The sequence below is a fragment of the Haliotis rufescens genome, unplaced genomic scaffold (assembly GCF_023055435.1).
Source record: "Haliotis rufescens isolate VD_foot unplaced genomic scaffold, xgHalRufe1.0.p SCAF_7, whole genome shotgun sequence".
Lineage (NCBI taxonomy): Eukaryota > Metazoa > Mollusca > Gastropoda > Lepetellida > Haliotidae > Haliotis > Haliotis rufescens.
The window spans coordinates 5,243,270-5,315,358 of NW_025964361.1; the positions used below are offsets into that span (position 1 = coordinate 5,243,270).

General features: G+C 40.2%; 3 protein-coding genes across 15 annotated transcripts in view; 1 reads left to right on the forward strand and 2 right to left on the reverse strand.

The window, feature by feature from the left end:
* Positions 1 to 587: 587 nt before the first annotated feature.
* Positions 588 to 20,529, reverse strand: LOC124149621 (serine/threonine-protein phosphatase 6 regulatory ankyrin repeat subunit C-like). Of its 9 annotated transcripts, none has more exons than XM_046521330.2 (7): positions 20,201 to 20,529; positions 16,617 to 16,775; positions 13,856 to 13,947; positions 11,873 to 12,261; positions 10,193 to 10,309; positions 8,601 to 8,719; positions 588 to 6,801 (listed from the first exon to the last, which is right to left on the reverse strand). In XM_046521330.2, exons 1-7 carry the CDS (start codon positions 20,399 to 20,401, stop codon positions 6,763 to 6,765), a joined length of 1,116 nt encoding a protein of 371 aa, XP_046377286.2. In that variant the 5' UTR covers positions 20,402 to 20,529; the 3' UTR covers positions 588 to 6,762. The 9 variants fall into 9 exon arrangements, with proteins under 9 accessions (XP_046377286.2, XP_046377289.2, XP_046377291.2 ...); XM_046521333.2 differs by lacking the exon at positions 16,617 to 16,775 and adding an exon at positions 16,819 to 16,971; XM_046521332.2 differs by having other exon boundaries at positions 6,663 to 6,801; positions 8,551 to 8,719.
* Positions 20,530 to 20,795: 266 nt separating this feature from the next.
* Positions 20,796 to 58,254, forward strand: LOC124149623 (sorting nexin-25-like). 4 transcript variants are annotated; one of them, XM_048387663.1, is made up of 24 exons: positions 20,796 to 20,920; positions 21,522 to 21,783; positions 24,111 to 24,271; positions 25,616 to 25,747; positions 26,432 to 26,616; positions 27,855 to 28,041; positions 29,327 to 29,400; positions 32,889 to 32,903; positions 36,985 to 37,061; positions 38,081 to 38,203; positions 38,756 to 38,847; positions 42,386 to 42,425; positions 43,085 to 43,204; positions 44,193 to 44,346; positions 44,731 to 44,900; positions 45,702 to 45,842; positions 46,583 to 46,744; positions 47,447 to 47,560; positions 48,304 to 48,434; positions 48,997 to 49,065; positions 50,117 to 50,263; positions 51,232 to 51,413; positions 53,557 to 53,657; positions 55,429 to 58,254. In XM_048387663.1, exons 2-24 carry the CDS (start codon positions 21,559 to 21,561, stop codon positions 55,543 to 55,545), a joined length of 2,919 nt encoding a protein of 972 aa, XP_048243620.1. In that variant the 5' UTR covers positions 20,796 to 20,920; positions 21,522 to 21,558; the 3' UTR covers positions 55,546 to 58,254. The 4 variants fall into 4 exon arrangements, with proteins under 4 accessions (XP_048243620.1, XP_048243621.1, XP_048243623.1 ...); XM_048387664.1 differs by having other exon boundaries at positions 32,892 to 32,903; XM_048387666.1 differs by lacking the exon at positions 55,429 to 58,254 and adding an exon at positions 54,745 to 55,406.
* A 9,776-nt stretch (positions 58,255 to 68,030) lies between these two features.
* Positions 68,031 to 72,089, reverse strand: part of LOC124149624 (zinc finger protein 616-like) — a 10,633-nt gene continuing 6,574 nt past the window's right edge. For both annotated transcript variants that reach the window (XM_048387412.1, XM_046521343.2), the window contains one exon: positions 68,031 to 72,089. This exon is cut by the window's right edge. In XM_048387412.1, the coding sequence (XP_048243369.1) occupies positions 70,909 to 72,089 (1,181 nt within the window). In that variant the 3' untranslated portion in view covers positions 68,031 to 70,908.

The window sequence follows — 72,089 nt, forward strand, 5'->3', positions numbered from 1 at the left end:
CAAAGTGATGCCTTGGACATATACCACTTTAACTAAACTAACAGTACGCTGCTGTTGACTAACCATGGTTCATAATCAGATCGAATCTGGAATTTGAAGGTATATGCAGCAGATCCTGGTACAACTAAGAGAAGCAACTCTGAATGGAGAATTCCATAAACTTGGCCAACAAGGCTGGAATTTCTGGGCTTGATCTGAGTGGCACCAGTGGCTCTTACGAGTTATGTCCCTTCTATCTATCTTACCTCGGGAAGATGTGAAATTACAATCTCCTTTTCATTGTTTACAAAAAAAATAATCAGTTTGTTGTGGCCTAATCATATACTTTATCTAACCCTGGATACATAGCCATTGACATTGACCATTCGCAGTTTGTATTGAGCATAATGTCTGAAACCTAAGGAAACTGTATTTGTGGATGAGTTTATACATGCACTACAAACAGACTTTGACAGAAGCCAGGATTACAATGTACAGAATGTGTCCAGTCTAAATTTGTATTAACATAGGATTCAGTACTTAGCATCCAGTAAAACTCGAGCTGTTGAAGTCAAACATGTCTTTGTAAAAAACAACAAGATGTCAAGGAGAGAAAACTGATTTTAATGAATTGCAAAAATGTACAATTCTAGACTGGCAAGTGGGACCATACTAGGGTCTGTTTCACAAGCATGTAGAAAATGAAACAATGAACAGTCAGAGGGGAAATCAGATCTGTACACTGTATGATACACGTCTTGATAGATTTGAGAGTAATATATTACTTATTTCAATCAACATTTTATTATTTCCCTGATCAATTACTTTGCACCATTACATGAAAACTGAGGCAATCACAAACAACAAGCTAGCATGGTAGATCACTGAAACATACGTTCCTAATTATGTACCTAAAAACTGAAATGAAAAGTGATAAAAAAACCAACCTTATATAGAATCATAAAAGAGCATTCGATATGCACTTACTTATACATAATAACAAATATGGTAAAACAAATGAACACATCTACACACAAGTATGAGATTACTATCTCCTACACATATGGGACCTGTTGTTTTTCTAGTAACACCAAATGAAAATTGTATACATTATATTTCTGTTATCTCAAATCTGAAAGATATGTTTCAATATGCAGGGAGTCGCATGCATTTCATAGGAAACAAATAAACAGTTTTTTAAATAATATCATAACCTTCTAGAATACAGAATTATGCATCCCCAGATAACAAGCACCTGTTCGAGACACTAGTTTTAGATGGGGTCATAACAGCACAAACGAAATTTGTAACATCATGACACTAAAAAACAAACAGTTTCATATAATGTAGGGACCACCACCTATTGTTACATAAATCTCAAATTTTGATGCTGTGAAGACTCGGCCTACTTTGAGATAACAGGATCTGTAGTACTGTGGGTCTACTGAATACTACTACTCCTAAAAATCACTATCCGGACACCAAATCTAACACTGAGCCAAAAAATATTAACACTTCAAAACTACAAAAACAAAGCACAATTATTCATAACAAGGGTTTCTTTTCCTAATACTTATTTGACACAACTAAAAATAAGCTTCAGTAAGGTCAAAAGCACCACAGTTTGAGTGGGGAACTCATGAAACTAATTAATACAAAAAACAACAAACAAACAAACAAACAAACAAACAAAAAACTACAGAAAAGCAACTGATAAAGAACAGTCATCAGAAGATGACAAATGCCCTGGCCCAAACAAATTTGAAAGAAGAAATCATCTGACTGTTACAGTAAGTCCAACTTGTTGAGAGAATTTCTATCTAATCTGTCTGTCCGTATACCAGAGTACTCAGTGAGCTATCATAACAATATCATGGAATTGGGATTCATAACTTTGTATTTCTATGTCGGGTACACACCAATGAGAACAGAGTCAATGTAAACTTGTTTCATAAAAAATAAAAATAAATAAAAACAGCTTATCCCCTGATTACCGGTAATACATCTACGAAGTTTGGATGAAGAATTTTTAATAGTTTTTTAGTTCTGTTCCCAAAACAACACCTACCCCTGTTTCAGCTAAGTCTTACTTATTTCCATGGAAAATGGAAAAAAATAAAATTAAAAAAAATTCCTAAATAGCAGAAAGCACTTCAGCCTCTGTTTCATACATGTATCAAGTTTGGATGAAAAATCTCTAACAGTTTTCAAGTTATGCTCCGGAAACGACATAGAGACTGCAATATGGACAGACAGACCAGATGATGACCATATCCCCAGCATTATATGCCAGGGTAATAAATAGTGCGAAAGAACAAAACCGTTGATGTCAAATTGTTTCAACTTGTCATGAACCTTAACAAGCATAAACCTGAAGCACTGTCAAAAGAATATGATCTAATATAAGAGACAGAGGTGTGATCATCAAAGCAAAACAATAAGAGACAAGCACTAGTTTTATTGTGAACAGAAAGAACAACACAACAGCAGGGTCATCCCCGATATCCACCCTATTACATCTCCATTCGGTATACCCTGAACTCATTTACCACCAAAGCTTCGTGTTTCGTAAGTCCAGTTCAACTAACTGAAAAAAGCCATCCAATCAAATAACATGATATAGGTTTTATTTGTTCCTCGACCAGTAGATCCAGTCGCATTCCAGTTATTATTCTCAACTCCCTGGGTAGTATACAACTCAAGCTGTAAAGGGCGCTGAAATCCCCAGACTTCCCTCCCCATCTTAATATTCAAGAAAATCATCTCTTCCAGCATGAAGTTCATTCTGGTTCGTAGTAAAATTCTTTATTTGAAATATATCAAGGCAGCTATTTTGAAGGTAGATCTATGCCAGTTTGTCATTAAGAATAGTCAGTTTGATTGGTTGTTGATCTCAAGCGACTCACGTTATGTGCTAGGTTAGCAATGAGGGAAATGGTGCTCCTGACGTCTCTTCCGCAATGAAACTTTGTAGGCGTATGTGTCCAGGGCATGGATATCATGATGGAATGGAGACAAAATGACTCACTGATCACCAAGGATGAAGCAAGGTACAAATGCACATCACGTAGCATGGATATCAGAGGGACATACCACCAGCTCAGACATACATCAGTCATGCTTGTACTCTCATTTGTCAATAATGGAACAAGAAAATCTACTTAACGCAAAACCAATTAAATTCTTATGAGATTTTCTTTGTCTTAAGGGGGTTGAAAAGGTGTTAGTCTTCTAAATCTAAATAAAAGCTATTTAACCCAACAGCATTTACATATTTTCTCCCATGTTTTAAAGTTGTCCATAAAAAATAAAATATGATGAACTGGCTTGGCTTCATACTAAAACAATGAACATGATGCTTGATTGGGATTTCTTACTGCTTTTGACAAGTTCTTTACCTCTTTCTTTTAAACAAGTTCAATTGTAACTCATACATTATGATGCAATATTGGAAATATGCGGTTTGTGAAACAAGTACTGAATAAAAGGCAACCCAGCATTTGGCAAATAATCTGTGATCAAGAGCCCTCACATTAGTGTGCAGGATCCAGAGGCCTTTCATTGGACTAAGGCTGTAGTGGCCGTTTGTGACACCATGAATAAAACAGGAGTGCAGCAGTAAAAAACTTAACATTTTTAGTCTACTAGACCTCATAATGATAACATATAGCAAAACCCTTAAAAATGGCAAGTTTCTACTAGTCCATATGACACCTTAACTATTGGGCAGTTTGGCAAGGACTACAGGACTAGAGCCAATTTCTAACACTGAGAGTGTCATCAATATCCCCGACATTCCTGTGTTTGCACCAATGGGTTTAGTCTTGCATGGCATATGGATGAATACAGAATTTTTTTAATTGTATGTTCTTTGGAATATAACTTAAAGGACCGTGTCACTGATCCACACAAGAACCAGTACACATTTCCTATTATGTACATGTGTCCGTGCCAAACTAGAAAGGGGAACTCGAGATACAATCATGTTCAAGTTTTTTTTGTTTGCTGTTTAACACCTCACTCAGCAATATTCCAGCTATATGACAGTGGTCCGTAACCAGACAACCCAGTGATTGACATCATGAGCATCGATCCACGCTATTGGAATATGAAGACATGCATCAACCAAGTCAGCAACCCTGACCAGCACCCGTTAGTCACCTCTTACGACATGTTCAAGGTAGGCTATTGAGACAAATACAAGTAATAAGTGTGCATTATGTTCCATCAATATTTCTCAAGTTACTTGTTGAAAAGAGTTTACCACTTTGAAGGTTAACGGGCAGACTTATGGCATAAGTACATTAATATCTGCATGCATCTACCATGCCAGTGTCAAAATATCAGGGCTGGGGTGGGGATCACCTTGAGGCTTGCTCGTATTTGAATCAAAGGACGCCTAAATTATAAACTTTTAACATTAGTGTTGACAAGGACCCCTTCAGCCCTTACTTTCAAAGACTGCGCACCTTACAAATACTTCAAGCATTTGTTCAAATGCATAACATGTGCCAACAAACCCAAATGATTTGGCAATATACATGTACGTGTTACGAGAAATCTGACTGCAATCGTAATCAGTGTTATCTGAGACATAACATTGGTTATTGCCAAATAACTTGGTAAAACTAATTTTCAAGCATGAAAAAACCATGATAAACAATACATATCAAATTCAACAACATATAAAAAATAGAGCACTTTAATATTACATTAACTTACACACAACAAATACAAAACACAATCAATTAAACCTCTTTGGAAAATTCAAAATAGTTCCGGAAGAATTATTTTCTTCAACACGGCTACCTCATATGGTCATACAAGATTAATAGCAACGCCAATGTTGTGCTAAAAAATACATATTCTTTGTCTTTGGGCAATGTTTTGGTTAACATTGTTGGGCCAGTAAACTCACCAAAATAGTTTTGTTTCCAATCCTAGACAAAACATAAATCAAATGCATGGGCCTGCTCCCCTCCCTCCATTAAATGCATGTGCATGAAAATGTTGCATACATGTGGCAAAGACGTCTTAACTTGTTTATTAGAGTCATTACCAAGTTAAATTCTTACGTTTGAATAAATAAAATGCTATGCCATACATACTATGCCTTTACAATAAGCTGTATAACACATATTGTTAGTGCTATTTTGGCAAGAAAAAAAAATCTGCAGCACTGAACGTCCATTAAATTGTAACACACAATGACACGAGTCACATTGTGCTTCTTGAAATATTTACTCTTCCAAAAGACACATCTTGGAAAAACTTTAATTCAAGGTTCACTCTGATATGCAGGTTACTGTTTGCATAATATGTTGAAATGAAAGCAATGAAAGCATCATCTTTCAATTACTGGGTTAAATATAGACCCTAGGGGTGAAACAATACATCGGTGCACCATGAGTTTTCATGCCATGATACGATACATTTTTTACTGTGTCGATGCAAGACGATACACTTGCTAAAAAATTACACCCCCCCACACTTTTTATCAGTCAAATATTGCAAAATGTCTTGTAATTGGTGTTTTAAGTTCACTACTCAAAATTGCCACTACGAACATGTGTCAACAGCTAGCTTTTCTTTTGAAATTGCTCTGAAATATAGTCAAGAAGTGTCCACATGATTTGACGTAAATATCACAATACATATCCTATCGTGACCTTGCTGTATCTTATCACCCCTAATAGACCTCACATCAAAAGCCTTATAACATCACAAACATTCCATCACAAAGTCCAATTTGTCCATCAATGCAATATTATGTCACCTTCTTGAACATACATGAACTCATCTACTAACTCATTATAGATTTCTTTACGATTACAAAAGACACACACCAACTTGCAAATTACCACAAAGGAACATATGCAACAGAACTATCCCTGTTTCTGATATCGATTAACATACTAACTAGAACCCTAACTGGGATTACAGACTGCGAGGCAGGATCTGATCTGATCTCCATGATGTCAGCTATTGATGAAGAGTTGCTGCTGAACAAACTTCAGACAAATCATGACAATTGAAGCTGTGGATGTGCATTATCAATGCAGTTGAAACTGCAGGGGTAAAATATTGGCCCATGGGACAGCCAAAGTGGCACATCAACAATTACACATAGAGCACGACTCAACCAGTCCGCTTTTTAATGGACTCTTCCAATGCGTGATGAACACGGTCTTCACACCAAATTAGGTAAGTGAACTACCATTTTGGGGTTTGGGTTTAATTCCAGCTAAAGTAAGTTCACAAATGAGTGGGCACAGCTCTATTAAAGGGTAACACTATTACCTGCATGAATAGAATAGTGTGTATGGTTTTACACTACTGTTAGCAATATCACAGCGAAATGTGGGAAATAAACCCAGGCCTTAGGCATAACGAGTGAATGCTTTAACCACTAGGCTACCCCACTGCCCACCTACACAAATAAATAAACATGACCTTAAATAAATGTTTAAATACTAAACATCAATAAGTTATGCATATTAAATGGCAGGGATGACATTGCACCTGAACAACAAGCCTTCCTTAGTTCTGAATGTCCAGAATAACTAAACTGGCTATAAATTCAGGCAACATGATCTTCCCAACAATGACTATGCTTGGAAACAAATATTTGTTGAGACCTTGATCTGTGTTTCACTATTAATATTTAGTGTTGACTTGCAAAAGAGTTGACTAGGACACTGTCATAACCTTCCTGCACCACCATGGTATTGTGGTGCTCAACCATGCTGCAGGGAACTTGCATGTCAATGGACGATTCAGCTATCACAAAAGCTTGCTTGGGTGACTGGCTTGGGTGGGAATCTGGAAAGAATTAGACTTATATTAATATTTGAAAACTATCCTAACTTTTAATCACTCTAAACATTACATTCACAACAGTTATATCATTGAAAGAAACAGCAAAAGCCAACAACCTAAGTTCTATATACCAAGTGGATGTTTTACCATGAACTAGCTAATTCTGGAGCTCAGTGATCTTGGTTTAATATGTACATAGTTCTTGCTCACTTAAATTTGTTTTGATGTCATTATATCACACCCTTTTTATGGCTTAGTAAAGAAAGTGAGTGGATGTGAGTGAATGAGTGTCAATGTCCAACTTAAAACTACACACTCAGCCTCTAATATGACTATCAATCTTACTAGTAATATGGACATGCATAACCATAGCTTCTGAAACCCATTTAATATCATTGTTTGTTGTCTAAACTTGTCCATATATTTTCTTACTTGGCCCAGGCACTACCCTTGCTTTTATCTGTAACAGGGACTCAGAAATGAAATATCATTTAAAAAAAATTTGAAATTGTGATATCAAACCAAACTGGTTACTCTAAGAATCCTACACAACGCCGAGTCAGTAAATGTTGTCTAGCTCCATAGTCTGTTTTAGTCAGCAATATTACAGCTATGTCAAGAGGGCCTATACTAATCTGAACCTGTGGTTACGAACATGAGCACCAGTCTTCAGGGACACACAAGCAGTCAAGTCCCATTGTGTAATGACCAGCTCAGCGATAGAAACTAACAGTTTCAGTCCACTAGTCCTTATAATAATGATGATATATAGGAAAACTCTTACAAACAGCAACTTTCTACTAGTCCTTAGGACACCCTAACTATCTGGCAGTTTGGTAAGGACTATGGGACCAGTGCCAATTTTTAACGCAGCCAGCTCAGTCTGTCAGGTTTTGTATTCTTTGTGTGTTGTTAATGCCGCTATCAGCAATATGACGGCTGTCTGTAAATAATTGAATCTGGACCAGAAAATCTAGTGATTAACATCATGAGTATCGATCTACACAATTGGGATATGATGACATGCATCAACCAAGTCAAACGAGCCTGAACACCAGTTCCCGTTAGTCATCTCTTACGACAAGCATGGGTCGTTGAAGTCCAATTCTAATCCGGATCCTCACGGGTCTAGCTCTTTTGACAAGCATGGGACACTGGTGACCTATCACATCCAGGGATCATACCAGACAGATATACATATCAGCTAAATATATCTAGTGTTAGAATTTAAAGGGATCCTTGATGGTTCTTGTCTTATCAAAATGATCTGAGGATTCCCTGCTAAATTATGTCTTAATTGGCTGTCATTTTTAATTTTGAACACCTAAAGCAGATTTGAGAAAAACACATACTTAGACATTATACATTAATCAAGATTTGTTTAAGTATTCTTAATACATTTATTATCATACATGTACAGCTAATGGATGCTAATCTTTTACTGATGCCTTTTTTTAGTGAGTGAGTGAGTGAGAGAGAGCAAGTTCAAATTTTACATTCCATTGGCAATATTGGAGCCATATCATGATGAGAATAAGCTTATAATTAGAAAATATGAATTTTAAAAGAAAAGATACTGGTTTCAAATAAGCAAAAAAATAACTCTCATATAGCATTGCGCTAAACATGTTAAATTTATTCCATCTGAGCATTCATAAACATCTCTAGCTTAAGCCACTGGTAAACCAGGTCATATTCCACTGTCAAATTCATCCTCATTATTTACAAACAACAATATCAAATAGGCCATACTTTTAAACAAAAGCTCATATCATATGAGAGTGCAGGGCTAAACATTTAACTGGAATGTCTTGATTCTGGCTGATCACATGACAGGAAGAGCATCCACTCGAAGGCATGGGATTGGTAGGGTGGGAAGGTTCATCCGGGTCCATGGAGCAAGGGGGGATAACTCTTGCTTCTGTGTGGAGAAAATCTGGGAGTAAGCTTAAGACACATCCTGAAGCTTCCATGAAAGTCATCATGGAAGAAGATGGGTAACCATGGTAACAAGAAATATTTCATCACATATAGCAGATATCATGCATCATGTGAATAATGAATAAAATGCCCTCTTGGGAAAGTATTTAACGTGGGGTTTGAAAGTGTTAATAATTTATATGAAATTTGAAATCATGTCATACTATTTCAAGGAGTACTCAAACTTAGCCTTGGGCTCTGTAACTTACCATGCTTACCTGGCTCACGGCAGCGACACACTTGGAACACTCTCTTACTCTGATCTTAGTTTAGTTAACATTTACAGGCTTTAGAGTGACTACACTTTCAGATGACTGTTGGCATAATTAATATGCATAAATACTCCAATAAGTAACCAAATGAAAACCTGCATCCAGTTTGAATCAAGACATTTCACATACGACACATCAGGTATCAGATTATTCATAAATATACAAAAATCTTTAAATGAATGACAGACCATATGTCAATTTTGATCCAAGTAAATAACATATCATTCAGAGCCACAAGTCTTGAGACGTGTGTGTGGTCAATATACTGATATAAATCTATATGTCAAAAGGATTTCAGGTAACAGAAACAAAAGAGGCAATAAGCTCATACAGACCCTTTGAGTCAAATAGGCTGGGAATGCAAATATCACAGTCTATCACTTAATGAAACCTCTTTTATAATGTTTATCAAAACTTGTGTACTTATTTTTTTACGAAATGTTTAAGAATGATGTCATAGTATTTGAATATTGGGACCCTCGAAAACTTCAATGTTAAACATTAGGGTCATGGTTAGTACTTGTTTTATATAAACGTTAAAAAACACCACCATGAACTACCGTGAGTGTGTACACTTGCTATAGTAGGTACAAGCGTGCTGCTGACATCCTGAATGGGCTTTACACTACATGTTAGATGCACAGTGAGGGTGAGTGAGTGCGGGGTTTTAGGACACTTTTAGCATTACTCCAGTAACATCCCGTCATGATTGATTACAAATTGAACATGGGCCTCCAGCATACGCTTTAACCATTCGGCTACCCGACCGCCCAGCACAACATTACTTGTGGGGTATTAGACCTGAGGCCTTCTGACGAACGAAGTTTCTTAAATGTCAAACAGCAGCACTATTCTACATCACTTTGCTTGTGTGTGCAGGGTATTGATGCGACAGGGTATCAAATACTGTCATTTCAACATTTTCAAATTTCTTGTCTCTAAATCATGAAAAACCCTATCAATGGTATCATGGATGGTCATTTCACCAACATGTAGCAATGCACAATGCAAATATGAATATTGAATTAATTTCAAGAGAAGCAAAAAGTTTTCATGATAATGTTACAGCGTTACAGCTAAGCCAGCTCACCTCACAAGAAAGAGACAGACAAGTCAGCAGAAGAAAAGTGTAGACTGTGTACCTGGCGAGTGACTGTCTGACGTAGCGCTGGGATTGGCGGAGATGGCCAGAATAGCATTGTATGAACTCAGTATATTGTTATTGTGAGATGTGGCCTCAACATGGTGTGAAGGCCGCTCTGTGAAAAAGAAGGAGTCGCCTGTGACCATTCTAGTATCACAGAGAAACAATTTCAGGGTCAAAATTCACTACCATAAGGAAACATAATATCTCAACAGAGAGATTGTGCAAGGAATGGAAGAGAAAGGAGTTAGTCGTGATGTTACAGTAAAAGGAAGTACTTGCTTGGCATTACAATACTGAATGAAAATACTGAAGCATTTATGTATCTTATCAGTAACAAATAGCGTCAGCATGTAAGTGTTAGAAATCCTGCTAGTGAACGCAATTCTGGTCTGAGCCTAAGTTTCCTGGAAGAGTTCTAAACTCTTTGGGGGGCTTACACATTAAGGTAAGTGAATGAGTGAAATTGGTTTAACTTTTCTTTGAACAGTTACATCACGCATATCAGCATGGAAGGAATGCCCAAATGATGCAGACCTGAGAGCATTTATCACTTTGGTGAAACCCACAAAAGCACAGGTATGTTTCTTGTATGATGCCGCACTCAGCAATATTCCAGCTATATCACGGCGGTCAGTAAATAATCAAGTCTCGACCAGACAATCCAGTGATTGACATCACGAGCATCGATCTACATAACTCGGAAGCGATGACATGCATCAACCAAGTCAGCAAGTCTGACAACCATATCACATTAGTCTCCTCTTACAACAAGCATAGTCTCCTGTTACGGCAAGCATGGGTTGCTGTAGACCTGAAGGTATGGTCGACAAACAAATCTGGGAATTGAACTCATGACCATAGGATTCTGGCACACATAATAAGAGAAGATTGGGAGACACAGAGTTTAACTTTACTTCTGATTGTATTTAAGCACATCAGGTTGTGGTCAAGTTCTGTAAAACTCAACTCATTTTCAAGTTAACCCAGCATGTCCTGCAGGCTAATTACATGCCGGGGACACCCTGTTAATAATATTGGTGATAAATACATTGCGTGTTGAGATATTCATGGTAGATGGTCTATCTATCAGCAGTGAGAACATGCAGACATGCAGCTACTAAAATACACTAAGAGAACGTTAGTTAGGTTATATTATCATCATCCCTCGAACAATATTTCCTCATAACAGTGTTTCTGATTGTTGTGATTCATTATGGTTCAAATTAATGTCAGGCATTAGACACAGGCATTTCTGGCATTAGACACAAAGGGTTAAAATTTAGATCCTCATAGCTATAGGATAGAAATGGAGGGTCAATAATTGTGTTCAGAATTCAATAACCGTCTTGTAGGGATAGACACAGCCAATAGTCTTTAATCCGAGACCAGTGAAAATCTAAAGGGACTAGTTGATTTCTCCCAAACTCGAGTTACTTTACATAAACTGCTAGTCTCGTATGAGGTTAGGACATAAACAATGGTGTCTATCCTGTCTTGCAATCTTAAACACTGCTTACACAACATATGAACCTCAAAACCCTAGCCCACATCACTAAACCTCATCCCACACAAAATCTCCGATAAGTTGAAGAATCCCTCAATAACCCATCTAATCATTTTTCTGCTTTGGGTCTCTATCAACACCATCACAGCATGAAAGTACTGAGAAACCAACCATCACATCGCCTTCTTTTGAAGACCTCTTCTTCCAATTCATCTCTTCCCCGTTTCATTCCACAGAAACCGTTCTGGTCCATATTAACGCCATTGGTAACTTGGTAACCAGTCATATGTGTTTTGTGCATAGATTCTTCAGAATGAGTGTCCATATCGGTGTCCCCATTAGGATGTTGATCCCCACCGAGATGCTCCTCACTATTCGCATCGTTCATGTGATGAGACAACATTTCAGTGTTATTATTATTGCAGGTGTGAGTCTGGACAATGTTGGCTGCCATGGATTGCTGTTGAAACTGTAGTGATTTCTCCAGGCTGATAGCACACTCTGGGTACCCTCCAATGGAGGCTACCTGGGAGGCAGTATGACCACTATGATTCCTCAACCTGCCAAATAAAGTGTATGTGTTTAGAAAAAGAGGAATATTGGACGTAATCTATGCAGGAATTGACTGGCTGCAAAATATCTATATGCACACAAATTGTGAATGGATGCAATTAATTCACATTGTGGATACTCAGCTGTCCAAAAAAGCATGGCTGTTGGAATCATGAAAACTAATAATAAATAGATTGCATTTTAAGTAAAACTGGTATATCTATTCTGGTAAAAAACATACACTTATGAGATGAGATATGACATCAGTAAAATCCTTGGAAATCAAGTGAAGCCTGCTACAGGTCGCCAGCCTGGGACTAGAGACTGTATTTGAAAGACATGGGTTTACTGAAAACAGAAACTGTCCATATAGCAGTCCCATACTTGTCATTCAGACCTATTTTATAGAATGAATGAACAGAGGTAGAGATTATTATATAGGCATGTGTGTCCTACTGATTTTTCCATATGTGTAAGAATTCTTGTATGTCCTGAGCGAGAGCGAGACACTAGTTACAAGTCATTAAGAACTACCATTATTGGAATTTTACTTGTCCATCAGCACACATTAGAAGTCTTAGGCTAGAGGACTAGCGCCAATTTTGAAGGCTGCACCCTATAGTCTAACTGTAAATAGCAGTCTGTGCCAAAGACTTTGAGCATGCAAGCCAGAAACATGGCACCTAACCATTACATTTTAGTGTTATCATATGGACTACTATCTTCTGAAGTTACTAGACCAAACAGAATTTTATTAGACTCACTGCAGCCTTTGGACTAGCGGCTAAAATCGCAAGCTGAAACAGCATGAAATTTCTTTTGAAAGTTGTTTTGTGGTTGTATCACATAATCTCACATGACTATCCCATTGAACATCTTTCATGTTAAGAAATCATTAAATTTAAAAGTTTTCAGTGTTAAAGAATTGTCTTAAGGACTAGTTAATGACGAGCAATCACTAATCCTTGAGTCTAGTGTAAGAAATCTCCAGCTGTCTTACACTGTTTGACAAGATGAGGAGACAGGTTGTACTGAAGCAATACAAAACAAGAGTTTGCCACTAACGTGGCTATATCCCCCGCCCCTTTGCAGAATTTATGACATAATTAAATCTAAACAAACCCTAACCTTTTTTAACCGAGGTGGAAGAAGAGTTTGGAACCTAAGTCCATCTTGTTGCAATGGAAACGTAAAAAATATAAATTTCTAAAATTTCTAAATAGCAAAAGGCACCAGTTCAGCATGTACCTGACAGACCTGCAAAGTTTGATGAAAAAATATTGAACGGTTTTTGAGTTATGCTCCGGAAACGAACCCTAGCCTCACAGAACCTAAGTCCATCTTGTTGCCATGGAAACGTAAAAAATATAAATTTCTAAAATTTCTAAATAGCAAAAGGCTCCAGTTCAGCATGTACTTGACAGACCTGCAAAGTTTCATAAAAAAATATTGAATGGTTTCTGAGTTATGCTCTGGAAAAGAAACGTGATGGACGGAGCCCGTTTCTATGCATAGTTGGCGGGGGATAAAAATATAAAACAGTTTTAGTAGGACAAATATTTTTCAGAATACTCCAAGACATGATGTACAAAGTGTACACACCCTATTGCAGCTCCCTGTGCCACCAGTAGACTGACACACTCCATACTGCCTGATCTGGCAGCCTTGTGTAGCGGTGTCTCCCCACAGTAATCCTGAAGAAAAATATTATCTTGTCACGACATGTTTATAGAACAAGAAGAAGAAATAATTCTTCCAATGTACAGCAAACTGCAAAAAGGCTTTAAAAATAACTATTTCACAGATAAAGTTCTGAATCTAAGAAGGGCGGTTGGGTAGCCTAGTGGTTAAAGTGTTCGCTCGTCACGTCGAAGACCCAGTTTCGATTCCTGACATGGGTACAATGTGTGAAGCCCTTTTCTGGTGTCCCCCGCCGTAATATTACTGGAATATTGCTAAAAGCGGCGTAAAACCACTCACTCACTCTGAATCTGAGATATTATCTTGTATAATCTTAATTCATAATTTTAATAGAATACACAAGAGTACCAGTATGACTGTGTTAAACAAATGTAAATGTGAAGTGCAGGCACAACAATGATCATCATGATGATATTACTGATAAAGTCATTCTTTATTGTAGATACTGTCTGCACACAGACACCACTGTAACCTAACTTTACCTGCCACATTTTTGGGATAAAAATTGTAAAAACTCTTTCATAAATACAAAATGGCATCTTTAGCACTAAATACACTTTGACAGAACCCACATCCAATATTAAAGCTGATCCAAACTCAGGGCTAATTCTAGGCTGGGGCCTTTAGCTTTTAGCCCCTAAATTTGAAAAAAAGGCCACATTTTCAAATACAATGGGGCATGTTAACATTGGGCTGTGTGGGTGAAACTCTGGAATATTTGAAATCTTCACATAAAAGGCCCACGTCCAAAAATTCCTAGAGCGTACCCGGCAAACTTTATACCATGTTAATTTGACATGCATTGCTCCCCTGCTCATTTCATAAAGAAAGCTCTAAATTCACATTATAAACAAAAGATATAGCGTCAAAAAAAGTTTATTTTGATATATACTGAAGTATTATGTAGTTGCTATTAACAAATGATTAAAGGCTTTTAATTGAAATATTCTTTCAAGTACACAGTTAAATTTAGTTGAGCTTTTGATGATTTAACTTGTCATGGATGTGCTGTCTATCTAGATTGTGAGTGAGTGAGTGAGTTTGGTTTTATGCCACTTTTAGCAATATTCCAGCAATATCACGGCGGGGAACACCAGAAATGGGCTTCACACATTGTACCCATGTCGGGAATCGAACTCGGGTCTTCGACATGACCAACGAATGCTTTGACCTTTGACCCGGGTTACTCAAGACCTATTCTCCCCCGGATCTTCACGGATCTAAACTAGACTTGGTACTTTAATCTAGACAGTCATGGCACAGGACTGGGAGAACTAGTGTTCATTCTAGTTGAACAAAATATGGGTCTTTTTTGCCCCTTCATCATGTTCTACTAAAACTAACACATTTTACATATTTTATAAACTACCAAAACCAACAAGCAAGGAATAAAAGTGTGAAAATATTAACTTTGTCTGGTCACTATACATGTGACACATGTATGTTCTTTGAAAAAGAAAAAACAATTGTCTATGTATTCGATCTTGACATTTCTCTGGGATCTCCCCATTTTGTAGCATGGTACATCCACTTGTTAATCTGGGACCCCTACAATTAAATGCTGCGAGTTTCATAGACCTCACGCAGGCAAATCCCTGAAATGGATGCTAGCTAGCATCAATGGATTTCTCTTGGACCTGGTGTTCAACTCACTGACATTCAGAGTCATGAATGGAGGCTGTGGCCTTCAATTTTCGTTTGCATAATCCACCATAAACCTGTCATTTTCCAGTTTGATATTGGACAAAAATTATTCAAGCGTTTGAAAACACTTGCCATCCCAGTTACAGTATCAAAGAGGATTTTAAGCCAATCACATCAACATTTAAATTGATCAGACTGTAGAGAGCCAATTAAACAACCTTTTTCATGTGTCAAGTACTGCAATCGGCATATATACTTTGCAATAATGCTCCCAACAGCCTGCAATCAGGATATATACTATACTATGCAATAAAGATACCTGATATTTTGTTCCCAGCATACCTAACAGGAAGTTAATGAATGTGTCAGGCCATATGATACAGCTTGCTCATAACATTACAAGTATCATATATACAATTTGCTCACTACTGATGTAAACATGTGTAGCATGTTGACAAAGGTTTATGCGAAAAGTAACTGTGACGCTTACAATATGAGATTCTACTGTTTGCACCCTACTGCCTCACTTAGGTCATAATTCCATGCTCTAGTATGACTAATGTAGTGTAGATTTTTCTGATCATGCCTGGATTGGCAGCACATTTATGAAAATACCAATTTCATACAACATAAATGATGACTTCAAATAGCATTAACATTACCTGGATTCAGTTCAATGGATGTTATAGTCCACAAGCTCCATATTGTAGACTTAATATATTCTACTCTTAAACATGTTAAACACTGACCTTTCATAAATGTGTACCAGCGATAGAAACTAACAGTTTTAGCCCACTAATCCTTATAACGATAACATATAGCAAAACACTTAAAAAGGGCACATTTCTACTCGTCCTTATTTTACCTTAACTATTAGCAATGATAAGGCAGTTTGGCAAGGACTATAGGACTAGTGCCAATTTCTAATGCTGCGTACTAACTTGATAATATATTTGTTACACTGGGGCATTACACGAGGTCACAAAACTAGGCTTGTCTACAGCATGCACTTATTTACCTGAATACTAGGCTCAGTCCCAGCCTGAAGGACCCACTGCAAGCAGTGGGGATGCCCTGACATTGCAGCCAGGTGAGCAGGAGTTACCTGGGATCGATTCGATTGCACAACTGGGGAGCCATCTTTCGACATTGACACAAGCTTTCTCAGGATATCAAGCTACAAACCAAAGTTAACATTTCAGTTACTGTATTGGATTTACCTGTCTGTTGATGGAAGCACCACAATGCAACAACCATTTTAGGCAGTATATATTGTCCCCTAAAGCAGCAATGTGGGCGGGGGTTTGGTGGAAGCGAAGTGTAGCGGCGTCACAGCTGGCACCATGCTGAAGTAGCTGCATAAGGCACGTCAACTAAAATCACAATGCACACACAACACTTAACTATGAAATATGAACATGAACTAAATAGGCTAACCCAAAGGATGGGGGCCTTTCTTCTACACTTCTTCGCAAAAGCTAAACATGCTGAACTACATACAAATGAACAGAAATGTTGTAAGGCAGGACCAATAAAATTCCTTGTTTTGTGAAATCAAAATATAGGTTTACTGATGAAATTAATCTAAAATACAATGCACATGTGCAACAGCGACTCTATAGTGATCCAGCATTACCCACATCTGCCTGTAGACAGTGATTAGGGTGGAAACAAGTGGCACATTCTACTTGAGTTTCATGATTATCAAAAAGGGCATCCTTGTAAATCTTTATAACATTACCATGATTACCAGTTTATCATGTTTATAACCCAGAGAATATTTGGAATATGAATGTCTCAAATAGGTATAACTCTAAAACCATTGTGTTGTCAGGCTGTGCCAAAACAGTTTCTATCTTAACATTTTTCAAATGTACAATCACAAATTTGCATTTTTGGATCATTTTCAACTGCTTTTAGAGTTAATATATGGCCTGTAATAAAGATTAGAATTTGCTCAGATAAAAAGACAGAAATATATATTACTAGACCTGGGCTTTGGACTAATATATAAAGTAAGAATGTGTTAACAAATAACATGTTTAACATTAACAAGATTCATAGATACATGAAATATTTTTTGTAAATCAATCATTATCTATTTTGCTGTGACGTTGCAGGAGACAAATGTCATTATGACATTTTCATGATTTCAGCAAATTACTTGAAGACATTCTGGATGACAATCAGTCATTGTCCAACATAACCAAATGTCCAACGTAACCAAATGATCTGAAACACTGCTTCAGTTGCAAGACTAACCCTGAGGCCTGCATATTTATGCTGATTTGCAAAAGACACAATGAATAATCAATTACCTCAGTAGTCCCACGGACACCTTTTTTATTCAAAAATATTTAATTTACCAGTTAAGCAATAATCACGAGTGACCACAGATAACCACCATTCAAATATTATGATAAATATGTGCATAAATATCTACTGCCCCTAGATCTTGAACTGTCACCACAAAATATAATCAAACAAAATTTAACCAGTCACCAGATTCAGAAATGGTTTCACATCACATTATCCATGTCTTCTATCAACTAGTGGCATTTTCCAATGCTGTAAATGGTTAGATCTCTAGTATTCAATTTGAACATTGCTCCTTCATGGCAACGTTAAGATATGTTTCCCTTCTGGTATAGTATGGCAATCTTATCAACATTATTTGTATTAAATAAGTGACTAACACTGCCAAGTGTCATATTTCAAAGATACCCAAATCATGTAAATGTTAAGCCTTTGTCATAAAGGTTGACTGAAAAGAACAAATATTAGTATTAATTTCACCATAAGCATGTATCACGACCAGTAAAACTTCTTAACTTCGGGCAAGTCTACAACTCCAAGAGAACTAGATTGCCTTAAATTTAAAAAAGGCTAGAATATATAGCAACAATTCAGTGTCCTGTATTTGCACCCCCTGCCTATGTCCCGTCTGTTTCTATATTTATCTCATATCAGTAATTTACAAGAATGAAAATCATGAGGATAAACCATGACAAACAAGACTGCTTGTTCAACACTATACTGTTATTTGCTTACTTCACAAGAAATTTGAAAAATATTTTTTTATATCATCATTGATCATGTCAATATCAACATTAATCAACCCATCAAACATTTTCTGAAAATTAGAAAACAAATCAGATGAAAAAAAATCCTAATATTTTTCGAGTAGTTTCACCATGTTCATGTGTTTTTGATCATGTTTATTATACCTTCACACTATGTAACCATGGTATTAATATATGGCAAGGGTTACTTTGAATTTGAGAAAAAAAAGAAGCATGGATGACAATGAAACATTTCAAATAATTGCAACAGAAACATGATAAAGTATATGAGAAATGGAAACAAACATTAATGTATCACTGAATGTCATTTATGATGATACTCAATAAATACCTTCTCTCATAACAAAGTTGAATGATTGATAAGCAACAGGTGTGTATCAGTAAATGTCACAGGAGAGTAACACATGACACGGGCCAACAGCACTGTACAACATGTAGCATGTTTGGTATAGCACAGACTGTCATAGCCTGAATGTGACAATACAACAAACAATATCATAAACAATAAACATGATAAACACGGAAAGCTAAACAAAACATAATCACATGTTCTAGTGTCAAAGACTTTGTTTACCATAATAATGGTTCAGTCTGTGATTTCAGCCACTAGTTTGAAAGTCTGATACAGTTTCTTTCAGTCTTGTGCACGTTCCTAATAAATGTTGATACATTAACCAGTTAACACTAGGATCTACTGAAAATGATGTCAATGTCACAGGTTGGCTAGTATTTTGAAGAGACAGGGTTCATACAGAAATTCTTCGGCATTTGTATGTTCTTAGTGGCAAATAATAAATTCAATTCAAATAAAACAATTTGAAAATGAAATATATCAGATATCATTATCATTTGTATTTTAAAGAAGTTCAACTGACCCTAGTGGTATGGTAGTATAGTAATATTCTAAATGAATTAATTAAAAAACGTCAGAAAGCTTATACAAGGCTAATCATGATTCGTAGTGTAGGGCCTATATCTACAAGATAATGCTAGCTTACATGTTAACATGATAACACTGGTTAATGACCTCTGGGCTCTTCAAGATGAGACGTTCCAAATATTTCAAGGCTTATTATCATGATTATGAACCTCATTAATACATGGTAATCAAATCTGATAGTAGTGACATTTCATGGTCAAACACATTTCTTTTGAACAATGTTTTTGTTTTAAATTGGCTGAAGTATGATGAATGAACAGGTTGTATCCAGAAGTGCTTAATTATTTAGCAGCTAGGGTTTGGCCGGTTTCTAACATTGTAAGTGCATTGAGATGCCTTCGCATTGATTTGTCGATTTGACTTTAGATGTATAAATAGAAGTTGCCTATTCACATAATTCAGTTCGACAGCCTCATTTTCTTTCCGGGTTGTGTTATTTTCCACTGATCTATAAATAGACCGAACGGCCTTGTCAACAGTATGCCTTCACACTTATCAGCTTATGTCTATCTCGCTAAGTGCCTCATATAGCCTTCTGTTAAAACAGAAAAAAAGTATGATTATGGTTGACATTATTACTTTTCCAAAGTGTGCTGCCCAGTGAACAGGTGTCCATCCGTAAAATCCGTCCTCTTCGTATAGATCAAATCGTCCTGTTTTCAACAAAGACACAGTTCTTTCCATATCGCCATCACGAATAGCAGTGTGCAGTGGATATTGACTTTCAAGCAAAGCCTCGTTCTGTTTGCTCAACCAACTGTTGTCTTTTGATTCATCCATGATTATCAACTGTAACTTCACTGTCCTCAATTCAAATCATATCCTTATTTTAGTCTGTGAGATGAATTTTGAATGACTTATCACCCGCCAAACACTCGTCAAGGCAGACGACGGGTCATGCTGTGATCCGGGCACCTGTCGGCACAACGAACATATTTTCCTGACTATAAATTCTGATCTGGTTATTCATTAATCGTGACTACATGTGTATGCTGAAGCCATCAATCTTACATGATTTTAAAAATACATTTTTATATTAACCATATAATCTAGGAGACGTAAATTCTAAAATATTTATACATCTTAGTAAACGTACATGTATGTAACATCAAGTAAACAATTAGTTGTACGTACTTAGTCTAATGAATGTGCGAGAAAGCGCGAGGTTTAAAAACAAGGAAGTGACCTTTGATATGACCCGTTTTAATAAACATACACTCGGTTTCCATCATGTGAATAGATGTTGATGCTACGTATGGAGTCACGACGATCGAGTCACACCCCTCTTTGGCGGGCGAGGTAAAGCAATATTTGCTACACAGTGGTTTTCCATATAAAATTGAACATTTATGTTAATTGATATCTATCCGCACAATCTAATACTGATAAGGCTACACCTGCGAGACTTGGCTTGGCTAAAACAGCACCTTGATCTGCAAAACACATTGTGTTGCCTGGCGAAAACGATATGGTATTTTCATACTATTTTTATACTATTTTGACTCAACAAAAATGAAACATAAGGTACGTTCAAATGAAATATGATTGATAACACAATTTGATATGTTTCTAGAACCAGTGTAAGGCACATATAGCTATTGGTAAACCAGGATAAGTCGAACCAACTCGCAAAACGCGTATGAGACAAGTAGGCAGTGCACAGAATTTGGTCAAACAGACTTCATACAAAGTCATACTCAGGTCACAACTCAACTTATCCTGGCTTACTAGTAGCCTTATAGTAGTCAGTGTAATGGTGGGTTTAACAATAACATGTTTCTTTTGATAAGAAATATTTGTCCAAATTACATGATGTCAGATGTTTGTCTAACGTTATTTAAATTACAGATTTTCCAGAATTGTGAAAGCTAAAAAATAATTTTAACCATCCATGTTTCAGATATACACTTAGGATATGACTGAGAAGTAGTGACAGCATGGATTATAAGTTGCTAGGTGCAGTAGGGGCAGTGTTTCTGTCCATGCTGCTGTATATTTACGACTGGCTGTCGCTGTTCTTGTACGTGGGCATCCATGTGGCTGCTGGTGCTGCGGCCCTCTACTACTCAGTAAAATGGCATCTTGTGCAGGGAAAGCTGTACAAGCCGGTCACAGTGCCGAGACAGGTCAACCTGGCTTCCATTTTGCTACAGAAGATGATGGTAAGTGCAAGATGGACAGGGATTCAGGGTTTTATGTGGCGCAGAAATGTGCTTCCAGTAGACACAAATGTATAGAATGGATGCAGAAAAATATATATTTGCACCCCGAGCGATGCACAATAATGTTCATTGTAACAAATTCTTGCAAGAAATATAAACTTCCTGTAATTAAAGTAATTACTAGATCTTATAGTACAGTAAACGACACTGTTTCATTAATTTACAGGACCCTCATATTTCCTGTAAGGACCCTTGAAATTAGTAATTGGGTGTCCTTACTTACTTACTTATATTGGAGATTTAACGTGCGCTTTCCGACTGCAAGCGTATGTCGCACACAGGCCCGGCTAGGCCATTTAATGTGTTTCCGAAAAGGGGAAAAGTGAGTTTGTGCAACCCAGGAGGGAGGCTTTTGGGGTTGCTTATATAGTAATTTTGAGATTTGTAATGAATGCCAAGTGTGGGTGGAGGACGAACTAAGGGAGCTGTGTGTGTTGGGTGGTTGTTAGATTAGGTAGTTTTGGTTTTAATATTCTATTTGGGGTTTAAATGCGACTAATTAGTCCTGTTTTAATTAGGTATATACCTAAGGCTTTGAATTTTTCTAATTTATTTTGGGGATTTAGGATTGATTCTAGTGTAAGTGCGGTTTAAAGATTTAGGGTGGTCTGTAGTGTTGTTCGGTGTGTTTGGTAGTGTGTGCAGTGAATGAGTACGTGTTCTGGTGTTTCTTATTGTTTGCAATGTGGGCAGTTTCCTGTTGTGCTTAGATTAGCTATTTTACGGTGATTGGGTGTCCTCTGGTGATTTTCTACCAGTTTTGTAGGTCCCCCTGGTGATTTGTCAGTATGAAGATCATGGGCATGACCAGAGATGCCAACTTATGCGATTTTGGTGGACTCACTGCGATTGTTTGAAACTAGTTGTGCCATGAGGATTAAAGGGGACTATGCTCCAGTCTAGATGTTGTAACTGAGACAATGTCTCTGTGTGATTAGGGTGATCAGCAACTGCTGGATTGATATAACATACTTCCTCTATTAGACACTGGGGGCCTGATTTGATGAAATTAATGAATTCCCAAGATAATACTATCCTATGCTTTACTGTTATATGCAGGTAGTTAATAATGACAGTTTCCTGCAAATGTACCCTTTGTATGACTGTAAAATTTCGGATTTGTTAAGGTAGAGAGTTGCCACTGTGCCAGCAGTAAACAGAATAGATCCCAGACTTTGATTTTGATCGGATTATGCATAGACTCGTTAGTCCAACCAAAATGTAACTCTGGAATTCCAGCCTAGTTCGACAAGGGTGAAAACTGGACTTCTATAGACAGTTAACGCCCTTGCCTCGGGAAGATGCTGTCCTGAGAGCTGAAGGTCTGTGGTTAGCCCTGACTGCGACATAACAAAAGATGTTAAAAGATGGTTGTTACCCTGCATGATGCTTGGCATTAGAGGATTAAACAAGGGCAGCGGGGCTCTGAGTCAGTTCAGCATCCATGTTAAAGCTGCGGCATGTTATCTCAGTGGGATATGGGGCTGGGACGAATCCAAATTTACTACCCAGGTACCCACCCCCCTATTACCCAACCCTACCCGGGTACCCACTGTTGGTCTCAGGAGATGTCTCAAAATGTCCGATTGGGAACATTTTTAGCATAGCCCCGGCAAAACGTATTTAGATACATGTTTTGAACAATCTGGTCATTCATACACTGAAGTTGAATCAAGTTATATCTTTATTCAACCATATGAAAAAATCAGAAGGAATGGATGCATAGTCAGAAAGAAATGCGAACATTAGCGGCTTGTCGTGTAACCATAGAGTTCAAGATAATTTTTGTCATTAAACAATATATCATGTGACTAACCACGGGTCCGGGTAGTCCTGTGGGTCCTCGGGTCCTACTCAGTACCCACCCGACCCGGGTACCCGAGTTACCCGTCCCAGCCCTAGAGGGATAGCATCATAAGTCTTGACGTGCATATGTAAACAAGGATTATATCCTACCTAATATTGTCCCGGGGGAGGTTTTACTCTAGAGTATAGGATAGGATTAAACACACTGGTATGGGTTTAAATTCACTAGGGAGAATCATCCTGACACTAGAGAATTTCATCCCTGAGATAAAAAAATAGGCTAGGGTAATAATCACTCTTACACATACACATCCATGTTAACACTGTGGCATGTTATCTCAGTGGGCTAGCATTATAAGTCTGGACGTGCATTCACATTGCTATACGATTAAAATCATCTTGAACATGGTGTAAACCCCATTTCATCTCATCTGTTCCTGTATCACTCTCCTTGTAACCAGGAGAAGCAGGGCACTGTGGAGGAGGCGTCGAGGAAAGTGGTCATCAGCCGAAGTCTTGACAACGCCATCCAGGACATCATGGACCTCGCTATCCACGACTTCATCCTCTCCTGGTACACCAAACTTGGACAGAACCAACAGAGATTTGTAAACTCCGTACAGTAAGTTAAATGTTTATTGCAGAACTCATTTCTTTAATTAGACAAGGGTGGTGGGTAGCCTAGTGGTTGAAGCATTCACTTGTCTCCAAAGACAAATTTAATTCCCCACATGGTTACAATGTGTGAAGCCCATTTCTTGTACCGTGGTATTGCTGGAATATTGCTGAGAGCAGGATAAAACCATGGTCACTCACTCACTTCATTTAGACAAATACATGAGATAGGAGAGAGTGTAGATGTGGGTGGGTGAGTGGGTAGGTGGGTGTTTGAGCGAGAGTGTTGTATAATGGATTCAGGAAATGTAGAACAAGGGTTTTAATTCACCCAGAGCACATGGCATACATGCAGGCAGACATCTTGGAACTCCCCCCTCCTTTACTCCCTAACTGAAGAGTGCATTTAATAACATAAGCTGTCCGGAGTTATCTCCCCTAGACCATACTGTGAACACATTAAGCCGTCCGGAGTTATCTCCCATAGACCACTACAATGAGTATATATAAAGACATAACAGAGAGTGAGTGTGTGAGTGGGTTGTTACTTCAGTTTTAGCAATATTCCTACCATATCAAGGAGTGAGATACTTGAAATAGACTTCACACATTGTACTCATGTAGGCAGATGAACCAGGGCTTTTGGTGTGAACCACCTCTGCTGTAGTTGTTTAATGTCAGTGACCTGACCTTCCTGGCAATCTGAAACACGGCAACAATCACACTTGAAAAACGAAGAATATGTTCCAATGATTCTGTCCCTGTTAGAGAACTATCATTTTGGTGCAATAATTATCATACTGCTATAACAAATCTGAAATCATAATCATGTTCTGAGACCTTCCATCAATAAGCCACCTGGTATGACATAATTAAATATTTGTATTTCTGCTTTGATTCCTTGCTGTTAACAGTATCAGTATAAACAATGATATTTGCATTGTCTTACAACTACCGTATTCGACGTAATAAGCACCCAGGGCACTCTCAAAATTAGAAATGAGGGGCTCTTATTAGAATATTATTTTTGTGGAAAAAACAGAGTTGAATAAAAATTTTGTGGTTAATTCTGACGGCCTGACTGTTTATATACGACAGATGGGTGCATAAAACACATGAGTGCGTATTATACACGAATAAATAAGTCTTGCGTAGATTGATCAATCGGAAGGGGTGCTAATTGGGATTGTTCACGTGCCAATATATTAGCAAATATTGCCGTGGGCGCTTATTAGAGCGGGGCGCTTTTTACGTCGAATACGGTAATTAGTTCAGGTCATTTATGTGTTTTCACAATCATAGAGGTATAACAGTAAACACGATGTTGAAACTTGCGATGTTGTTTCGTCAGATGCGACACGTGGCTGATGGTGGAGGAGCTTGGGTCCCGTCTCTCCCGGGTGGACTTCGTGAAGGTCATCACGCAGGAGGTCATTGACCTGCTCCACGACCACTACAGGGACATCCGATTTGCGTGCAGAAAGTAAGAGATCACTGTTATAATCATCGCTTGTCTCAAGTAGGGGTGAAATGATATATTGGTGCACCGTTGCATTATGAGTTTTCATGCAACAAAACATGGTACATTTTGTTCTGTATGGATACAAGACGATACACTTTCAAAAAAACAACTACTCGTTTAATGACACCCAGCATTTTTGTCAGTCAAATATAATGAAATGTGCTGTAATTAGGGTTTCAAGTTCACTACTAAAATAGCTGCTACGAATGTGTGTCTACAGCTAGCTTTACCTTTTGAACCTGCTATGAAATATTTCTAGTCAAGGAGTTTCCACGTGATTTGACGTAAATATGCGCATTGTGATACATATCGTATCGTATCTTGACCTATCATGATATGTATCACATAGTAACCTTGCTGTATCGTTTAACCCCTAGTCCAGGAAAATGTCTGTTCTTTAGTTAGTAAGTGAGTAGGGTTTTACTCCGCTTTTAGCAAATATTCTACCAATATCAGGACAGGGGACACCAGAGATTGTTCTCTAGTAAGTTCAATTGACATTAGTCAGTATGTGTTAACACTGAAAGGGCTTGTTGACTTTAAAGTCTCTGGTAGGGGCATCATTGATTGGAAATTTTAGTTTAATTGTTTACCAAAAACTTGGCATCTTTAAGCAATGGAAGTTACAATGGTTTACTATTCCAGAGATGTTGTTGAGAAGACGGAGAAAGCCCCGACATTTGTATTGCACCCATGGCTGCGGGATGAGGAGTCTGAGAGGAACTACCTACGGAAGTTGTGTGACGTCCTGCTGCTCTGTCTCCTGCCACCATGCTACAACCACTGCCACAGCATCAGACATCTACTGAGGGAGATAGTCACTGCTGCCGGTAATGTTTCCATGCTGATATATCTCTTTTACAGCCTGGGGGCGGTCGGGTAGCCTAGTGGTTAAAGCGTTTGGTCATCATGCCAAAGACCCAGGTTCGATTCCCGACATGGGTACAATGTGTGAAGCCCATTTCTGGTGTCCCCTGCCGTGATATTGCTGGAATATTGCTAAAAGCGGCGTCAAACCAAACTCACTCACCTTCTATTACAGCCTGGGGGCACGGGTGACCCAAGAGTTGCGTCCCTTGGGAATGCCAGAACCTTATAATTGCGGGTTCAAATCCTGGTTCGCCCCAGTTATGTTTCTAGGTCTGTCAGCACCATACCCAGGCTCGCAGGTTTAACAAAGTTGTACAAGACCTGCCTCACTTCGGGCATTCCTCCCACATCAGCTGACATGCCGTGATTTAACTAGAATACACTTGCAGAAAGATGCAAGGTTTGCTTGTTTTATAAAATTAACAACTATGTAACCCCATCTTGCTTGTGTGAACTTTTACCAAATCCTGTTGATACATTATCTTTTTACAAGTTAAGAAATGCTCAAAATATGTCAATACCATTCAATAGAACACAATTATTTAGTCACTAATTTTTACCGCCTGCTATAAAAATATGGAATGATTTGTCCAGTTCTCTTAGCTCTTTATATCTTTTATAACCAAAAAACAAACTAAATGTGTGCCTTCATATTTTTCCAGGGGTTTAAGAAAGTACAATATATAGCTTATAAAATTCATGCTCTCAGTTAAGTTGTGATTTATGTACAGACCGCCTCCGTGGTCTAGTGGTAGAGCGTCAGCCCGGAGAGCGGAAGGTCCGGGGTTCGATCCCTGGCAGCATCATACCAAAAGATGTTAACTTGTGAAAACTTAGGAAATAAAAATATGAATAAAATATGTTTAAAAGTAAATAACCGTTACAAGTGGCATTAAACCCAAATCACTCACTCAATCACTCAATCACTCAATTACTCAATCACTCAATCACTCAATCACTCAATCACTCACTCACTCACTCACTCACTCACTCACTCACACACACACACACACACACACACACACACACACACACACACACACACACAGACTGCTATCAGGTCTTGTTTCTGCCGCCATTCCACAGTCCCTGCTGTAGCGTCAGACATCTACTAAGAGAGGGAGTCACTGATTCAGGCAATGTTTTCATGACGATATATGCTGTAAAGTCTTGTATCTGTCTCCATGCTACACTCCAGCTCTGAAGCCAACGTTGGACTTGATCTGTGATCCCGACTACATCAACCTGAAGCTGCTGAGCTACCTGGAGTACCGCGAGAAGCTGTCCGAGGACACACGCCGCACCTACACCTACGCTGCTACGTACGAGGATTTTGTGAAGAAGATAGAGATGTGTGTGGACATTGAACACCTGAAGCAGATGAGGTGGGTTGAGATGGCCGTGCAAGGTTCAAACAAGATTTACTTTAACATTTCACCAGATTTGGCTTTACTCTTGGTGATTTGGAGTGTTGTGTTTGGAAAATACTAAATTCTGATGTTTGTAACCATTGAAAACTGCAACTAATTCTGTTTGAAGAAGATCTCCCAAATGCCTCTCCAGGAATTGTGAGAATTAGAGATGGGATGAGTCCAAATTTACTATCCAGATACCCACCCCCCTATACCCACCCCCCTATTACCAGACCCTACTGACGTACCCGCTGTAGCTCTCAAATGTTGGGTTCAAAATGTCCGATTGGGAATTCTTTTACCAGAGCCTAAACTATTTAGGTAGTAATATATATCTTTGGATCATATGTTTTCTGACATCATACGTTTTTTGACTGTCATGTTTATCGCGATTACTCTCGCTATAATGGGGTGTGTGGCATCACGCAGACATTGTTAATAGCCAGATGATGGCTTATTGTTAAGGGAAAGTTTTTTATAAGTGAAGGAGATTATGTAGAGTTGTTCATGTGATTAGAGAGAAAACCATGAATGTTTCTTAAACGTCCAAAAACCCATAACAAGGGGATACACATATAAAACAATCTGATCATGCACAGAAGTTGACTGAAGCTTATCTTTAATAAAGCATATGAAAGTCAGAAGGAATGTGTGCATAGTCAGAAAGAAATGCAAACATTAGTGACTTGTAGTGTAACCATGGAGTTCTAGTGTATTTTTGTCATTAAACAATACATCACGTGACTAACCCAGGTCTGGGTAGTCCTGTTGGTACCCTGGTCCTACTCAGTACCCACCCGACCCGAGTACCTGAGTACCCGAGTTACCCGTCCTAGCCCTAGTGGGAATGTTTCAGAAACATGAGGTGAGGTGAAACAGGGTTTAACGTGGCATCCAAGATTATTGCACTTATATAGCGACGTGCTTGTACGTGTGTGTGTTTGTGTGGCTGCTTGTACTAGTCCGGACTGATGCCAATTTATAGTGCTAGCTCACTGAGATACCATGCCGCAGTTTAACATGAATACCCCACTCGGACACAGTATACTGACTCCTAGCCGACCTGTCCTTGTTTTAGCCCCTTTATGCCGAGCGCCAGACAGGGTAACAACAAGTACCATCTTTTAACGTCTTTTGGTATGACGCGGCCAGGGATCGAACCCCGGACCTTCCACTCTCCGGGCGGACGCTCTACCGCTAGACCATGGAGGCGGTCCTCAGAAACATGAGATATTGCAGATTGGTGCTTCTGTTCCAGATACAACATCATCTCGGAGATCATGCATGCCACCACGATCAACAACTTGAAGAAGGCGCAGGGAATCAAGACAGGTGGGTTTCATAGGTAATAGTTGAGAAATAATGAAGGTAGGCGGCATAAAATTTGATGTGTGTATGCGAAACTGCCCCTCATGTGATCTAGGTATAGAGGGTGAATATCATTTATTCTTGAATGTGCTATTTTTAGAATTACATATTTACCAAGACATGTATCACTTTCATAAATATGCAATCATTTAAAAATATACCGTATTCGACATAATAAGCGCCCAGGGCGCTCTCAAAATTAGAAATAGGGGGCTCTTTTTAGAAAATTAGATATATCTTATTAGAGTTGAAAGATAAATTTTGTGGCTAATGCTGACAGCCTGAAATGTTTATATACGACATATATATTTTTCCAGAATTTAATTGCCCATAATTCAGGATGCATATAACACACGAGTGCATATTATACGCGAATAAATAAATCTTTTGTACATTGATCAATCGGAAGGGGTGCTCATTCTATTAAGAAATATTGCCGTGGGCACTTATTAGAGCGGGGCGCTTATTACGTCGAAAACGGTAATTGCCATAAATAATCTTGAACAAATATGATCATTATGCTTGTTTATCAAAGAAGATTTATTTGTTAAACTATGTTTAAAATTATGTCTATTATAACTACGCGTAATTGATGTTTGTATCTGGGCCTATGGCTTTTGTCCTCAATAAAGAATTGATTGATTGATAAGTAGACTAGACTGAGCATACACATAGTATACTGTGAAAGGTGGAGTTACATATTACCCGTCCATTTACCAGAATTCACTGAAGGGATACGGTGTAATTTTTTTTCTGCGCACAATTTTCAATTATTTCTCTCCAAAATACTGAATCCACTAGAGGGGGGTGCGCATTATACTTGGGTGCGCACTGTACTCAAGAAAATACGGTAACTGTCCCGAGCCAATTAACTTTGTTTCACATTTATTGCAAGAAGGACAGACAATCCATCATTTGGAGTTGGAGTTGTGATAAAATGTGGGTTTCCTGATCACAACAGGACATATCAACTCAGTCAGTCTATTGTTTGAATGACATCACATAAAACTCTCTGTGACGAGATTTGCAGATGTGTTGATATGGCACTGTGATACTATGAGTGATAAATACAGTGTAATGGTTGGCATAAACGAGCCGCGGTAGCATGAAGCAAAATTATGGACAGTGAGAATAACTGAAAATAATTGCATCAATATCCTTTCCCCTATGATAAATTTCATGGAAGTGGTAGTTGAAGACATACCGTATATGACCGCGTATAAGCCGAATTTTGAGGACCAGAAAAAAGATTCTGTAGAAAGGGGTCGGCTTATCCACGGGATACACTTTCATGATAGTATTTTTCAGATCGTGATCTGTCAGAAACATCGCCTGAATGACGGTCCGATAGATCACAACTTCCCGAAAGTTTGGAAGTTGCCACTACTAGAGCCATTATTGTTATAAATTATCAATAAAGTTATTATTATACACCAATGTTGTCATTATTAAAAAAATGTTATGCATGTTTCTACTTCCGATAATAAGTTTTCAATATTGAATGTTCAAAGTTGATCGTTCTTCGTAAACTCCGCGATCTTTACATGTAGATCTAACAATATATGTAATTCCCAGCTATAATATATAATCCCCAGATGAAATCGCCAATAGCTATTACGTACGTTTTGCAAAGTTCATAAATTGATAGTTAACAAGTGTCTACCTTTATTGAAAGAGACAAATAAACAACTGTATCGGCGAGTTATTCCGTTCGCCATTTGCAAAAACATGTGATCAGCTGTTTCCTGTGACGTCACAAACGGTGACCACTGTGATTGCTTCCTGTTGTTTAAAAAGCAACACGATACACAAGGAAATGAGCATTGATAATAACGGGCCGATTGGTATTGTCATGTTGTTTACACAAACATTTTCAAGTTGTGGGTGCTTAGCGATCGTGTTGGGAGTAGGGGCTTAATTAATTAATTGTTGAAAGATTAGTTTAATAAACTGGAGAAGCCTGTGAGTAAGTGATGGTCATTCAATGTGTTCATAGTATGATAGTTTATTTAATTCAATTGGATTAACATACAATAGTGGTGTAAAGGGGGTTATAAAAGTTGGTAATTACTGACATTCTCATCATGAGTTTGAAACGAAAACGCCATGCTTACGATTCTGAATTCAAACTGCGAGTCTTCGCTCTAGCCGATATATTTTCTCACGGGTTCATAATTCTATATACACCGATTCAGAAAATGGCGCTTCGTTGTTGATGGCAACATATAACGATCATTATGAGATTAAAAAAACCCACGAGAAACAGCTTCCCACATTATGAAAGTGGATGACTGGTTTGTTAAATCTTTATTAGAAATAATAATGACTTTTTCAATATAATTACAACGTTTTTCATCTTATATTTTTGAATATCTGTGAGTACCGGCACATGTCTTGCAGTCCGACTTCGCAGTGTTTTTTGCCTTTCAATTCCTGGTTCGGCTTATCTGCGGGTCATGTCATTTTCTTTCGTATTTCAATGGTCAAGTTAACACCTCGGCTTATCTACGGGGTCGGCTTATCCGCGGTCATATACGGTACATCTTCCTGAGGCAAGGGAGTTAACTGACTACACAAGTCCAGTTTCCACCCTGGAATTTCGGAGTTATGTCTTGTCTGGCCTAACGAGTCTATGCATAGTCCAATCAAAATCGCGTAAAAAAAATCAACATTTTGGTAACTGCTGTGCAGATTTAGGTCGATTGCAGGATTTGCAAAGCATTTGTACCGTCAACTGGGCATCGGGGATATTTTCCAAATCTTTTCATGTTTTTTTAATCAAGGTGCTCAAGTAATTTGATGCATTTCATGAGGGAAGACCCGTTTTATAACTATACAGATCTTTATTATTTATCAGACCAGTTTGACTAGGGGTACCATTTTGTTTGAAGCAAATGCTATTATGAGATAGGAGGAATCGGACTGTCAATAGGTAGGGACATAGAAGGGTCATAACTCGTATAGCAACTGGCTACAATCAAGCTACGGAATTCCAGCCTAGTTCGACTAGTGTGGACGTGGGACATTTAAAGTCAGTTAACTCCCTTGCATCAGGAAGATGAAGATATATGGAGATAGGAAGATAAATATAGTTAAATCCATAATAAAAATGACTTCTCATTGGTGTAAAAATACCCAATTGACTGGATCCAAGGGAGTAAAAATATCAGACTCAGACACTCTGAGCCAACCCGTAATTATTTTATCCCCTTATTCCATTGACAAATACCATCTTTTAACGCCATTTTGTATGACGCGGCCGGGGCATGAATCCCCGACCTTCCGCTCTCTCTGGGCGGGGGCTCTACCACTAGACCACGGAGGCAGCCTTAAGATATAGGTAGACTTGTATAGGGTACAAATGTTATGGAAGCTCATGCACTTGTTTGTGTGTTGTGATGTTACTAGAGGTTTTGTTGTAGTTACTGTGCATGCATTGTTACTTGTTTTAGCAGCCAGGGTGCATGGTAAGTGAGGTAGTAACGCTTTCAAATAAATGTATCTAACATTGCAGTAGACAGTAGTGTACCATAGTGGAGTGTCTCCTTTTTATATCTGTCTAACCTCTATACCAGCTCCGCTTGGAAGAAATAGTCAAGTTTTTTGTCATGTTTATTGTCTCCCCTTCTGACATGTTTAACTAACGGCGACCATTTGGTCAAAAAATACAAAGTTGAAAAGAAGGTCAAAAGTAGGCAGTGTTAATAGTCAAATGTTACGATAAGACGTCCTATGAAAGAACAATGTGTACTAAAGGACACTTAACTGCTGTTGTCCTTTTCTGCACACTGATGTTCTTAGAACACATTGTTATTTTCATAGGATGTCTTTTCGTAACATTTGACTATTATATTGCATACTTTTGACCTTTATTTCAACTTTGTATTTTTTAACCAGCATCTGTTTGTTTTAGGATTTTGACCTTTATTAGTAACATTTGATATTATATTTGTAACATTTGACTATCATTGCATAGTTTTGTCTTTTATTTTTTGACTGAATAGCCTACCATATTTAACATGGTTATTTTCAAGAAGCTTATTCTAATTTTGATACATTGAGATAGGTACAAAATGTCCGATAAGGGATAGTTTGACCATTGCCCTGGAAAAATGCATTTAGATGTACACAAATAAAACGATCTGATCGTGCATTCACTGAAGTTGACTGAAGTTTTATCTTTATTCAAACATATAAAATCAGAAGGAATGTGTGTATAGTCAGAAAGAAATGTGAACTTGTAGTGACTTGTAGTGTAACAATGGAGTTCTAGATATCTTATATTATTAAACAATATATCATGTGACTAACCATGGGTCTTGGTAGTCCTGTTGGTGACCAGGTCCTACTGACCCGTGAAGATCCGGGGTAGAATAGATTTTCAGCAACCCGTGCTTGCAGTAAAAGGCGACTATGCTTGATGTAAGAGGCGAATAACGGGATCGGGTGGTCAGGCTCGCTGACATGGTTGATGGATGTCATTGTATCACAATTGCGTGGATTGAGGCTCATGATATCAATCACTGGATTGTCAGGTACAGACTCGATTATTTAAAGACCGCTGTCATATAGCTTGAATGTTACTGAATGCGGCGTTAAACAACAAACCAAACCAAACCAAACCAGGTCCTACTCAGTACCCAACCGACCCGCATACCCGAGTTATCCATCCCAGCCCTACTGACAGTCCATATATTCTTGTGAATATTACAGATTTTTTACAGAATACAGGAGCACAGAAGGGGTATATAATTGCCTCGTAACTATTTTTGATTATGTTCTATAGATGTTTGAATTAAATTTGTTCAAAACCTACCCCTGGATCTCTGACAACAAATGTAAATCGTTGAGTATTGTTTTAAGAGCGATGCATTTTGTCACTTTTCCAAGCAGCCTGGGTGCATATTGCAGTGAATACATTATCAAATTATTACCAATTTCATTAAAATCAGATCTGAAGACACCCCGTTAGGGGTCACGTCAGAATGACCTTTCATCCGGCCAATCTGAGCGTTGCTTACCAGATCATGAAAGTGACAGTCGGAATGTGATTCCTAATCATGCAGCCTGGAAAACTTTAACATGGGGTATTCTGAACAATAGTTGCGGGCTTTACGACTAAATCCATACAAGCTAGACCATCTATTAGCCATTCCAGAATGTTCTTTTGTTCAGGTTTCAATTTTTTAATCAAGAATTTGTCAAAATATGTTTCGAAGCGTAGTCGCCAATAAGACATTAGTGCTGTAAAGCACGAGAATGCTGCTTACTGATTGGCTAATGTCGACTTCCTGTCAGTCATTCCATTGGTCGGAAAGTTCGCGAAAGGTCGGTCCCTAATGGGATGTCCTCAGATTTTATGTTTAGCGGTAGCGAGAACTAAGATCTGATTTTAATGAGATTGAATTATGGCCGATATGAAGCTGCGAAGTCAAGAATGATGGACTACGAGTCCAATCACCAGACACATATTGACACTTGTTAGAGCTGTATCTGATAAGGCCAAACAATAAAATACTCGTGTCACAAGTAATCCACCAAACAGAATGGTTGTTGTTGAATGCATATGAGTGTATCACGAGATATTTTGAGGTCTGTTTTCGAGTTCATGTAGCGAACAAGGATGACCCTCGAACATCAAGTGTACATGAGATATTCTATTCAACGATGAACCTGTAACAAGGACCTGTCAATACAGTTGACATCTAAAGGAATTAGATCCAAATTAAGGGTCTTAAGTGAACAGGAACATTGTTTGGATTGTCAGAGACACAAGTATTTTGTTTTTGACCTGACACTATTTCTGTATTATTGTACTGTATGTTGTTTCTATCTCTGTAATAATAACGTTCACAGAATGGGTTACATCCTCAACTTATGACTGTAGTCATCGTATGGTTGTTTCTCCTACTGTGGGTATTTATGTGTTCCGCTGTGACGAAGATTCTACTTACATGTAGAGCATTACTCATCCATGTATAGCATTGTACATCTTCCATTTACTCTCATAACAAAATGAGATAAACCAATGCACTTTTCAGTTGTAACATACTGTGGGTATTTATGTGTTCCACTGTGACTAAGATTTTGCTTACACGTAGAGCATTACTCATCCATGTATAGCATTGTACATCTTCCATTTACTCTCATAACATAATGAGATAAACCAATGCACTTTTCAGTTGTAACAGGAAAATGTCCTTTTATCATGTTTATGAAACAAATTATCAATGTCACTGTGCAGAGGTGGAGGAATTGATTCATGCACATTGGAGTGAGTGAGTTGGGTTTCACCGCTTTTAGCAATATTCCGACAATGTCATGGCGGAGGACACCAGCAATGGGCTTCACACATTTTACCCATGTGAGGAATCGAACCCATGCCTTTTGGTGTAACGAGTGAACACTTTAACCACAAGGCTACCCCACCTCCCTAACATCCTGATGACATGATGGTGGAAATAAATAAACATCATGTTAATATAAAACAATATATTAATTTTCTTTTTTCTTTTCACCCTCCAACTTCAGGGTCTACCTACCTGTGATCAAGACCCGTGAAGATCTTGGGTAGAATAGGTCTTCAGCAACCCACGCTTGCCGTAAAAGGCGACTATGCTTATCGTAAGAGGGGACAAACAGGATCGGGTGGTTAGGCTCGGTGACTTGGTTGATGCATGTCATCGTATCCCAATTGCATGGATTGATGCTCATGATGTCAATCACTGGATTGTCTGGTCCAGACTCAGTTATTTACAGACCGACATCATATAGCTTCAATATTGCGGAGTGCGGCGTTAAACAACAAACCAACAAAACCTGTGATCAAATAGGTACAGGTACAAATGACAATAGAGAGTAGGCCTGGGGCGGTCCAAATTTATACTACCTGGGTACCCACCCCCCTATTACCCGACCCTACCTGGGTACCCACTGTAGGTCTCAAGAGATAGGTAAAACGTGTCCCGTTTGAGAAAGTTTGACGGTACTCCTGTCAAAATAAATATAGATACAGGTATAATCCGATCTTGTCATACATACACTGACGTTGACTGATGTTTTATCATTATGCAAACATATAAAGTCAGAAGGAATGTGTGCAAAGTCAAAGAACATTTATCACTTATAGTGTAACCATAGAGTTCTAGATATTTTTTGCCATTTAACAATATAATCACATGACTAAACACGGATCCGGGTAGTCCTGTGGGTACCCGGGTCCTACTCAGTACCCACCCGACCCGGGTACCCGAGTTACCCGTCCCAGCCCTAATAGAGAGGTGATGTCAATCATCTAATTTCTTCATTAGGAAATCATTCATGTTTCACCGTAGGACATAGTACATGTGTGACATGATTCAGAGTAGTTTTAGTGAAGAGAATTGTTAAAGTTCTTCCAAGAATTATTCTACCAATAGATACCAATCTGGAAACATTCTGGAAGGAAGGATTGGAGTCCTGTGTTGTAGTATTTCATTGTGATCCTAATCAAGGAAATGAAAGGAAATGATTTGTGATAAGTCTCATTTCCACTTTTCTACCTCATAGAAAAAGAGAGTTCCCCTAAAAGCACAACAAAAGGAGAGCTCCTCAAGGCCCGAAACCTGAAGCGATATATCAATCAGGTACGTCATCCTTGTGTGCTGTCATCCTTGTGTGCTGTCATCTTCTGCTTGTGAATGAGTATAGTTTTATGGTTCTTCACGATTCATTGCGTAGCAGTCTTATATTATTCTATAAGTGCTGTGTGACATCACTTGTGGAGCAATGTGCAGAGAGGGTGCAGTCTATGTTAACATATGGATGTTATGATTGCTTTGCTAAAATCGCTTTGTGGAACGGAGCCCAGTGCAGAGTATGTCCACAGTGCTCCATGGTTGTCATTTGAGCTGATTTATAAGCATCAAGTGATTTTGACATGTGACCTGAATGATTTGCTTTGTACTTTGAAAATGTGGATCATTGCTCATGTCATCAAAACAGCATTTGTCACTCACTCGGGATGAACAGAGTGAGGTTGAAATGACAGTGACTGAAAGTAACATTTCGTACGTGACCTTTCACACTTCCTTTGCTTATAGTGAGGTACGCCAGTCTACCAGTGACCATCTTTTTCAGGATAAATGTCTAAATAATAGTGTCAGAAAATGTCATATACGAGGGGCTTTCAATAAGTTTTGCAACTTCAATATAAGACCAAGTCGCAGAATATCTTTTGCACTTTCATTTTTCAATATTGTCTCCATTCACCTCAATACACTTATTCCATTTGTCCTTCAAGCTTTTTATACCACTTTTATAGAAACCCGCAGATTGGCCGTCTAACCAAGCCTCTGTGGCAGCCTTTAAGTCCTCGTCATCCACGAAGCGCCTTCCACGTAGGCCTAATTTCATTTGCTGGAACAGGAAATAGTCACTGGGGGCTAAGTCGGGGCTGTACAGTTAAATCACCCACCCTACAGCCCAGACTTGGTCTAATATTGAAGTTGCAAAACTTATTAAATGCCCCTCATTAATAGACTCTTGCAAGGACATTTATGGTCTGGATCAATTTAAGGATAAGGATTTTACATGTTATCATTAACAACTGTGCTTGAATTAAATGACTGATAAAACCTTATACATCACTGTGCATGTGTCTCAGCTGACGGTGGCCAAGTCCCGATGTGAGAAGCGCATCCAGGCCCTCGGGGGTCCGGACTACAAGTACTACAGTGGGGGCAATGGAGGGGAGAGTCGGGCTACGTCCCCCCTCCCCGGTCAGAAGGTCAGTGCGCAACTGTAGTTCTTGTGCTTGATGCATCTCATTGGTCATCATAAAGAAGATTTATTTTCTTCAAATTGAAGGAACTAGTGTTTACAATTTGTTTTGTTCCATAACCACTTTCAAGAGGGGGTGTTATTTGTGACTAGTCTGTACTAGCTCATGTGCCAGATGGTTTTTGGCCATTTAAAAGACATATCAAATAAAACAGAATATGTTTCATATGTTTTCGCGAGAAACATTTCCTATTTTATCAGTCTGAATGTTTAAGCATATAAGATGGAGTTCTTTACTCCTGCCGAAACCCTTTCAATTATCTCAAAGTTAGGTCAAGGTTGTCACTTTCATTTTAGATTAATGGCATGTAAGTATATACCATGGTGTGTAACTAGCGGACGGCATTGGAAAGTGGATAATAAGTTTAAATCCTCAGACAGCTAGTTTGGTCAATACATAAATATGGAGACCAGTTTTAGAAACATGCACTAAGCTTGCTCACTAAGACATCTCCTCCAGATTGGGTTGTGTGACCCAGAGTGTATTTGTCTTCACTAGGTGTTGTCATTCAGCGTGATCATGGATCTGCCCCAAGCCCGGGACTACTTCATGAAGTACCTCAAGAAGGAGAACCAGGAGTCCATGCTGGGGTAGGTGTTTGTCTGGAAGCTGTCAACACTAGGGTGGGTGTTTGTCTGGAAGCTGTCAACACTAGGTGGGTGTTTGTCTGGAAGCTGTCAGTACCAGGGTGTGTGTTTGTCTGGAAGCTGTCAACACTAGGGTGGGTGTTTGTCTGGAAGCTGTCAACACTAGGGTGGGTGTTTGTCTGGAAGCTGTCAATAGTAGGGTGTGTGTTTGTCTGGAAGCTGTCAGTACCAGGGTGTGTGTTTGTCTGGAAGCTGTCAACACTAGGGTGGGTGTTTGTCTGGAAGCTGTCAATAGTAGGGTGTGTGTTTGTCTGGAAGCTGTCAACACTAGGGTGGGTGTTTGTCTGGAAGCTGTCAACACTAGGGTGGGTGTTTGTCTGGAAGCTGTCAACACTGAGGTGTGTGTTTGTCTGGAAGCTGTCAACACTAGGGTGGGTGTTTGTCTGGAAGCTGTCAACACTAGGTGGGTGTTTGTCTGGAAGCTGTCAACACTGAGGTGTGTGTTTGTCTGGAAGCTGTCAGCACTGGGGTGGGTGTTTGTCTGGAAGCTGTCAACAGTAGGTGGGTGTTTGTCTGGAAGCTGTCAGTACCGGGGTGGGTGTTTGTCTGGAAGCTGTCAATAGTAGGGTGTGTGTTTGTCTGGAAGCTGTCAACACTGGTGTGTGGGTTTGTCTGGAAGCTGTCAATAGTAGGGTGTGTGTTTGTCTGGAAGCTGTCAATAGTAGGGTGGGTGTTTGTCTGGAAGCTGTCAATAGTAGGGTGGGTGTTTATCTGGAAGCTGTCAATAGTAGGGTGTGTGTTTGTCTGGAAGCTGTCAATAGTAGGGTGTGTGTTTGTCTGAAAGCTGTCAACACTGAGGTGTGTGTTTGTCTGGAAGCTGTCAATAGGAGGGTGTGTGTTTGTCTGGAAGCTGTCAATAGTAGGGTGGGTGTTTGTCTGGAAGCTGTCAACACTAAGGTGTGTGTTTGTCTGGAAGCTGTCAACACTGAGGTGTATGTTTGTCTGGAAGCTGTCAATAGTAGGGTGGGTGTTTGTCTGGAAGCTGTCAATAGTAGGGTGTGTGTTTGTCTGGAAGCTGTCAGTACCGGGGTGGGTGTTTGTCTGGAAGCTGTCAACACTGAGGTGGGTGTTTGTCTGGAAGCTGTCAATAGTAGGGTGGGTGTTTGTCTGGAAGCTGTCAACACTGGGCTGGGTGTTTGTCTGGAAGCTGTCAACACTGAGGTGTATGTTTGTCTGGAAGCTGTCAATAGTAGGGTGGGTGTTTGTCTGGAAGCTGTCAATAGTAGGGTGTGTGTTTGTCTGGAAGCTGTCAACACAAGGGTGTGTGTTTGTCTGGAAGCTGTCAATAGTAGGGTGTGTGTTTGTCTGGAAGCTGTCAATAGTAGGGTGGGTGTTTGTCTGGAAGCTGTCAACACTGGGCTGGGTGTTTGTCTGGAAGCTGTCAACACTGAGGTGTGTGTTTGTCTGGAAGCTGTCAATAGTAGGGTGGGTGTTTGTCTGGAAGCTGTCAGTACCGGGGTGGGTGTTTGTCTGGAAGCTGTCAACACTGAGGTGGGTGTTTGTCTGGAAGCTGTCAACACTGAGGTGTGTGTTTGTCTGGAAGCTGTCAATAGTAGGGTGGGTGTTTGTCTGGAAGCTGTCAGTACCGGGGTGGGTGTTTGTCTGGAAGCTGTCAACACTGAGGTGGGTGTTTGTCTGGAAGCTGTCAGTACCGGGGTGTGTGTTTGTCTGGAAGCTGTCAATAGTAGGGTGTGTGTTTGTCTGGAAGCTGTCAATAGTAGGGTGGGTGTTTGTCTGGAAGCTGTCAATAGTAGGGTGGGTGTTTGTCTGGAAGCTGTCAACACTGGGGTGGGTGTTTGTCTGGAAGCTGTCAACACTGAGGTGTGTGTTTGTCTGGAAGCTGTCAATAGTAGGGTGGGTGTTTGTCTGGAAGCTGTCAGTACCAGGGTGGGTGTTTGTCTGGAAGCTGTCAACACTGAGGTGTGTGTTTGTCTGGAAGCTGTCAATAGTAGGGTGGGTGTTTGTCTGGAAGCTGTCAATAGTAGGGTGTGTGTTTGTCTGGAAGCTGTCAGTACCGGGGTGGGTGTTTGTCTGGAAGCTGTCAACACTGAGGTGTGTGTTTGTCTGGAAGCTGTCAACACTGGGGTGTGTGTTTGCCTCGAAGCTGTCAACACTGGGGTGGGTGTTTGCCTGGAAGCTGTCAACACTGGGCTGGGTGTTTGTCTGGAAACTGTCATCACCAGGGTGGGTGTTTGTCTGGAAACTGTCAACAGTAGGTGGGTGTTTGTCTGGAAGCTGTCAACAGTAGGTGGTGTGTTTGTCTGGAAGCTTTCTGAGCGATTGGGTATTTGTCTGGAAGCTGTCAACACCAGGGTGGGTGTTTGTCTGGAAGCTGTCAACACCTGGGTGGGTGTTTGTCTGGAAGCTGTCAATAGTAGGGTGTGTGTTTGTCTGGAAGCTGTCAATAGTAGGGTGGGTGTTTGTCTGGAAGCTGTCAATAGTAGGGTGGGTGTTGGTCTGGAATCTGTCAACACTGGGGTGGGTGTTTGTCTGGAAGCTGTCAACACTTGGGTGGACGTTTGTCTGGAAGCTGTCAACACTGGTGTGGATGTTGGTCTGGAAGCTGTCAACACTGGGGTGGGTGTTTGTCTGGAAGCTGTCAACACTGGGGTGTGTGTTTGTCTTGAAGCTGTCAACACTGGGGTGTTTGTCTGGAAGCTGTCAAATACTGGGGTGTTTGTCTGGAAGCTGTCAACACTGGGGTGGATGTTTGTCAGGAAGCTGTCAACACTGGGGTGGATGTTTGTCTGGAAGCTGTCAACACTGGGGTGGATGTTTGTCTGGAAGCTGTCAACACTGGGGTTGATGTTTGTCTGGAAGCTGTCAACACTGGGGTTGATGTTTGTCTGGAAGCTGTCAAACACTTGGATGTTTGTCTGGAAGCTGTCAACACCAGGGTGTGTGTTTGTCTGGAAGCTGTCAACACCAGGGTGTGTGTTTGTCTGGAAGCTGTCAACACCAGGGTGTGTGTTTGTCTGGAAGCTGTCAACACTGGGGTGGATGTTTGTCTGGAAGCTGTCAACACTGGGGTGGATGTTTGTCTGGAATCTGTCAACACTGGGGTGGATGTTTGTCTGGAATCTGTCAACACTGGGGTGGATGTTTGTCTGGAAGCTGTCAACACTGGGGTGTGTGTCTGGAAGCTGTCAACACTGGGGTGTGTGTCTGGAAGCTGTCAACACTGGGGTGTGTGTCTAGAAGCTGTCAACACTGGGGTGTGTGTCTGGAAGCTGTCAACACTGGGGTGTGTGTCTGGAAGCTGTCAACACTGGGGTGTGTGTCTGGAAGCTGTCAACACTGGGGTGTGTCTAGAAGCTGTCAACACTGGGGTGGATGTTTGTCTGGATGGTTGCAGCTCAATTTCAAAATCATGATCAGACAATTTTTAAGACTCACAGTTAAGTTTTTAAATAGCTAAGTTTGTGTTATAATGATGCTGTGTTAATACCACCATCATCACAAGTATGCCATAATGTTTCAGGTTTTGGAATGCAGTAGAAAAATTGCGAGTAGCAAGCAAGGTAAGAATTATACCCATATGTAATTATCAATTTTACAGATGTAGGTAAATAGTTTTATGATCCCAGTGACAGGAAGAATTATTGAAACTCATGGTGAAACAGGGAAGTTAACAATGTTTCAGTGTTTTGAATACCGGTAGTGTATTTAGTTCCACTCCAGATTCTAGGAAGGCTAAGTGAGTATTGTTTGGGTCACTTTTTGGGCCACTTACAATTATGGGGGGACACCTAAAATGCACTTCACACATACTCAAACCCAGACCTTCTGGATGACAAGCAAACACTGTAACTGTTAGGCTATCCTACATCCTCAAGGAAGATTAGCAGAAACATTCAAGTCATTGATAAAGATACTTTTCTCTGATCCACAACGGATGGTAGTAACTTTGCTAGACTGCTGCTTGAACCCCCCTCATCCAATAACACTGTCATGCTACTCAACATTACCAATATCTTAAGCACTAAAATTGGCAAGGGGCAGAGATGGCCCAGTTGTCTATGGTTACACACAACACTATAATACCGGCGTTAGTCCAACCTAGTACAAGCAGCCACACACACTTGTCGCAATGAATGCTATAATTGTGACCATGATGTAACACCCCATTTCTGCGCACTGCTTCAGTACAATGGAGTAATTGACGGTCATGATGTTGCAGGACAAGCGCCACCATGTGGCCAGTGAGATCTACCAGCAGTACGTGTCCAGCAACTCCACGGCGGTCAAGCTGGACAAGGCTACCATCAAGGGCATGGAGATATTTCTGATTGGTGACAAGGTATTGTATTGCATTGTTTGTTGTTTAACACCGCACTCAGCAATATTCCAGCTATATGACGGAGGTCTGTAAATAATGGAGTCTGGACCAGACAATCCAGTGATTGATATCAATCAATCAATCTTTATTCATGGTACTTATGAGGCCAAAGGCCGATAGTACATAGTACATTGATATCATGAGCAACGATCCTCGCAATTTGGGAAACAATGACATGCATCAACCAAGTCAGCAAGCCTGACCACCCGATCCCGTTAGTCACCTCTTACAACAAGCATAGTCGCTTTTTACGGCAAGCATGGGTTGCTGAAGACCTATTCTACCCCGAATCTTCACAGGTCGATGACAAGGTATGGAAGTCACTGTTCATGACCTGCAGTTCTGGGCCCTGTCCCATAAAGCGATCACAGCACTGAGGTGATGTTGACTCCGATACTTTACCAGAGGCCTACGATCATCATAGTGCTAAGATTGCTTTGTGGAACAGGGCCCAGAACTGGTTATTTGTTTGGGGAGCTGAAATCTTTTTTCAGAATCTGTTATTCTGTCATTAATGAGTAAAATAATTTATTGAGACCGACCCATCCATTACATAGCTTCTTTGGAAAGGACATCCCCATATTCATCTTATCATTTTTTTGCACAGAATTTCTCTTGCTCATGAGTATAATCTGATTGGATGTCCATTTTTAGCTTACATATTTCAAATTGGACTCAAAACAAAGCTAAGGTGCAAAAGTGTTCTGGGGTATTTATCTTAATAGAACCGTCGTCATATAGCTTGAATATTGCTGAGTGCGGCGTTAAACAACAAACCAACAAACCAATATCATAATAGAGTGGAAATATAATACAATTGATGATCAGAAATGTACTTTTGGCTTGTTCATATTAAACTGTGGTAATCTGATATATTGTTCACATCAACATTAAACCCAACTCACTCACTCACTCACTCACGTCTGCCACTCTTGGCACCACTATGCAGGGTCCGGAGTCGTTCTATGATGCTCAGAAGCAGCTGTACGGCATCATGGAGGAGAAGTACTACCCCTCCTTCATCGTGAGCGACATCTACCACCAGTGCATCTCCTCCCTGGAGGAGGAGGACAACCTCGACCCCCTCGCCATGTCCTCTAAAGGTAACCCTTGTCTTGTTATGTACTGTTGTTTTTTGTTGTTTAACAACACACTCAGCACTATTCCAGCTATATGATGGCGGTCTGTAAATAATGAAGTCTGGACCAGACAATCTAGTGATTGATCATGAGCATAGATTTTTGCAATTGAGATATAATGGCATGCATCAACCAATTCAGCAAGTGTGACCGATCCTGTTTGTCGCCTCTTCCGACAAGCATTGTTGACTTTTACGGCAAGTATGGTTTACTGAAAACCTATTCTAACCCAGATCTTCACGGGTCTTCAGGGCTATAACTAATCATTCATTCACAATTAAATACATGTGATTTGAAATTGGTATTGGTGTCACAATGAACCTGACTCTCTGTTCTTCTTTGTGTTAGATGAGTTGTTTCTGGAGTCGAAGGATGACATTGACCCGAGTGACAGCCCCGCCATGTTTGCTGATGAGTCCTACCATGCTCAACAGAAGATGCAGCAGCTGGATGAGAAACTGGCCAATAAGACACAGGCCCTTCAGGCCATCAAGAGCTCCCAGAAGCCCGATGAGAAAGTAAGTACTGATCAATAAAACACAGGCCCTTCAGGCTGTCAAGAGCTCCCAGAAGCCTGATGAGAAAGTAAGTACTGATCAATAAAACACAGGCCCTTCAGGCTATCAAGAGCTCCCAGAAGCCCGATGAGAAAGTAAGTACTGATCAATAAAACACAGGCCCTTCAGGCCATCAAGAGCTCCCAGAAGCCCGATGAGAAAGTAAGTACTGATCAATAAAACAAGGCTCTTAGGGCACCAAAATCTCTCAGAAACATTATATGTACAGTAAGTATGGCCTATAAAATCATCTCCTGATGAGTCAAACCTTGACAATGACAATGACACACGCTGCAAGGTGCAGCTTCATGTATGGTCCATTCCTTCATTGTATGACTGTCTGCACTGCTACAATTCAACATTGACAATCTACAGCCATAGGAGTGGCACGGGTGGCCCAGTCATCTAAGGCGCTGCAATTCGCTGTGCAGAGTTGTGTCCCTTGGGCAAGCCAGAAACCTATGATCATGGGTTCGAATCCCGGTTCGCCCTGATTATGTTTCTAGGTTTGTCAGCACCATACCCGTGCTCATGGGTTTCACCGAAGTGGTAAACGTCCGAGACCTGCATCACTTTGGTCTTTCCTCCCACATTAAGCTGACACGCCGTGATATGACTGGAATACTGTTAAAAGCGGCGTTAAACCCAACTCACACACACACATACAGCCATAGGATGTAACTGGTTAAATAATCCTAAGTTATTGCTGTCCAGTTATACATACTGTCTGATGGCAACATGATGATGATGCGTGTGTTCCAGACGAAGAAGGTGGAGGATGACATGGATCAGGAGATAGAGAAGATCCAGGAGGAGAAGCGCAAGTTGGATGCTCACATCACCCGCACCCAGCTGTGGATCGACCACCAGGGCACGTGGATGGCCAAGGTCCACAATGCTGAGGTAGGCTTCCCATGTCTTGCTTTCTGCATACATTTGTGCTTTTGTACGTAAAAGTGAGAATCTTTGGCCCATGAGGTAGATGTTAATGTCAATCTCATCAAAATCAGATCTTAGTGCTCGCTACCACTAAACAAAGATCTAAGGACACCCCATCACAGGTCACATCAGAAGGACCTTTCATCTGACCAATCAAAGCGTCGCTTACCAGATTGGGAAAGGGAAGTCAGAATGTATTTTCTAATCATGCAGTCTCAAAAAGGTTAACATGGGGTATTTGGAATGACAGTTAAAGGCTGTAGGACCATTTCCTTCAAAATCATCATCTATCTCTCGCGTCAGTTGCACAAACATTTCAAATGGAAGAGACTTTTTATCAGCCATCCATTAATTTTCAAATTTTGACTTAAGAACTTTTTCGATGTATTGTCAAAGTGTATCCAGAAAAGGAAGTTACAAGTTTGAAACTATGGCCGTAAAGCTCAAGAAAGCTGCTTTCTGTTAGGCTAATATCAACTTTTTTGTTAGTGATTTCATTGGTCAGTCTTCATTGGTCACTGGTCAGATGTTCTGGCGTGTCCTGTCATTCTGACATGTCCTGTCCTAAAACAGTTGTGAAGTGGTAACAGGCGCTAACATTTTGTGGTGTTAACAACAAACAAATTTATTTACACCCTAGCAGTAATATTGTGAAGCTACATCCACTTTCACTCATATTTCAATCGACCCTTATCGTCTCCCAGGTATCTCAGTCGGGTACAGATCGACTAGCTCCCTCGTTCATCCTCGTCATATTTTTACGAGGGTCACAGCCGGGGTCACAGGATCTACAGGACAGCTCACAAGGCTGGGTGGTGTCTCGGACCCTGGATGACTTTTACGCCTTGCACGAGAAACTGGTTCAGGTAGGAAGGCTTTACCTTACAGAAGTATGTATGCCATGATGTGCTGAGGTTGGCTATGCTTAAGGGTTTCATATGGATGTTATTATTTTGAAGACTGCCTCCATGGCTAAGTGGTAGAGCATCTGGCCAGAGAGTGGAAGGTCAGGGGTTCGATCTCTGGCCATGTCATACCAAAAGACATTTAAAGTTGTTACCTAGACTAACATCTAGTCTCTGAAATGAACATATTGTACAGGAAAAAAAATAGTTGTTAAATTATCTTAATAAAATTTAATAAAAGGAGCCCAGAGACTCTCTTCATTTTCACTGCAGAAATCTAGACTTGCCAAATATTATAGACTTGCATGGGCTGTATTTGATATATTTGTATCAGGGTCTGTAAGACAGACTAGTTGTCTGGTGCTCTGCATTAAGGAGCTAAAACGAGGACTGATTGGCTTGGAGTCAGAATACTGTGTCTGTGTGGGGTATTCCTGTTACATTGTGGAATGGTATCTGAGTGGACTAGCACTGTAGAATCTGCAGTAGTCCAGACTAGTACAAGCAGCCACACACACGCACTCACACGTTTATGCGCATTGCTATATTAGTGCAGTGATCTTGAACGCGACGTTAACCCTATTTCACCTCACCTGTTATAATGAAAATATTATCTATAATACAGGAAGTCATGTAAGCTGTTCTTGTCATCTTCGTCCCCAGATTGGGCCATGGCTGAAGAAGAAGGAACTGCCCAGTGTAGGGATGGCTTTTTTCAAATCCATCGATGCAGCATTTCTGGAGAAGGCCAAAAAAAGTCTCAATGAGTATCTCATTGTGAGTACAAACAATTGTTATCAATTCTGCTCATCTCAAAATAATGCCATCAGACTGTCTATTCATGGTAATTATGTAACGTTGATCAAAGTCTGGAGGTAGTTTTGTTCTTGGTCGGGAGGTGAGTGTATTCAAGGTCAGGAGGTAACATTATTCAAGGTTATGAAAGATCTATATTCAAGGTCAGGAGGAGAGTGTATTCAAGGTCAGGAGGTAACATTATTCAAGGTTCGGAAAGATCTATGTTCAAGGTCAGTAGGAGAGTGTATTCAAGGTCAGGAGGTAACATCATTCAAGGTTAGGAAAGATGTATGTTCAAGGTCAGTAGGAGAGTGTATTCAAGGTCAGGAGGTAACATCATTCAAGGTTAGGAGACAGCAGTTAAGATTAGATGAGTTGACATATGTGAACTGTCACAGTTGGAATATTGCTGAGTGAGGCATTAATCAAAAACAAACAAATAAATAATTAACTCAGTTATGACACAAGATATATAAGTCTGCTTATCCTTAAAGGAATGTGGGGTAGCCTAGTGGTTAAAGCGTTTGCTCGTCGAGCCGAAGACCCGGGTTCGCTTCCTGACATGGTTACAATGTGTGAAGCCCGTTTCTGGTGTTCCCCGCCGTGATATTGCTGGAATATTGCTAAAAGCGGTGTAAAACCATACTCACTCACTCACTTAAAGGAATGTTGTTAGGATGTTAAGCTCTGATGGATATAACAGTTATCTCCCCTGGTTGCAGGAAGTGATGAAGGATGAGCGTATGACCCAGAGTGAGGCTCTGTATGCCTTCCTCACTCCCTCACCCGAGTGTCTGCTGATCCCCTCCACACAGAAGAAGAGCAAGTTCTCACTGGCCACTCTCATTAAAAGGTCGGACATTTATGATTTGACCAGATAGGGCTAAAAAAAATAATAGTCTTGGTTCTCAGGCACCACCTGCATCATCAGAAAGTCTGCCCCACTTTTTGTTTTTATTTCCATTTAAAAAAAATAAAAATGCTAATACTTAAAAACAATGCAATCCAATATAGCATGCAGTTACTTCCCTTTACATGCGCGCTGCTTTACTGTGCATCTCGTGTTTGTATGCTTGTTTATTTAGGGAGCAATAAATACTACCACCATCCATCTACATTATATTTTCAAAACTCATTGCCTGAGAACCTTTGGTCTTATTTTTTTACTTGGTCCTCATTTCTTTGTTGTTCATTGAGACATTCGGTAACCAAAGCGCCATTCATTCTTGTTCTTGTAGTGATTAAGCATAAATTGATTGAAATGATTTATATACTTTGTCGACACTGTATTTTACACAAAGTCAAGTTGTTAATGTTTCTAAAATGATAATATTTGTCTCCCATTGATGTGTTTAAATCTACGTTAATACATGAGGCTTTCTTTAATCTCACTGACACAATCCTTCCACTTCCAGCCTGCCAAACATCCGGTCATCAGATGCCCACCATAGTGATGACGAGTTTCTGTTTCTCGGGGATGAGAGGTATCTATTCTAACGTCACAAAGTATAGTGCTTTGCTCAAACTAAATGGAATGTTACAAATCTGCAAAGAAGCAGGTGAGCCACAGAGCATCTGGATATTATGCAGCAGTACTGAAGTAAATAACCTCCACGACACTGTCAGCAGTGTTATCCATCCACACATAGTCTGCAACTTCAGACACTAGTCCGAAGCCCAAGTCTTGTAAATACCTGTTCGGTTTAGTAAGCTCACCTGATAAAAGTCCTTGTAATTACACTTAATTACAGAACATTATGGTAAGAGCCATGATCCGGCATGTCGTCACAAAGGTTTATGGGACAGACTGTATTCAGTTTGCAACATATTTGCATGTGTTTGACTATCCTTTCTCAAAATGTGTAATACAAAGTAACTGAGCTGAGAAGTCTCCCTTGCCATGCCAGGATATGCAGATCATGGGTGTGAAACTAAAATTTATCCTGTTTGAGACTTGCTTTGTCCGCACCATTCCCATGCTCTTGGGTTTCAACAAATTGGACAATGTCCTATCTGTGTTATCTGTCTGTAGCGGCCATAAAATTTCCGAATCCCGTGATGGGATTCGAACCACAGACCTTCTGATCAGAAGTCGGACACCTTGTCCATATGACCAAATAGGTTAATCCCGTCAGCAAGCTGACAAGGTAAGGATGTCATCTGTGGGATGACTCCACGCCCTGCTACATAGTCCCCCATCAACAGAAGGCACGTCCCAGGCCGCATAGTAGGGTACTGAGGCTTATTTTGCTCAAATTTAATATGAATGTGCTCAGCCCCACGTTGGGCGCCAATGTAGCGGCCATAAAATTTCCGAGTCCCATGAACCACAGACCTTCTGATAAGCAGTCGGACGCCTTGTCCATATGACCAAAGAGGTTAACCCCATCAGCAGGCTGACAAGGTAAGGATGTCATCTGTGGGATAACTCCACGCCCTGCTACATGTCCATAATCTGAAAAGATGTGTACAAAATGAGTGCTCAAAGCTGCTAATTTAGGTTGTAACTGACATGTTGATGTGCCTCTGCTGCAGCACTAAGGAGGATCACAGCCGCGACTCCATTGCCAAGCCCATCTACCGCCTGATGAACGAGGTGTTTGAATTGAGGGGGACGTTTAAGTGGCTGAGGAAGTCCTTCATTTCATTTGTTGAAATATCTTTTGGCAGATCCATTAACAGGTAATACCTACAGAACACGTTCAGCCACCTTGAGTTGGCAGATCCATTAACAGGTAATACCTACAGAACACGCTCAGCCACCTTGAGTTGGCAGATCCATTAACAGGTAATACCTACAGAACACGCTCAGCCACCTTGAGTTGGCAGATCCATTAACAGGTAATACCTACAGAACACGCTCAGCCACCTTGAGTTGGCAGATCCATTAACAGGTAATACCTACAGAACACGCTCAGCCACCTTGAGTTGGCAGATCCATTAACAGGTAATACCTACAGAACACGCTCAGCCACCTTGAGTCTGCAGATCCATTAACAGGTAATACATACAGAACAGGCTCACGTCAGAACAACCTTTCGCGAACTATGTCCGACCAATGAAATGATTAACAGGAAGTCAACGTTAGCCACTTAGAAAGCAGCTTTCTTAAGCTTTGCTCTACCAGTTTCAAACTTGCAACTTCCATTCCAGACTGTGCTATTTAAAGTATTTTGAATCAGTCATACAGCCGGTAACAGTTGTTTTGTGTTGAGCTTTAGAGGTTGCATGATTAGAAAACATATTCCATTAACAATGTAACATAACAATTTGAATATTTCATTTATATTTTTTTATTACGTGTTTGTATAGTTATGTAACGTGTAGTTGTCCGATTTTCGATCACGAACTTTGATCCTACTTAATTTCGTTTATCTGACATACTCGTTAATCCAACATAATCATATGCAACCAACCATGTCGGATTAACAGACTTGACTGTATTTATGTATTAATGTTAGGGTCTTTGACCTAAGATCGTACCACAAAAGGCTTGATAAAATATCATCTCCAATAGTGTCTAAAATCGTAAGTTGTGGAATCCTTAAGAGAGTTTCATAAATCAGATTTTGTTTAAGGAAAGATGAAAGTTACGAGAAGGCTCATGAAACAAGGTGGAGTTTCCTAATGATAGCATCTGTGTGTTCCAGGCAGCTGCGAGAGACTGTAGACTGGGTGTTCTCCGAGTCCATGGTTATCTACTACTTGAACACATTCAAGGACTCCATGTGGCAGGAGGGAGAGCTTGTGGAGGCTCCTGCACCACGTACTGATGATGAGAAACTCACCACGCGTGTGGAGGCCAAGCAGAAGATACTGGAGAACATCCCAGGTGAGGGAGGGTGGGGAACTCTGGGACTCCCAGCAAGAATAAGTCCCAAGTATGCCATGCTTGTCGTAATAAGCAACTAAACTGCATCCAGTGGTCCGGGGACTTGGCTGATCGTGTTGCCATCCCTGATGGTTTGGATTGGTGCTCTTACTTACTGTCTGGATGCCTGGTCCAGACTCAATTATTTATGTTATTTACTAGAATATTGCTGTGTTGCCAATTTATGTTAGTCATCTTAATCATTATTCCGGAGTGAGTGAGTGAGTGAGTGAGTGAGTGAGTGACTGAGTAAGTGTCTACCCCACCGCCCTACTGGGTGAGTGAGTTGGGTTTAACGATGCTTTGGACAGTATTCCAGTTATTTCATGGCATGTCAGCTTAATTTGGGAGGAAAACCTGAAGTGATACAGGTCTCAGATGTTTCCCACTTTGGTCGAACCCACGAGCATGGGTATGGTGCTGACAAATCTCACAATCAAAGTTTTCTGGCATGCCCAAGAGATGCAACTCTGCACAGGGAATTCCAGAGTCTTATTTCCATATATTGCCCATTGTCACATTTAGTACACTCAATATTTCGACCCATAAGGAAAATATTACAGGTTATTCTCACAGTTAGAACAGGTAATAATAATGTTTGATATATATATAAAAATTTTTTCTCTCGTTTGCCGCTGATAGGGATGTTGATACTGTATCGGTACAAATTTATTAATCTCGATACTAAATTGATAGTTCACTGCCACAGAAATGTTTAAATAATGGAGCAGAAAATTTTAATAATTCAATTTTAAATAATTAAAATATCAGCCTAGTTCATATTTAGCATGAAATTGATTAATTGCAGGTCTACATAGGTATTTTTATCTTTACACATACAGAATAATCAATTACCGTATTCGACGTAATAAGCGCCCAGGGCGCTCTCAAAATTAGAAATATGGGGCTTTTATTAGTATATTATTTTGGTGAAAAAAAAAGCAGAGTTTTAAGATAAATTTTGTGGTTTATGCTGACAGCCTGAAATGTTTATATACGAGAGATTCATTTTTCCAGAATTTAATTGCCCATAATTAAGGGTGCATATATCACACGAGTGCGTATTATATGCGAATAAATAAGTGTTGTGTACATTGATCAATCAGAAGGGGTACTAATTGGTATTGTTCAGTAGCCAATATGTTAGCAAATATCGCTGTGGGCGCTTGTTAGAGCAGGGCGCTTATTACGTCGAATACGGTATGTTATTAATTGGTATACAGAGTGTCTTTTGAAATCAAATATTTTTTTCAGTTTGTAAGTGGTAATAATAATAACTATGTGTTGAGACTAAAAAGTACAGCTAGCCAGCTTTAGTGGCAGATGTATTAGATAGATGTCACTGGATTAAGTTCAAGGTAACCGATGATGTCACAATGGTCTGCAAAGCATTGTGATGCAATTTCATTGATACAGTATCTCACAGGCGATATATCCTCTGGAACCCAGTTTGGGATGGTAAATCAATATATCATGACACATTTGAGTTGATGTATACTGAAATGTCCAATCAATGACACCCCTCATCTTCCCGAGGCAAGAGAGTTAACTGACTTTAAAAGTCCAGTTTCCACCCTTGCCGAACTTGGCTGGAATTACTGGGCTCGATCGTAGCGCCACCAGTGGCTGTTACCAGTTATGTCCCTTCTAAGCCTCTCCTATTGACCAATCAGATTCCACCTCTCGTATCACTTGCGTTTGCTTCACACAAAATGGTGGGACCCAGTCAGGGCGATCTGATGGATAATCGAGATCTATATTGTGATAAAACGGGTCTTTCATCACGAAATGCATCAAATCACATGAGCACCTTGACTAAAAACATGAAAAGATTTGAAAAATATCTGCTGACAACGAGTTGGCGGTGCACATGCTTTGCAAATCCTCCAATCGACCGAAATCTGCATAACAGTTTACAAACTGGATTTCGATTTTGTTACGCGATTTTGATTGGTCTATGCATAGACTCCATAATACCAGCCTAGTTCGGCAAGGGTGGAAACTGGACTTTTATAGTCAGTGAACTCTCTTGCCTCGGGAAGATGGACACCCCTAGACTCATGTAGTTTCTGTCTGCTAAGTTTTCCACACTCATTGTTGACAGATGCCCTGAAGAACCTGGTAGGGGAGGACAATGCGAGACGTGGAACCATCAAGATGTTTGAGGCTCTCCAGGATGTTCGGCTCAACAAGCAGCTCTTCTACGTGAGTTGTCAGGTCTTCCTGTGCTGCTACGTCCAGTGTTTGAAATAATTTTAAAACCCAAAAGGACAGTCGGGCAGGTGACCATAAGTGTTGCCTGCCCATCTTCAAAGTTACCTGCCCACATTCAGGTATTATAAATAATAAAAAATCACAAACATCAGAGACAAATCGCGTCATGATTCATTTGAAATAATGCAAACAATTACAAGAGAATCTAAGAGGAACTACAATAAAACTGAATACATAAGTAGTCCTAAAATTATCTGCCAGACAGTCGGGCAGGTGAAACAAATTTCATGCAGCCCGACAGAAAAGTTACCAGCCACAGGCAGGCGGGCAGGCGGGCAGGCGGGCAGGTGGGCAGTTGGGCAGGCAGTCGGGCAGGCGGGCAGGCAGGCAGGCGGGCAGGCGGGCAGGCGGGCAGTCGGGGAGGCGGGCAGGCTGTTATTTCAGACACTGGTTCCAACCCATGACAGAATTATTATTTCATCCCGCCATATTAGGATTCTCATCCTGTGGGGATCCCCGGGTAGAAGTGGTCCCAAGCAACCTTTGTTGGTTGTAAAACGCGACTAAATGGATCCGGTAGTCAGGCTCATGACATGGTTGATTGTGTAGATTATTTGAATATTTTTAGCTCATGTCTTTCTGTGTGAGGATCAGAACTTATCAATAACCTGTCGTCCTATATCATTTTAATGCCATTCCACTGTGCAATGTATTATGATACATGCCTGTTTCCAGAACTGTTTATGATGGAGCTATGATGTTAATGTGTGTGATGTGTATGCAGAGTGAGTGAGTTGTGTCTATCGCTGCTTTTAACAGTATTCCAGTTATATCATGGCATGTCAGCTTTATGTGGGAGGAAAGCCCCAAGTGATGCAGGTCTTACACGTTTACCACTTTAGTGAAACCCACGAGCACGGGTACGGTGCTGACAAACCTAGAAACATAATTGGGGTGAATGAGATTCGAACTCACAATCAATAATGTTTCTTGGGTGCCAAAGGGATGCAACTCCGCACAGCAAATCATGGTGTCTTAGATGACTGGGCCACCACCTGTGCCCCCGATGTGTTTGCAGAACATCATTGAAGTGTTTATGATGGAGCTGTGATGTTAATGTGTGTTGTGTTAACAGAACATCATTGAAGTGTTTATAATGGAGCTGTGATGTTAATGTATGTTGTGTTTACAGAACATCATTGAAGTGTTTATGATGGAGCTGTGATGTTAATGTGTGTTGTGTTTACAGAACATCATTGAAGTGTTTATGAAGGAGCTGTGATGTTAATGTGTGTTGTGTTTACAGAACATCATTGAAGTGTTTATGAAGGAGCTGTGATGTTAATGTGTGTTGTGTTTACAGAACATCATTGAAGTGTTTATGAAGGAGCTGTGATGTTAATGTGTGTTGTGTTTACAGAACATCATTGAAGTGTTTATGAAGGAGCTGTGATGTTAATGTGTGTTGTGTTTACAGAACATCATTGAAGTGTTTATAATGGAGCTGTGATGTTAATGTGTGTTGTGTTTACAGAACATCATTGAAGTGTTTATGAAGGAGCTGTGATGTTAATGTGTGTTGTGTTTACAGAACATCATTGAAGTGTTTATAATGGAGCTGTGATGTTAATGTGTGTTGTGTTTACAGAACATCATTGAAGCGTTTATGAAGGAGCTGTGATGTTAATGTATGTTGTGTTTACATAACATAATTGAAGTGTTTATGAAGGAGCTGTGATGTTAATGTGTGTTGTGTTTACAGAACATCATTGAAGTGTTTATGATGGAGCTGTGCCCAGAGGTTGAGAAGATCCGATCTCGTCTCGACTCCCAGACGTCCCCAACAGTGAGCACAACCAGTACAGCAGTGCAGACCTGAAGCTGCCATTACTTGTGGCTCGAGACACTCCACCCCTGCAAGTGTGTCAGACAGCCATGTGATGCGGGGCATAGGCATTAATCAAAAGGGACCTCGCCCTCACTTGACGATGGGCTTGTCTCCATCTCAACCCTTGGCTTTCAGTACAACACTAGTCATCTTCAAGTTGCTTTGTAGTTCAGAGTACCAGAAACTGGTGATCCTAGTTAAAAAAGAACCAACAACTAAATGAAACACTACATGTTGTTGCTATATTAAATTATCAATGTGATATTTAAACCTACCTCTCTTGAAAAACTATGTCGATGGTGTAAGATATGATTTTCTGCATGATGGCATCATGTCCCCATTATTCTACTACTAACCCACTTGATTTCAGTTATTCCTGACCAGGTTCCATCAGCTATTACCTCTTTGTGAAATACCGGTATTAAGGAATGTGTCCCGTATTGATATACAGTCAATTTCAAGAACAGAAAGATTACAAAAGGTGGCTTTCCTCTTGTTTAACAATAGATGTGCATGAAACAGTACTAGTTAATTCAAAATGGTTTATTATTTAGACTCAAAATAGAGACTACTGTACACTGCACGGCATCCATATGTATTGACAGGTGATGGAGGCGCGTTGCAACTTGTCTGACTGTCCAGTTACATTGTTGAATTATTTCATAAGCTTAGCTGTGGAGACAAGCCCTTCTTGACATTGCATGCCAATACTAAGCTCTGTGCAGCTTGATATGTTATTAATGATACATTCCTGACGTCGCTGAGTGTTGTGAATATGATGTTATCTGCAACACAGGGTCTACATCTGTCAATTTTAAAATTTGAATCCGTGATATGTAACACTTTCCTGTGATATTCAGTATTTTGTATACTTATCCTGCATTACTTCGTCTAAGTGCCCTTCCATCGCAGTGCTACCTCCCCACGATGTCTTCAGATGTTACATTCCAAAGCAGTAATGTGCTCTTAGGTGATGTCATCTCTTCCGGGTCACGCTGTGTGAGGGTACTACCTCACGATTGGAACAACTGTCTTTTACAGAAGGACCTTTCACCACTCTTCTGTCTGTTAAAAAACAGCAGTAAATGCATGAGAGAGTAATGCAGGATAGGTATACAAATGTAAAAGATATTTGAGTTTACTAATTTTATATATCAGATATCTTTTTGAAGAGTTGTTTCGAATGCTGAATCTATAGTCTATTTTTTTGCTGACATTGCAAGTTTAGTTACTTGGTGTTCATGTGTATGTGTGAGAGACAAGTGAAAGGTATTTGGGTTTGGGGGAGACGGGGAAAGAGAGAATGGGGAGGGGCAGGGAAGAGAGAATGGGGAGGGGCAGGAAAGTGAGAATGGGGAGGGGCAGGAAAGAGAGAATGGGGAGGGGCAGGAAAGAGAGAATGGGGAGGGGCAGGAAAGTGAGAATGGGGAGGGGCAGGAAAGAGAGAATGGGGAGGGGCAGGAAAGAGAGAATGGGGAGGGGCAGGAAAGAGAGAATGGGGAGGGGCAGGAAAGAGAGAATGGGGAGGGGCAGGAAAGTGAGAATGGGGAAGGGCAGGAAAGAGAGAATGGGGAGGGGCAGGAAAGAGAGAATGGGGAGGGGGCAGGAAAGTGAGAATGGGGAGGGGCAGGAAAGTGAGAATGGGGAGGGGCAGGAAAGAGAGAATGGGGAGGGAGATGATGAAAGGAAGAGATTAACCAAAGATGGGGATGATACAGAGATTGTTGAGGACCATTCATTTCAGCATTTTAGATAGATGTATATATGCAGTAAAGTACAGCTGGTTGGGTAAAGCACAGAGACAAGAGAAACAGACAGATTCATATTGTAATCAGCAACATTACTCCAGCAGTGAAGTCTTGTTAATCAAGACATTACCATCCCTGTGAAATTGTCCAGATTAACACATTTCTGGATGAACGAATCATGGGTATGGAGTAAGGTTGCTTTGGTTACGCATGTTCTCATCCAGATGGTCTGGAAACTCCATCCTCTGTATCTGGACCAACAATGTTTCATTGTATTCACATTATTAGTTATCAACCTGACCAGGGACCACAGTGTTTAGTGCTATGACTGTTGTCAGTCTATGTTAAAGTATGGTGCCGTCCCTTGGGCATGCCAGAAACCTATGATTGTGGGTTCGAATCCCGGTTCACCCCGATTATGTTTCTAGGGTTGTCAGCACCATACCCTTGCTCGTTGGTTTCACCGAAGTGGTAAACGTCTGAGACCTGCATCATTTGGGGCTTTCCTCCCACATTAAGCTGCGAGCCGTGATATAATGATCCACTGAAGGTACATGTACCATTTCACTGATGGGCTATCAGGGATCCATAGTGCTCCAATCTCAGTAAGGCTTAAGAATACGAAAGAATTGGTTCTCAGGCAATGGCTTTTGAAAATATAGTGCGGGCGGGCAATGTTTTTTTTTAGTTTGGTTGTTTAAACTAGAATGTAACCAAATAAACAGTTGTGTACAATCTACCTGGGAAAGGGCCAAGCTATATAAATGTATTCCTTGTATTCTTTCCTTATTTGGATCACATTATTTGTAAATATTGTAGCATTTCACTGCCTGGGTTTGGGTGTTCTAGAGGTGGAATTTTTCAGGACTTATTTAAAAAAACAAAAACAAAAACAAAAACATGCTCGGAATTTTTAAGGACTTATTTAAAAAAAATAAAAATAAAAACAAAACATGCTCGGAATTTTTAAGGACTTATTTTAAAAAAAACCAAAACAAACAAAAAGCATGCTCAGACCTTATCATGATGGGGGCAGTTTCTGAGAACCAAGACTGTTATTATTTTTAGCCTAAAGATGTTTTCAGATCTTTACTCCAATACAATACCCTACCCTGCCAGGACACCTCCATAGGCCATCTCACTTGCCAAACAGCATCGGTGGTTCTAAAGTCTCAGTACAAGCAGAGACCATATACCGATCGATACATGGTCTCTGGTACGAGTTAAGCATTCAGACAAGCATGCCTGAATTTTGTATCTAGAAGTTTCTAGATGCTTAAATGCTACTTTGTTTTGGATATATCCTGTCATTTCTGAGGGCCATGGCATCTGCACACACAAGGATCTACCATTGAGGGTACATTTGTGTTCTGTGGTGGTTTGGTTTTGCTAAGATCCAAATTTCCAAAAAGAGGTGGTAAAACAATGGAACAGTATTATATATAAAGCTGACATCGGACTGGTGACCTCCTGTGGAGGCCCTCAGATCTTGATGTATCAGTGAGTGAGTGAGGTTTAACGCCGCTTTTAACAGTATTCCAGTTATATCACGGCATATCAGCTTAATGTGGGAGGAAAGCCCAAAGTGATGAGGGTCTCAGACGTTTACCACTTCGGTGAAACCCACGAGCACGGGTATGGTGCTGACAAACCTAAAAACATAATTGGGGTGAACCGAGATTCGAACCCACAATCATAGGTTTCTGGTGTGCCCAAGGGACGCAACTCTGCACAGCGAATCGTGGCGCCTTAGACGACTGGGCCACCCGTGCCCCCTCTTGATGTATCAGAGTGAAAGAGTGCACCAGAATGTCCGAGGAGGGATACTGGTCAGACATCGTGTCTCATGTCATATTTTAGGGTGTTTTGCTCTGTGATAGATTTTAATCAGGAATTTAGTTTTAGGTCCCCAAAATGAAAATGAAGTGATCTTGTATTTGTCCTGTTGTCCATTGTTTCACATTTTCCTCATCACTAGGCACAAAACTATTAAAGTCTGTGCACAGAATTCCCAAGCTATTTAAAAATGGAAGCCATATTGAAAATGCTGTTTTTGCCTATAACACAGCTATTTCTGGATGTATCATAATGAAATTTCACAAGTGCTGTTGGAATAGCATAATTTCTTTTTTGTATTTTGATTCTGACTCATCTGGGCCCTTTGACCTTCACCAGACACGTAATCATATTGATATACAGTCCCTGCCTTCACATACCAACATTTATCTAGTTTTCAACATTTTTAGACTCTCCTATGAAACCCTCTGCATAATAAAGCTGATTTTTACATTATCCCAGCAATGGTGTCTCAAAACACAGCTCACATTATCCCTATTATGCTCACAGAATTCCGATCATGATATTAATATGAACCCCACTGCAGCAAAATTGCAATCTCATTAAAATCAGATCTTAGTTCTCGCTACCGCTAAACAATGACATCCCATTATGGGTCACCTCAGACCGACCTTGCGCGAACTTTGACCAACCAATGGAGTGACCAATCAGAAGGCAGCTTTCTCGTGCTTTACGGCACAAGTTTTGAATTGGCGACTACGCTTCGAAACATATTTTGACAAATTCTCGATTACCAATTTGAAACCTGAACAAAAAACTTCCTGGAATGGCTAGATTGTAAGGATTCAGTCATTAAACCTGTAACTATCGTTCGGAATACCCCATGTTAAAGTTTTCGAGATTGCATGATTAGAAATCACATTCCGACTATCACTTTCATAATCTGGTAAGCGACACACTGATTGGTCGGAAAAGTTGTTCTGACGTGACCCCTAATGGGATGTCCTCAGATCGGATTTTAATGAGATTGGCAAAACTGAAAAATTCTTTATGGCCCTTCCCAGAGTGAGTTTGGCTTTTATGTGAACTTTGAACATTATGTTAGTTATATCAGGCCATGTCAGCTTGATGTGGGAGGAAAGCCTTAAGTGATACAGGTGTCAGGCCTTTACCAGTTTGGTGAAACACACGAGCACAGGTATGGTGCTGACAAACCTTGAAAAATCAGGGTGAAAATGAGATTCGAATCCACAATCAATAGCTGATATTTATTTATGTATCAATGTTTACCTTCAAATATATACTTAAATAGTACACAACTTTATGTATGATGTTGAAAATTTTACACACTTTAAGTTGAGCTACAGAGCCTAATTATTTGAAGTCAATTTCGGAGAACCAATGATGTCTAAGTAGTTGTTGTTGGTGATGTATGATGACTATGCTGTGCAGATTCAACTTTACCTCGACTTATTGTGTGACTGCAATATTAACTAAGCCCTATTGCTTGTTCGTCTCATCTGTGCAATAAACTTGTTTGGAAGAAACATTTCAGTTTTCCATACTACATCACCCTGACCATCCTGACTTGAAGTACATGGAAGAACAAGTATAGATGAGCGGATCCATCAGTGATTTGTTTGTTTGTTTGTTGTTTAACGCCACACTCAGCAATATTCCAGATATATGACGGCGGTCTGGATAATCGAGTCTGGACCAGACAATCCAGTGATTGATATCATGGGCATCGCTCCACGCAATTGAGATACGATGATATGCATCAACGAAGTCGGCGAGCCTAACCACCCGATCCCGTAATTCGCCTCTTATGACAAGCATGGCATCTCCATGGGTCCATCAGTGAGAAAGAGTTACGACTACTACACTGATCTAACAAATGGTGACTGCTTCAGATATGGAGACAGTGAAACGCTTTCATCGGGACATATTGAGCAATGCAAGCCCTTATCTCAATGTGCATAGCTCGGGGATATTTGAGATAAAAATAATATTCAAAACTGGGTTCATCTACTGCTAGTGTGTGACACTGCATATTGAAAGTGAAGCTCTCTTAGTTGTGGTATTGCAGTATTATATTATAAGCAACCTGTTGTACCAGAAGCATGTGAAGCTGAGGTGAAATAGGGTTTAATGTCATGCGTCATGTCCAGCATTATTGCACTAAGCAACATGCATGCACATTTTGTTTTTATTTGTTTGTTGTTTAATGCCACACTCAGCAATATTCCAGCTATATGACAGCATTCTGTAAATAATTGAGTCTGGACCAGACAATCCAGTGATTGACATAACCATCCATCCACACAATTGGGATGCGATGACATGCATCAGCCAAGTCAGCGAGCCTGACCACCCGATCCTGTTAGTCGCCTCTTATGACAAGCAGTCGCCTTTTACAACAACCATGGGTTGCTGAAGACTTATTCTACCCCGGATCTTCACATGTGTGTGTGTGTGTGTACTGCTTGTACTAGTCCGGACTGATGCTGATTTCAAAGTGCTAGCCTACTGAGATTCCATGCCATAGTTTAACATGAATACTCCACTAGACACAGTATACTGACTCCTAGCCAACCAGTCCTTGTCTTAGCCCGTTAATGCCGAGTGCCAGACAGGGTAACAACAAGTACCATCTTTAAATGTCTTTTGGTATGACGTGGCCGGGGATAGAACCATCGACCTTCCGCTTTCTGAGTGGATACTCTCCACGATTAGTACTAGTTGAATGTAACTCATGTCTACCGCTTCAAATCTGTAGAGCCCAGGTGCCCCTGCCAATCTGTGGAGCCCATTTGCCCCTGCCAAACTGTGGAGCCCATTTGCCCCTGCCAATCTGTGGAGCCCATTTGCCCCTGCCAATCTGTGGAGCCCATTTGCCCCTGCCAATCTGTGGAGCCCATTTGCCCCTTCCAAATATGTGGAGCCCATTTGCCCCTTCCAAATATGTGGAGCCCATTTGCCCCTCCCAAACTGTGGAGCCCATTTGCCCCTCCCAAACTGTGGAGCCCATTTGCCCCTCCCAATCTGAAGAGCCCATTTGCCCCTGCCAATCTATGGAGCCCATTTGCCCCTCCCCATCTGTGGAGCCCATTTGCTCCTGCCAATCTGTGGAGCCCATTTGCCCCTGCCAATCTATGGAGCCCATTTGCCCCTCCCCATCTGTGGAGCCCATTTGCCCCTGCCAATCTGTGGAGCCCATTTGCCCCTGCCAATCTATGGAGCCCATTTGCCCCTCCCAAACTGTGGAGCCCATTTGCCCCTTCCAATCTATGGAGCCCATTTGCCCCTTCCAATCTATGGAGCCCATTTGCCCCTGCCAATCTGTGGAGCCCATTTGCCCCTCCCAATCTGTGGAGCCCATTTGCCCCTGCCAATCTATGGAGCCCATTTGCCCCTCCCCATCTGTGGAGCCCATTTGCGCCTGCCAATCTGTGGAGCCCATTTGCCCCTGCCAATCTGTGGAGCCCATTTGCCCCTGCCAATCTGTGGAGCCCATTTGCCCCTGCCAATCTATGGAGCCCATTTGCCCCCCCCAATCTGTGGAGCCCATTTGCTCCTGCCAATCTGTGGAGCCTATTTGCCCCTGCAGATCTATTGAGCCCATTTGCCCCTGCCAATCTGTGGAGCCTATTTGCCCCTGCAGATCTATTGAGCCCATTTGCCCCTGCCAATCTGTGGAGCCCAATTCATTAACACAGTGCCAAATTGAAAAGTTGTGTAACTTCTTCCCAAGTACCTAGCAGCTTCTGTAGCACCAGGGTAAAATGTGTCAACACTTGTCAACAATAATAACAACGATCTTTTGTGTAAATGCATTATAAAGTTTATTCCTCTGAATATAAGACTACCGCAAACTACACCATATCATACAATCATCATACACAAAAATACCTCTGATGTAGTCTGGGCAATGATTGGTGATGCTAAATGAGTCTCTGATGATAGCATGATGTCAACTTGTCTAACCCTGAGCTTGGAACTCAACAATGTTCCAAGAGATGTCGATGTTTGCAGTCCATGTATCATTACTCCATCTTGAATTGTCCAAATCCATGGAATAGACCAATGTAGTTTCGTTCTAGCATGTCCAATGCAGTCGTCAAGGCTCAAAACTTGACCATTATGTACAAACATTGTGCGTTAAATTATGAAATTTCAAAGAACCTTTCAACGAATGAATCTATTATGGAAGCTTAAAAATAAGTCAAAACTGTAATCTCAAACACTAATACTTAACAAAAGCTTAACTGCTTTAGCATGTTTACAAAGGCCAGACCAATCATCACCTTCCATTTGCAGACACCCTAAATTTGTGAAGTAAAAGGAAGACAAAAAACTGTACACTTGAAATTATGCTTGTTTGTATTTTTGTACATACTGTATTATTAAGAAATTTAACCTCATTGAATCCTTGAAAAAATAAACATTTATTTTGTCTCGTATGGCTATGACTGTGTCGTAAGTATGCAGAAGTATGTGATAAAGTCTTTTAGTAAAGATTGTCTGAGCGCTAACATCGCTTTGTGGAACAGCGCCCTGAACACAGCTCTTCAAAGTGATTGTACGGCTACGACTGCCATGAGTATATGACAAAATGTTTGTCTCACGATCGTCCTAGTGCTAAGACTGCTTGATGGAACAAGTCGAAGACATTAACTCATCAGGCCATTAGACACAAATGGTCCGCAAAAAAAAGATGTTGACAACTTGGGAGTTAGCATGGTTCAATGATTGTGAGGCTGCACAGGTAAATACATGGGACCATCTGGATGATAGGTAAGATGATGGGCAGAACCTGCTAGATATGTACACTGACTAATAAATGGATTATGAAAGAGGTACATGTCTACCATATACATACTGGGTATGACTTCTTCAAATACAAGGTAACAATACGCAATGCTGACTAAAAGTAAGTACATGCCACTATTTAACACAAAAGTACTGCTTATGTGGTTACATGTATTAAATAATACAACTCAACTTTAGATAGGAAATTCTAGGGTCCTATTCCGCAAAGGGATCTTAGTGCTACGAATATCAAAATTCCAAAACTTAACACAGATTTACGATGGTCGTAGCGCTAAAATTCACTTGTGGAATGGGGCCCTGAATGTGTCTGATTGTTTTAATATTGCCATGGAATGGACATATTCCGCTTCATGTCAAGTTAAGATAATAAATCCATCAGTTTTCCTGCATGAAATATCCCTATTGTAAGTGGAGCAGTATAGACACTTCTTGTGTAAGGTGATAACACCTAATACATGTTATATTGAACATCTTATCTGAAATGCAAATATTCTGTAGCATAATCTCCATTAAGAAAAAGATGTTTGAAACAAAATCATAAATTCCTCATAGATAATGTTTGAATTATGCAATATATCCAAGAAAGCTTGACACTTTCAGATTACATTACCAATTTGAATAGGCAAAATAGGAATGTCAGGTGATGATGAACACAATTAATGCTGTTTGAGGATGATTAGCAATGACACAATAATATTTTCTTATCTCCACAAAACAAATGCCATTTTTCTTCTTATTTAAAGAATGGTGATTTTTGGATGTTAACTGTTCTCGGATAGTAAAGAAAGAAGCATCTGGCTAACTACATCCAGAGATATTTTCACATATTTCATTAGTACTCTGAGAACATGTCTCTAACACAACTGAGAGAGTATTAGCAACATTTAACACCCTAACTTCAAGTATTCAACAGATCTCAACTCATATTATTTGTCTGCATGGATCAAGACATCACTTGTTTATTTTTTGGTTTACGGACTGGATCATATAAAAATTATTCATAATTTATTCCTATTTGCCTGACCGCTTCCTTTTTTTTATCAATTTGAAAAATGATGTTCAACCTTCTGAATAGCTGATTAAAAGCTTTGTATGAATTCTCTGTCCACTGTAAACAGCAACAAGCCTCATCAGAAGTAACTATGTACATGTTGCTATAGACACACTAAACATCCTACACTTTATACAGTATTCACATTTAGTTTTCCCCGCTAAACTGACCAAACTTCAGGCCAAATAAAATGTAAAAAATATATTTATAAAGAAAATATGATATTTCGACCGACCCAAACTATTGGTTCGCCAAAATCTGTAAACCATAAAATGAAGGAAGTGTGCCTAACACAACACAACACAACACAACACAACCCTTCCACACATGTGACTGAGTGTTGCTGTGAGTAATGTTGAGAAGATGCAGCTCCACATTGCATAGAACTGAGGAGTGTGCAGTCCGCCTTTAAATAACCAGGACATTCACTCAGGATTAATAACCCTGTTCTGAAAATTATGAATTTTCTTTACTCGATAATTATCATAAAAATGTTTCTCTCAGAGCAATTTGAGTTTTCAGCCCAGGATGCCTTCAAACATGTGTGGGCCAGGACTAGTAAGCGTGAGTCTAAACACAGGAAATGGGCAGTCCAATCAAGTGTCTCCAACACTATGACTGCAAGCTTAAATCTAATGATGCATACCACTCAACTTTTGATAAGGATATTCTGAGTCTACAGGAGGGCTGTTACTGATTACGCTATGTACACAGAGAAAGGTCTCAGTTAGACTCACGGCACTAACTACAATGTCTACCGAGACTGGAAACAACGCCAGAATGTCCAGCATAGTCCCTCTAGAAAATGTACACCACAGCTCTGAAAACTATCTGAAAACTATCTAGACCTAGACAAAGATCTATTCATACAATGCTAAATGCTTGTCAGCAAGTCTAACTTGATCTATATGCAGGGAGAGGTAAATGGTCTGGCTATTTGAGGGGATGCACGCTGGTTCCAGTTTGTGTCTGTACACGAGGTAAGTCGGTTATTACATACATCAGTCACACTCACACAGACTTGGTAAAAAATAGGGAAACAAGCAGATTGCCTTCACAGGGGACATGTTTGGTCAATGTTATGCATAGAGATGTGATACATACACGGAAACACCGATACTCACTGCCCTCCACAAGATGAGTGGATGAAACATGAGAGTGGTCTAATGCTGCTTTGAACAGTATTTGTCAGCTTTGTGTGGAAGATAGCCCAAAGCGATGAGGTCAAAGACGTTTACCACCTTGGTGAAACCCAAGAGCATGGGTATGGTGCTGACAAACCTTGAAACACAATCAGGGTAAATCTGGGATTCGAACCCATGACTGCAGGTATCCATGAGTCAACTCAGTACACCAAGCTGCAACGCCTTAGACAACAGGGCCACCAATGCCCCTCTTACACAAGACAAAATGGTTGAACACAGTAATATACACAGAACTTACTCAATCAATGTCGAACATGAGAGACTTGAGCGATAGACTACTTTGAACAATATGTCTGTCATAACATGTCGGCTTAATGTGGGAGGGAAGTTCAAAGTGATGCAGGGCCTTGACATTTACCAGCTGGAGAAGCACAAGAGCAAGGGATGGGGACCAACAGATGGAGGTTACAACTGGGTGAATCTGTGATCATGTCAGAGGCATGAATTAGGGACGGAACTTTGTACAGCAAGTTGCAATGCCTCGGGCTGCTGGCCCACCCGTGTGCTCAGATTTGCAAGGTAGAGAGCAGTGGGTCTCGGTCTTATGTTTACAAATGTACAAACGGAACCGCAAACAGAAATATTGTACATAGAATAACAAGCAAAATACAAAATGTCCTACATCATATATACAACATAAATGAAGTCAGTGAGCTGCCATGGCATCATTATTGCATGTGAACTAACAGGTGCAAGATTACAGTTGCACTTGGGACGACAATTTCCTAAAGGTGTTCTGCAGACTATTTCATAATAGAACTAGTAACAAAACAAGCAATGTATGTTAACTTTCCACCAAAATAACTCACCAAATTTTGTTCCTATTCATTGAGAAATGAATGCTCTTACATTTTCTGTTTTATTTTCCAGTATAAAATGGGAATTCAGATAAAAAAATTAAAAAATTTGCAACTGTGATCTTGCACCTCACATTTTCAGGCTTTCAGTGCCATGGGCTCCTGTATCTACAAAGTTTTTAACGACCAGTTGGAAACTTCAAGAGTTAACCTGAGTTTGAAGACATGTTTAATATGAACAAATCATGTGCAGTTTGGATGCAAGTTTTCTCCTGTCAAACCTGTTCAAGGTAATGAGGACTGACCCCATACCCACCTATCTTGAATGACCCAACATTTCCACTAGAGATGTGTACATTGTATCCTGAAACATTCTGACTTCACCCAATCATGTGGCAGATGACCTAACAAATATCTTACTCTCTAAATATATATTCATCATTGATCCCTAATGTTTTAAAATGCCGTACAACTAAAACTAACTGGTTTAATGACATCACTGACAGTTTGGGAAAACATATGCCCATGGCAAGCCAAACACGGGTTGGTTCATTTCACAAAGAATGAACATTCCAGTGACCTTGACCTTCAATGTAGGTAGCTGATAACCTTTCCACTTCAATGACCCATATTAAGAATGAAATGTAACATAGTTCATCCTACTATAATGAACACTTCTTGAGTTATTGGAACATAAAACATCTTTTAGCTTATGACCTTCAGTGTGAACTTGACCTCCAATATCAGTTGCAAGTATTTCAAGAACATCCCAAAAGGCGATCCTGCATACAAACCCAAAGTGATGTCCCAAGGTGTAATTCAATGTAGCAATGAAGATATGGTCTATGCAACTGAATAAAAGTAGGTCATCGGACCTGCTACCACCTTGGCATACAAATAATATTATAGCTAAAATGGATAGAATTATCATTAAACCGCCCACATGTTATCAGAAATCAGCGGGCCACTGTAACTTGATAATGCCCTCATATTGCTTGACGACAGGCCATTATCACGCCTGTTGTTAGGTGACGTCATAGGATAGGGATATGTGCCTCACGTTCAATAGTGACGTCATCTGGTTTGTTCTATGACGTTTCCATGTTTGTAAAAGTGGGTCAGTGACATTCGTGTTGATTGCAGTAAATGTTTCAAAACCTATATTGTTTATTCCTTTTATTTGATAACGAATTCCATCCATTTTAGCTATAATAACAGTAACACTATTTTTCAGGGCATTATCATTTGCAGAAGCCCTCGGTCTTTTCAACTGCCCTCCTTCGTCTGGCAGTTAATGGAAGACCTCGGGCTTCTGCAAATGATAATGCCCTGAAAAATAGCGTTACCCTTATATTAACGTCAAAGATTACAACTGTGACCAGTAGTGTTATTAACAAGAATGAAATCGATCACTGAGCCAAGATTACACCCGTTTGGAAAGGAGTGAGGTCTTTACAACACACAATATCTCAGCAATAATATGGCAGGGAACACCAGGAATATCATCACACATGGTGAAACGAACACAGGACTTAGGTGTGTAAAGTGAAGATCCACTAGGCCAACCCTATGCCCTTACAAAGAAGACTGGTATTTGTATATTGCATTATCCTGCTCAGCCACAAATCAGGTTATAATAAATTCATTTTTGGATTTCATCGCTGAGTGTGTGAGTGAGTATGTTTTTACGCTGCCCTCAGCAATATCACGGTGGGGGACACCAGAGAAGGGCTTCACACATTGTACCCATATGGGGAATAGAACCCAGGTATTTGGTGTGATTAATGAACGCTTAACCACTAGGCTACTCCACCGCCCCTTTCATCAGTGCCTGTTTCACATCATATTATTGTCCCTAAATATTTACAGATTAAGAAAATCACAATGCTTGCTCCCTTGTTTCTTCACCAGATGAAACACACTATATACAAAGACGAAATATTCATATGTCACAGTTAACGTACATGCTTGAACATTTGTTTGAACATTTGTTTGAACATTTGTTTGAACATTTGTTTGAACATATAACAAAAAAATATGACATTTAAATTTTTAGGTTGAAATGTAATAATTATTTTATTGTGGCCACATATTATGATATTTATCTGATTATACTGATCACCATGGCATTAATACCCTGACATGTTTTCTCCAGCTGAATCCCATCCTCACCGATCCTGGGAATTTTATCTCCATTGTTTAAAATAAATACCATGGACCATTCCCAACCCAAAGCTCCATTTTAAATCGGTTCCAAATGAGACGATGCTAAACATAAGCCTCCAATCAAATCAGACCCACCGGTCCTGGGACTTTTCTCTCCATTGTTTAAAATTAATACCATGGACCATTCCTAACCCAAAGCTCCATTTGAATCTGTTCCAAATGAGACGATGCTAAACATAAGCCTCCTTTCAAATCAGACCCACGAGTGAGAGAAATCATTTGTTAATTCTAGTGAAAAGACAGTTGTGATCATAAGGCGATGCTAATTTCACTTTCGAAGCTTTGACGGCAAAGTGGTCCAGGGTATTGATCATAATTGATAGGTGACATAAAGCTCTGCATAACCAAGGGTGGACAAACACACAACAGTATTCTACACCTCTAAGTACTAGGTCCTACAGGACACACATGTCTGTACAGATCAAAGATACAGCTGGCAATAACATCAGCAGTATGAAGGACAATGATTTTCTGTATTAATTTTCAAGCAAAATTTGTTACCTCTGAAACTAAAGCAAATATCTACACATCTACACTCAGAGATTTAGCTAGACCTGCTCAGAGGCTGATATTCGGCCCCAAGTCTGTTGTAAAAGATAGTAAAAATTCCTAATCTAAATTACAAATTTCACAATTCCATTTAAGAAAATATGATAACGAACTTTTGTTCGTTGTTTAACGCTGCACTCAGCAATATTCCAGCTATATGACAGTGACCTGTAAATAATCGAGTCTGGACATGACAATCCAGTGATCATGAGCATCGATCTACGCAATTGGGATACGATGATATGAAGTCAGCAAGCCTGACCACCTGATCCCGTTAGTCGCCTCTCATGACAAGCATAGTCACCTCTTAAGACCTATTCTCTACCCGGATCTTCATGGGTCGATTAGGGGTGTAACAATTCACTGAATTGTACGTACAATGGTGTACTGACTGACCAAACTCTGAATGAAGTTCCAGTAGCTGTTTCCTCCTTAATAAAACACAAGAGGTCCAAAATGTATTGCCAACAGTACAATATCAACCAACAGTCTTGTAGTGACCTAGTACTTTGAGGTAACATCTCTTACATAACTACCAGGAACAACCTTAGTTTATTACTTGGATCACAGTTGCACCAAGTCAATTTTCTTAAGAAAATCACAAGAAGGTTTCAGTTCTTTTTTCTTATGTTTCTGGTGACCACAGCTCCTTCTAACCCAAGGACCAGATTTTACCCTGTTGGGTTCATTTGTGTGAAGCTTGGAAGAAATATTGGAATAATTTTACAAATCTTTGTCTGAACGGATACTGTCCGTGATTGTCTTGTTAACAAAATTAAACAGCAGCTATGGTAGTCTGTCTCATAGTCACCGAATCATATTGTTTTCTCTTCCACCAGCCCTTACTGTAGAACAAATCCCCCTGCACACATCTATGAGCCAAGTAATGAAAGAAACTGGCACAACCTCTAAATGAAAACTGTCATATCTCTCATACTCATACCATGAAAACACACTAAAGTACACATTTATGCTTGTATTTGTTCACAAAGTAATCAAAAAACAAATAAAAGTTCTAAAACGACAAATAATAGTTTAAAAACAAAATCATGCCGATATGCGAAGGCTCACCCTTGTGCGGATACAAAGTAAATACTTCCAAATTAATATCAGTTCATCATGTACAAAACAATGCTACCTCCAGTGTATCACAAATATTCACCTTCAACTGTCATATTATGTGTACTCATGTGCTCCATGAGGTGTTCTGAGCCACCAAATTCCTCCCCACAAAGACCACACTCAAACTGCTTATCACCCCCTCCGTGGATTTTCTTGTGCTTTGTTAAGGTTCCCGACTCGGAGAAAGTCTTGTTGCAGATATCACATGAGAAGGGTTTCTCCCCAGTGTGTGTGCGGATGTGTCTGATGAGTGTGGAATTCTCTGTGAATTGTTTGTTGCAGATGTCGCAGTGGTAGGGCTTGACCCCCGTGTGAGTCAGTTCATGTCGGCGCAGCGTGCTGGCCTCCAAGAACCGTTTCCCACAAGTCAGGCATTCGTGGCGTTTGTCGCCTGTGTGGATTTTCCTGTGACGCCTCATCGCTCCTGTGTCCACAAAAGCTTTTCCACAGATGTCACATTTCTCTTCCCGTATATTCAAGTGTATCCTTCGATGACGAGAAAGAGCACTGGAATCCACAAAACCCTTTAGGCAAATGTCACACTTATGAGGTTTTTCTCCAGTGTGTATCCGCCTATGCCTAACCAAGGCCCCGGATTCAGCAAACGACTTACCACAAATTTCACACCCAAAAGGCTTTTCACCCGTATGAACACGCATGTGCCGCTCAAGTGAGCTCATTAGTGAGAATTCCTTGTCACATGTTGTACACTTGAACACTTTGTCCCCAGAATGCAGCTTGAGATGCTCCTTCAGAGCTGACAAGACCGTGAACAACTTTCCACAAATACCACAAGCTAGTTTCTCAAAATGGACCTCTGCATGCTGGACGAGTTCCTCGTAGGAATTAAACTCCTCCTGACACACCCCGCAGTTGTACGTGCGGTCTTCGTGGGTCCGCTCATGTCGGCTCAGGGAACTGGAATCAGTGAATGCTTTGTTGCAGGACTTGCATTTATAGGGTCTCTCTCCAGTGTGGGTCCTGATGTGGCGGATCAGCCCCGGACTGTCCGGGAACTCCTTGTCACAAGTGTTGCACTTGTAGGGACGCTCACCAGTGTGAATACGCTTGTGGCGGGTCAAACCTGTTGTGTCCGAAAAACATTTCCCGCATTCATCACATTTGTATGACTTTTCGCCAGTGTGGGTGGTCATGTGACGTTTGAGGGCACTACTGTCTATAAACCTCTTCCCACATATGAAGCAGG

Coding starts and splice junctions, on each gene's coding strand:
- LOC124149621 (XM_046521331.2), bottom strand. CDS start 20,401: ATGGATGAATCAAAAGACAACAGTTGGTTGAGCAAACAGAACGAGGCT. Junction 13,948..16,616: donor GGACTGAGCCTAGTATTCAG/GTAAATAAGTGC, acceptor ATTTTTCTTCAG/GATTACTGTGGGGAGACACC. Junction 10,310..11,872: donor CAAAAGAAGGCGATGTGATG/GTTGGTTTCTCA, acceptor TCTTTTTCACAG/AGCGGCCTTCACACCATGTT.
- LOC124149623 (XM_048387663.1), top strand. CDS start 21,559: ATGGATTATAAGTTGCTAGGTGCAGTAGGGGCAGTGTTTCTGTCCATG. Junction 25,748..26,431: donor ATCCGATTTGCGTGCAGAAA/GTAAGAGATCAC, acceptor TTACTATTCCAG/AGATGTTGTTGAGAAGACGG. Junction 28,042..29,326: donor GAACACCTGAAGCAGATGAG/GTGGGTTGAGAT, acceptor CTTCTGTTCCAG/ATACAACATCATCTCGGAGA.